Source organism: Bidens hawaiensis, unplaced genomic scaffold (assembly GCF_021521415.1).
Source record: "Bidens hawaiensis isolate Kalapana, Puna unplaced genomic scaffold, B.hawaiensis_p1.1 tig00020332_1, whole genome shotgun sequence".
Classification (NCBI taxonomy): domain Eukaryota; kingdom Viridiplantae; phylum Streptophyta; class Magnoliopsida; order Asterales; family Asteraceae; genus Bidens; species Bidens hawaiensis.
This window is the reverse complement of record NW_027493093.1, coordinates 206,492-267,439: the sequence shown is the minus strand read 5'-3', so window position 1 is coordinate 267,439 and position 60,948 is coordinate 206,492. Positions and strand designations below refer to the sequence as shown.

Sequence of the window (60,948 nt, the reverse complement as noted above, 5' to 3'; positions counted from 1 at the left end):
ACATGGTACCAGCAAGTTCAAACAAAAGTCTTAAATAGTCTCAAACACACACCATCAATCTAACTCAAACACACCTTGTTGGCATCATTATGGTTGAATTGGTGCCCTGCAAATTCTGATGTTGTGTCCGTAACCTCCACATCTTCCACAACTTTTTTCATGCCCCAACCTGGTAAGTCTTCCTCCTGCAGAAAACACTTCCTGAACCTCTTCAATCTTCCTCTTCCTCTTCTTGCTAGCTGCCAATTTCTTCTTCTCACCTAGTGCCTTCTTCCTGCTCTTCTTTGGTCTGCCAATCTGGGTATGATGTTTCGGTGGAGTTATTATTGTTGGGCATTTTGAGGGTGCCCACATATCAGGGCCTGGTATGGGCCTGATTTGGTGATTATACACCTTCTTCCAAGTGTCTAACCAGTAAGCTTCATCAACCCACTTCTCCAATGGACCGACATGCATGTTGTTTTCTATCATGTTATATAGGGCTACCACAACATGTTTGCATGGCATACCTGTCAAGTCCCATCTCCTGCATGTGCAAGTTCTATCCTCCACATTCACCACACATTGGCTTCTCAGACTTTTAACCTATGAACATATTTGCATATTAACAAAAGATTGATTGTAATATCATAGCCATGCAAATATTCATACCTGGTAAGTTACTTCATCAACCATCATAACCGTCAATTTGCTTGCTTCTGTTTGGATTTCATCCCATGCTTTTGTTGCTTGCGGTGTTAATGGGCCCCTTGCAGTGACTTGCATCTTCATCACAGTCACAATCCTCATGGTCAAATACTCTCTAATATACTCCAAGCATGTAATGATCGGCTTGTCTCTTGCTCCAACAAGTTGCTTGTTGAAAGATTCACAAAGATTGTTCAGCAACATATCACTTTTTGCCCTTCCTGAAAAATGTGATCTTGACCATCTTGCTGCTGGGATCTCACTAAGCCAGAGAAACCTATCAAGATTTGTTTTTTTAATCTCCTCCATTGCCATGTTGAAGTAGGGGACAGAAGTGGCCGATGCTGCCCTATAAAACAAGCCTTTATACAAATCTCCCCTCCAGGTTAGCCTCAAGTTCTCATGGATGTGTTTACAACAAATCCGATGCTCTGCCCTAAGGAAAACACTCTCAACTGCTTGAATAAGTCCCTACAACAATCAAATCACCATAATTAGTGTACATGAGTTAGCCTATTACAAATATATCCTACGTGTACATACCTTTTGTCGATCACTTATTAAAGTAAAATTGGCATCATGAGGTAAGTCAAGATCATCTCCAAGGAGATCTAAGAACCATTTCCATGAGTCTGTGCATTCGGCTTCCACTATTTTAAAGGCAACAGGATACAAGCAATTGTTACCATCCGTCCCGACAGCAGTCAAAATCTGTCCAAGGTATTTCCCTTTCATAAAACAACCATCCAACCCAAGAAGTTCTCTACCAAGCAATTTAAATCCTTTAACCAAAGCAGCATAACACACATATATCCTTCTAAATTGCCTTGTTTTAAGGTTAGGGTTAGCACATGGTTCAACATCTAATTTAATGGTACTACCTGGGTTTGCTTTAAGAAGCTCATCAATATAGGATCTGAGGTGGGTGTATTTTTTGGTGTGGTCACCATCCTTCCTTGCAAGGCTATTGTCTTTGCTCTTCTCATCTTGGATTCAGAAAGTTGTACTTGATGCATCTGCTGGAATTTGGCCTTCAATTCCTTGGCAGATAAGTTGGGGGTGGTTTGTAGCTCAACCTCAATCTCTTTGGCAATAGTAGACATTGTGTACAAACCAATTGTTCTACTTCTGAGACAGTCGTGTTTTCTAGGAATGGCCTTCACACACCAATTATCCTCAACAGATTGTCTTGAGATGTGCATCGTCCAAGGGCAAGTGGGTTTCATTTCCCTTTCTTTTACCTTCAACTTTTCCTGACTTGACACATTTGACCCCTCACCAACAACCAAATTAGGATTGGTCCCCAAACAAATCACCCTAAACCTTAAAGAATCATTCTTCTTGATATACAAATCTCTTCTGGCATAAATAGCATAACTCTTAACCATTTCATTCAATGTTTCCTTTAATGGTATTAACTGACCAACATAAAATGGACACTCATCATCATTATTCCTTTCCTTCCCCTTGAACTTTCTTAGCATACTATTCAAGACACTCAAGCGCTCATCATCAGAGCTCTCATAGGTATCCATGCAAGGATTTAAACCATCATCATCACTAATATGATTACCTGCTGCTTCTACCACATCAAAATCTACAATAGCTTTATACAACCTCATGTCAACTTCTACATCCTCCAAGTGTGTTTGAAAGGCAGCCGTATACTCAGGATCACTTTCATCTGATCGATCACTATCATAACTGTCATCATCTTCCTCACTAGAACTATTTTCAGCACTCTCTTCATCAACACTTTCACCGCCCACTTCATGGACACTTTCACCACCCACTTCATGGACACTCTCAGCACACACTTCATGGACACTTTCAAAACCAGTTACAAATCCAGAATTATATACCACAATTTCAGCACCACTAGTCCTGCCATGCTCTACAAAAATCTCAACAATGTGACTACCTATACCATCACTACCTCTAATCATATCACAAACTTCTTGAAAATGATAATCTTCAACCAATAGATTTAAACCCAAATCCAAACTAATACGCGGATGTTTGTAATGAAAACAACAAGCTGTACCACAACCATATTGTAACTTACAAAGTATTCCAAGCAACAAACTTTTACAAAATTCAGAAACTTGAACTTCATCAACGTAAGTGATCTTCCCCCCTTCGTATCTTCGCTGCCCCTCGGTAGCGAAATACCCTCCATGGAAAAGTTTTATGGTGAACGCATGTGAATAATTTTCACCTATAACAACAGTTCATTCAACCCGTTAACAACACACAAGTAAATAAAACAAAAAGTTTGAACACACAGTAACACCTTACCATATAGGCCGTACGGGTCACAATACTCACTGTCCGGCCTAATAGAATACGAGGTCGACATTGCGACGTGTGCAGGTGACGTTTGATTTTAACGGTGATCGGAAAAAATAGGGGTTCAATGTTCGAACGGTTGGCCTATAATTGGGTGTTTGGGAAAAAAAGCCCTAATTCGGGGGTTTTATTGAATCAGGGGTGTATAAATAGGTAAAAGACTATATTACCCTTCGACATTAACAGTCAACGACGGGTCAACTGACGGTAGGAGTCAGAGGAACCCGCCGGAGAAACATAGGGGCCCAAACTTCGCAAAATCTTTTTCAGGGATAAACCCATCGAACGTCGATATAAACAAGGGAGACAAAATGCAGATTTCTCTAAAATATGTAAAGTTTTTGATTTGTAAGGTTATTCTTATATACAAGCCAACTCAGTTTAATCTTTATTATAAAACCAATTTCTCTCTCTTTTACTTACCTAACCCCTAACCAAACCAAACTTTTCACACTCACTAGCAACCAACGTTTACTAATTTTTATTAAATAAATATAATTTATAATTGTTGTTTTTTTATTATAAGTTATAGAAATATAAACAAATAATTTCTTTATCTAAAAATAAACTATATATATAATTTTAAAATATTTATATTTATCAAACATACTTAATAAATTAGATAAACAAAATTACAATTGTGGCATTAAATATAAAATTACGCTCATAAATGATTTAAACTAAGTAATTGTTCATCATTGCCAAATTTTTGCTGCATATGCTCGATTAAATCGCTTTTTGAAAAAAACAATAATGATTAATAATTATATTATATTAAAAAATATATGTATATATACTTTTACAAACTCTGTTTTAATATAAAATGTATATCGGTGTATAAAAAGAAAAACAAACCTGATCATGACTATGTTTTTAGATACTTCTTAAAACTTAATTATTAAAATATATTAGATAAAAGTTATATTAAAATTAAAACTAATTAGTAAAGAAATTAAAAAGAAAATCGTACATATGTGGACATGTGGCTGTAATCTTGTTTGCTGCAACAAACGGTTTGATGACTTTGGTCTATTTTTTTCTTCTTTATTTTTTTAATTATTTCTTCTCAAATAGTGAGACAACTAGGGTTTTACCCGGCGCAATGCGCCAGGACAGATAGGTAAACCAGGACGGTGGTAAAACACAAGTGTTGTTACTTATTAGTCCCAAACGTTGAGGCGGTAAGTCGACACAAGTCTGGCCGGTTTTGTTACGTGTGTTATTGTACAGGAACTAAAACTAAGGGGGTGTTTGTTTTTTCTTCAAACATCTTCAAGGGAGCTAATGTCTGCAGGCGCGCAGACATTACCCTTGAAGACTGTTTGTTTTTTTTCTTAAAACAGATCTGAAGTTATCTTCTTTCATCTTAAAAGAAAAGCAAGGAAATCTTGCTTAAAACATCTTCACAAAAAAACCATACTCTTCTCCCTTTGCAGCCACCCTCTCATCCACTGCTCCTACCACCGTCCGCCAACACCACCACCCACCGTACGCCGCCACCACCACCCCCGTACCCCGCCGCCACCGTCCACCACCATCCACCGCCACCACCACCGTCCACCACCCACCATCCATCACCACCACCGTCCACCACCCACCATCCATCACCACCACCGTCCGCCACCACCACCACCATCCATCACCGCCACCACCACCATCCATCACCCACCACCACCACCATCCATCACCGCCACCACCACCACCATCCATCACCGCCACCACCACCGTCCACCACCCACCATCCATCACCACCACCGTCCACCACCCACCATCCATCACCACCACCGTCCGCCACCACCACCACCATCCATCACCACCACCGTCCACCACCCACCATCCATCACCACCACCATCCATCACCACCACCACCATCCATCACCGCCACCACCACCATCCATCACCCACCACCACCACCATCCATCACCACCACCGTCCACCACCAACCAAAACCATCCATCACCACCACCCATTGTCCACCACCACCATCCACCGCCACTACCCACCGTCCGCCGCCACTACCACCATCCACCACCACCACCTTCCACCACCCACCAAAACCAAATCGGCATGGAAAGCAAAGACTAAAAACTAGATGTAACTTGAATAAATGACTTCTATCTTGTGAGATAAGTTTGACAGTTATGCAGACAGTATCAGCTTATAAAAACAAACAGTCTTATATTTTCAGCTTGCAGATCTTCAGACCACATCTTCAGTTGCAGACATGAAAACAGATGAAATCAGCTTGCAGACAGTTTATGTCTGCAAAAACAAACAGCACCTAAGATAAAAAAAAGTTACAAAAAACCGAGGTTGACCAATGGGGTAGCATCGGTCGGTAAATATCGAGCGTTGGTAAAACCCGACCGTTGTTGATCCCGTGCATTGAATCTACACAAATTCGGTTAGTTTCCGTCATGCTTGTTACGGTACCGGAACTAAAAAATATGCGTTGAGTTTGCGCGAATTCGATCGGTTTCTGTCATGTTTGTTGTGATACCGGAATTATAACCAAAAAAAAGGTGGTATCGGCCAATTTTTATACCATTCATTACTAACCATAACTAAAACAAAAATAAAAAACAAAACCCTTGCTTCAATAATGTGTCGTTAAATGGCTCAACACTAAAACTTTCAATTGTTATAATAAAAATAAAAGTAACAATAACAATGGCCCAGTAGAATGAAGCTGACAAAAAAAAACACATATTAACCACCATTTGGTAAGAGTCGAACCTGTGTTGACGGAAAGAAGAGAGCCTAACTAAAAAAAAAGGAAATAGCGGCACTTGTATAGCCTATCATACAAAAAATTAGCATATTTATTCGGTCGGTAAAGCGGGCCGTTAGTTCTCTGGCATTGGTAAAACCCGAGCGTTACAACAGTGAATCAACATGAATTCGGTTGTTATTGGTTACGTTCGTTACAATATAGACAATGTTGGTAAACCCCAAGCGTTGAAACCCAACTAAATTCATCAAAGTGACATATATAAAATTAAATATTTAAAACGACGTTTATTCGGTCGGTTACCGGGCGGTGGTAAAACCAAAGCGTTGTTCCCGAGCGTCGAGGTGGTAATTTTGCGTTAATTCGGTCGGTTTCGTTTACGCTCTTTACGATATCGGAATTAAATCAAAAAACAAAAATAAAATAAAAAATTGAGGTGGACCGAATAGGGGTGCCATCGGTCGATAAAACTCGTGTGTTGGTAAAATCCGGGTGTTTCCATCATGTTCGTTACAGTTTTGGTCGGTTTAAGTTACGTTAGTTATGGTACCGAAACTAAAACAAAAAAAATTAATCGGTTACTGTTACGTTTCTTACGGCATCAAAATAAAAAAAAACAAATTCAATTGTAATCCCGCCACCTAGCCCAATCACGGGCTTGCGGCCGAGCGTCGAGACGGTAATTCGGCGTGAATTCGGTATGCCTCGATTACGCTCGTTACGATATCGGAAATAAAACAAAAACAAAAACAAAAAAAAGAAGTATAAAAATTGAGGTGGACCACTAGGGTGACGTTGGTCGATAAAACGCGGGTGTTGGTAAAACCCTGGCATTTCCATCATGTTCGTTAAAGTTTCGGTCGGCTTCATATACGTTAGTTACGCTACCAGAACTAAATATTCTTTTGGTGTTACGTCGATTACCACTACGTTTCTTATGGTATTAAAACTAACAACATAAGAAAAAATAAACAAATTTAATAGACTAATGTGGTACCGTAACTTGGCCCAATCATGGGCCTGCGGCACCAACATTGTCTGAAATCGGTCGATTTCGATAACGTTTGTTACGGTTTTGGAACTAAAACATAAGAAAAAAACAAAAAACAAAAAACATTGAGGTGGCCCAATGGGGGGACATCAGTTAATGAAACTCGGGTGTTGGTAAAACCCGAGCATTATCGGCCCCGGATGTTGAAGCGGTTAGGTTACGTGACAGTTTCAGTGCCAGAATAAAAACACAAAAAAGGGTGTTGGTGTAACCTGAGTATTTTCGGGCCGACATTAAAGCGGCTAGTCTACACGACATCGGCCTGTAAAAGAAACGAAAATACAATAAGAAAGTCAAATTTCAAAAATCAGAGAAAACAATAACAGAGTTTACAGTTGATCTTGTGGCACTGGGTCTTATTTACTCAATGTATATACAGAAAGGAAAAACAACATTAAAATAGTCAAATTGCAAGAAATAAAAAAAAACAATAAAAAATCTTAAATGTATTCATTCATTCATTCCGTCTCTCTATCATCAACCTGCTGCTGCTGTTGTTGCTGCGATCTATTTATTTATTTGATTGCCACCACTGCTCCTGAGGCTAGCGACTGAACAATTATCGTTTCAGGCAAGTTTTTATATATGTATGTCACTCAATTATCAATTTCATCCAACAAAAACTTACCAGACAGATTTTATCATCCCAATTCGACTCACCCTCACTTTTATTATAACCCTAGAACAATTAGACTCGTTCTTAAACACATAATAATAATAATTCATCTCAATTTTTTTGTTAATTTACTTCCATTTCTCACAATACCTTAATTCAGTTTGTGTTTCATTACATATTCAATAATAGTGTACTGTTTTACCCAATCACCTTCATCATTCTAGGGTTTTCAAAATTGGGGAAACTCTATTATTATTATTAGGAAAATTGGATTTTAATAATCCCAACTTAGTGCAGTTGGCCGATAATAATCCCAATTTTAAAAATAACTGTCACTGGTCCCAACTTTCACACTATTTGTTTTCATTAGACCTCCGTTAAAAAAAATTTAACGACGTTAAGTTTTTTTCAAATTTTAGATTGATATTTTAGGGCTTTTGATCAGAATGAGAATATGAATCGACTTATGTAAAACTTAACTCGAAATGGCGCTTTAAACAGTTTAATTTTTGTTAATTAAAAGTTTAAACATCGGAATTGAAGCATCATTTAGTCATTTGGACCCACCGTTTGATGGTAAGTTTTACATCATCGACTCGTATCCTCATTCCGAACAAAAGCTCTAAAATATCAGTTTGATATTTGGAAAAAACTTAACGTCGTTAAGTTTTTTTTTTTAACGGAGGTCCAATGAAAACAAATAGTGTGAAAGTTGGGATCAGTGACAGCTATTTTCAAAGTTGAGATTATTATCGGCCAATTGCATTAAGTTGGGATTATTAAAATCCAATTTTCATTATTATTATTATTATTATTATTTGTAATCAAGCCGAGAAGGGTGACCTCGGGCTCCAACTCAAAGTGGCTGGATCGAGCTCGACTCGTTAACTTTATCGAGCTCAAAAATCAAGCTCGTGCTCGGCTCGTTTAGAGCTCAAGTTGAGCTTGTTAACTTTTTTTTTTTTTTTGTTTATTTATATATTTATTTTACTGACATTGATATATAAACGACAAAAGTATAATTTTTAACATCAGTTTTTATAAAATTTATAACATTATATGTTTTATTTTGTTCCTTTTTTATCATGTTTTAAACAGTGGCGAAGCTTGGACATACACGTCGGTCGTTGAGGGGGGCGGGCTCAAAATTTCGGTCGGAAACGGGTAAATTTACACTATGTTAAGGCGGCCAGGGCCACTGGTTTTAAAGCTCGAGTGGCAGAATATATGTATTATTTTGGTATGCTATTATTATTAATATCAAAATATAGGGTTTAACATATACGGGCCGAGTCAGCTAGTTTAGATTCGAGCGAGCCGCGAGTTACAAACTTTTTGAACTGCCTTATTATTGTTATGGGGTGAGTTCATTGTTGTTAACTTGTTATGCATACAACCTCCAAAATAACATTGCTCATTACTCTTAGGTTATTACTTAAATAAAATTGTTTATGTTACCATAATGTAAATGCTTTGCTTCTTTATATTTTCAGACCAAAAATGAAAGAACAGAGTGGTTATATACCACCTCCTTACATTCCGCTAGGACAGTCGGATCAAGATGAGTCGGATCTAGAGAAACATATGCTTCCAGATCAATCGCCTTCAAAGAAAGAAACCGTTGATGGTGTCGAAGCCCCGGTTATGTGGTCTTCCGGAATATGTGCTTGTTTTGATGATTTAGAAAGCTGTATGTTAACTAACTTTATTCATTCGTTTTTATGAAATGTTGCTTCAGACCGACTGCTGACATGAAATGAATAAATACTTTAATTTGTGCTTAATTAGGCTTCGTGGGTACGCTATGCCCTTGCTATCTTTTCGGAAAGAATGCTGAGTTTTTAGGATCCAACACTTTCATGGGATCATGTACAACACATTGTATCATATGTGGTCTTGTTAACGCATGCTGCTGTCTGGCATCGGGGGGTCTGCTTCTTGGTTTTCCTGGCTGTTTTGCTGCGTGTTATGCGTGTGGCTACCGTAAAGCACTAAGGACGAAGTATAATTTGCAGGTATTTTTTTATGTTTGTTTAGTGTTTATAATCATATTTAGCGTATTAGCGGTTTAAAAGATATTGTTTGATATGTTGCAGGAAGCTCCGTGTGGGGACTTTGTAACACATCTTTGTTGTCATATGTGTGCCGTATGTCAAGAATATAGGGAGATCCGTGAACGGTCTGTGGATATAAACCCGAATGCAAACATGGTAGAGATTACAGCTCCTGAGGTCCAGTCGATGGATTTGGCTGTGCGTAAATGATCTTTGTTTTGTTTGTGTTGAATGATAGATTTTGATTTGACAACAGTGAAATGAAATGTGATACTTTGCTGATAGAATGCTGTTTATGGTTTTTCCCCCTGGTTTCTATGGGTTTATATATTATTTTAGATTTTTTTTTATCTACAATATATGAATAAGAATTATGGATGGAACAGTGTGATGAAGAGTTTGCAGAGCATGGAACTGAACTAACAAGGCAACACCCAAAAATTACAAGAAAAACTTACACCAACTTTGGCAAAAAAATACTAATTAAACGAGAGCGATTCTTGATCCAAAGATACACCGAACGCTTAATTTCGTGACTTTCGTCCAAAGTTTTGCTTATGGTCACCGATTTGTTTTCATTGATAGTTTCACTTTGGTCTCTTCCAAATACACCAACAAGCTGTGAAGATGTGAATGATCGATTATGAATGAAAATAGAAATAACTTTGGTCATCAAAACTTATTTGAAGGGTATAGTTAGGTTTTGAGTCACTTGCGATTTTAAACTTATTTGTTAGCATGTAACCATTGTTTTGGGTTAAAAAACGATGGTCTAAAACCATCATTTATTGAAATTTTCAGTTACATTTACCCACTCAACAGGTCTAACATAACTAAGATGTTAAAAAGCATGAACTAGGTGTGGCCCAAATGTTCATATAAAGCGGAATTCAGAGTCCGATGTTTTGGGTTTGCATTTAATTCGATTCCTTCACATGTAGGCAAGGTGGGTACCGTGGGTCGAAATAAAAATAATTAGCTCGGGATGGCGAGTAACGTTACAATAAGGGTGTTTCGAATTTAAAATGAGTAAAGTGCCTATAATATGATTTCATATGTTTCTTGTTAAAAGAAATATTATTATTATTATTATTATTATTATTATTATTATTATTATATGTGTGAAAAGACGACGTTTTCCCTGGCCACATCATTTTTTAATGGTCAAACGAGCGACTAACTTAACGAATTCACATTGCGAAAAAAATGCAGACTACAAGTGCTCATTGTGCACCTATAGTTTTATAAATATTTTGAACCCTCGTTGTTTTATAAAATTTCCATCACCATACCATCATACAATACACCTAATTTAAAAGTGAAGCCAAATGTATTCGGTTATTAATTTGATTTTCCCCAATTCATAATTTTTCAATGAGGAATTAAAATCGCAAATTCCTTGGAATCAAGCAAATTTCTAGCTGGTTTCTACCACATCGTTATACCAAACTTATTTACTTCTTTTGCCATTTCATTTCACTTCCAAAGCGTATAAGACAACAGGACATCAAGAAATTAGACAACAATTGTGTTGATGGGGAAGAATCTATACATAAAGGGGTTGTGTTTGATTGATTAAAAAGGTTAGTGTAGCATCTTCTTTAAAGATTATGTATCCACCATGAATAAATATAATTGGTTCTCATATAAAATAGTGATTAAAAGGGTTAGTATAACATCATTGCGTTAGGATAATGTGTTTCTCAGTACATAATATTTGTATGCTAACTCAAAATGATAGGATGGTATATTCAGATAATTGTGACAACATTCACAAAAAAATGATAACACATGAAGGTTTTTTTTTTTTTTTTTGTTTGTGCAGTTTTAATGCTAATTGAGAAACTTTTTTCACAATTAAGGCTAGGGTTGAATAATGCAATCTCCGTTAGTAATGGAATGTACGAGAATGTAAGATTCAATGGAATGTATAGGTCGCCGTTAGTAACAACGACTTCTGTCATGTTTTTGTCAAGTTGCCATTAGTAATGGACGTATATGCCAAGTTAGCATTAACAACGGAAATTTTTGATAAGTTGTCAGGCTATGCGTAGTGGAGGGGCTACAATTTGGGGCGTTTTGCGTCGTGTGGCGCCCAGTCAGCAAGGAGTGATAATTTGTTTTTGGGGGTGTAATGGTGTAGGGGCTACAACTAGTAATCTATCTATTCTAATAAAAGTCTACCTATTTTTGCCACCTGTCATCCTCATAGCCCTCCTCACATATTTTTCACTTATTTTAATATATGGCCCTTATATTTTAAGTTATATCAATATATGAATTCAAGTTTGTTTTTCTTATATGTAAATCCTAATTGATTCATTCATTAACATTAATTGTGAAATAAGAAAATAAGGAAATATTAAAATTGACGTTACAAGTTTGTTAGAATATAATTTTAAAGTCATAGGTAATTGCAAATTAAAGCAAATAAATTTGCATTATTGTCAAAGAATTTGAATTTGTATGATAAACTATAAATTGTCTTTTAAACTGGGATTCGAGCAACAGTGCATAACTTTTTATATAAGATTGGTTTCAAATTTGGATTTAAAATCTTCTCATATGCATTTAAAATCGGGAAAATGTGTATTTTCTTAATTTTCTCCAAACGTTTTGTATAAATATTGCAAACATAGAGAATACCTATTATATATCTTGGTGTTTAGTATTAAATTATTGAAGTTGAATTATATATTTATAATCTATATGTATACCGACTTACTATATGAAGTATATGTCAATTATTTATATGATTTTTTTGTGTAGTATAAAGAGTTTTAGCAATAAGAAATTAATATTTAGTTTTCAATATGTTCTTTTATAATTCAGACCAAAATGCTTCTAAACATATATTTTCACATTAATTTTTTAAAAAATAGTTAATCCGGTTAAAAGCTATTTACCATGCTTCCAACAAATCTGAAATCTTTGTTTTTTTTTCTATAAGTATTTAATATATATATATACATATATATGTCGATTAATTAAATATTCCAACAACTCTCATAAGATTAACAAATGATAGATGATTAGTATTCAAAATTTAAGCATTCATAATCCAATACTTTCAACTATTATAAATATGAACCACTACATTCACTTTATGCAACTTTAAATCTTTTATTATTCTACTAACTCAGAATAATCACTTTTATTTGAACATAATATGTCTTTGTCAATTTACATTAATATGAAATGAAAAAAAAAATCATTTTGTTATATTTTAATTTCCGGTTTTATATGTTGCTTGATTATACAATTATTAATTGTAAAATATAAAATCAAGTAAATATTTGTCATACACAGAATATTAATGACACCAAATTTATCATGACTATATCATCAAAATTCTGGTAATCTGGTTTTTTGGATAATCATGTTTTGGGATAAATATGATCATATGATCTCAAATGACATTATATATATTAATTGATTAACATGTATGATATTTTATGTGTAAGAATATTTTTTTTTAGTTTCATGGATATATTATCATTTATCTAGGGTTGGTATGTACTTGAAGAATCTTATTGATCACACGGATAATTATACGTAGCGATATCATGGGTTATAAACATACCTATATGCTACCTTATTAAGAGTTATAAGTAGGCATGGATAAAGATTTGATTTGTGATAAACACAGACAATCACAAATGTAGTGTACATAGACTGTTTTATTTATTTTATAATTTTGGTTATGTAATTTTAATGTAAATTGTAACTGTATAAAATATATGACCATTTTATTAACTATATTCCACTTAATGGTTGGTTAAAATACAAAATTTTCATCAATTACTCGTGTAATACACAGGCCTCAAACTAGTATTATATATATATATATATATATATATATATATATATATAAAACACACCATCCATACATGCCGGCCCCACCACCCTCTTCTTCCAGGCGACGAGAAGACCTCGCCCCCGCCCCTTTTCGCCCAAAAATCGCCCAAGAGGGCGGTGTCCGCGCCCCTTCGCGCCCAAAATCGCCCAAATTGTAGCCCCACTACACATGGCCAATTAGTAATGACATTTTCTAAAAGCAACTATCACATCAGTCATTTCTCTTTCTATTTACTTAAATGGGTAGGTAAATAAATGCATCATTAAATTGTTTAAAGAAAAACAAATAAATGATAAATAAAGGCATTCATGATAAATAAATGACTCATAAGAAACTATCTAATTATATTAGATGTATGCATATTTTTACCAAATCATGTAATTATATCATCTTTTTAATATTTTTATGAAACAAATTATGTTATCATTTTAGATGATAAGTTTAATCAATTCTTTTTATATATTCATCCAATTATGAGTGGATGACTGACTAAAATAAAATTAAACAAAAACATGTTTGTAACCGACTTACAATTGGTGAACCAAGCTGATTGCTCAACTTAAATTCCATGTCATATTTCTCTTTTCTTTTTAATTCCACCTAACAATCAATATAAGTAGCTGGAGTAGGAGGACCAATATTTTAAAAATTCACCATCCAACTAATACTCCATAACTTTCCTACCATCACTTTCATCATTTGTTTTGCAAATTTATCGTTACTAATGGTGATTTGCTACACCGATGGACCCCTCAACAACGATTTGTTGTTTCTTAGCGGAGAGCACAAGGTGTTGCTAAAACTTTGGTTTTAATGACACTGTACGTATATCACATTTGCTTTGCACACACTTAGTGCCATTTAGTACTTGTACCAATGTATTTAACTGCACATTTGTAGTGGCACGTTTGTAGTGGCACACTGCATATACCATATTTTCTTGGCAAAATTTATAGTAGCATTAGCATTTGTGTCACGTAAATTTAGGGTTCTAATGTCACTTTGTATGTGTCATAGTTATTTGACACACATTCCTGTACCGACTGAAATACTGGTTGTGACCATTGCAGAATTTTATACTAATAATCATTGGCATTCAATCAAATTTTGTTAACTCTTTGATAACTAAATTGCAATCATTGTTACCGTTTCCATAAATTGCAGTTATTGCAATAATCAAACTGTTATCAACAGTCAACAACATGTGAGCATAAACAATAGTAGTCCATAAGGGTGTAAACGAATTGAGCTGCTCGTTAGCTCTTGAGATCGGCTCATTAAGCCATCTTAAATGAGCTAAAGCTTTTGCATATCAAGCTCGAGCCGGCTCATGAGTCAAAACGAGCTTTTTTATTTACATACACCTGCTACTGATCAGTGTCATGAAATTGTCCATGAAAGAAAAATATAAAATCATGTTCTATTCGTTAATTCTTCAGCAAAAAGAAAATGAGTTCTATCCAATAAAACTTAGTCTAAAAGTTTCTGCAAACAAAAATTATCAAAATTTTGATTCAATAACACTCACGAGGAATAACAATTTAAATTAGCAAATTCAGCATGTTCTTGATGACAGGTCAAAATCTGCAATGTCAACAGTAGTATAAAAGATAATCAAATATAACTAACTAACTAACTACATAAGCCAAAATAAACATGAATAACAAACAGCTCCACATCCATATATTTGAGCTAGGGGCCGGGCCGGGCCGGTAACTAGTAAGATTAATAGATAGTGGCTCCGTCTCAAGTACAGTTTTAACAATGTTTAGTTTTGTAAAATTTTTAGTTAAGTTGATTGCCTGGCACTTATTTGCAAAAAGAAAACATGTATTTGAAAACACAAAACAATAACTTTTTGGTTCATGTCTTGTTATTGTTTTCACTTTTTAGTCCCAAAAACAAGCCGAGACACCCACTCTTAAGACTCTATTAACCATAAAGACTTGATATACATACATACATACATACCATTACTGAATCAAAGATGATATGGTTATTTGGCTTAACGGGTCATAAAAGTGAAGGGAACTTACTACATGAACCATGGCCTCGTTTGACCCCTCATCCTCCTTGTCTTTGGAATCTTTTCCAGAACCTAACATATATAAAATTTATTTTTATTGAATGATCATCAAAGATATCATCATATAATATATATGGGTAAAAGAGGAACTTACAACAACTATACAGATGAAGCTGCATGTCAGGGACATAGTCCTCATCTTTATTATCATAACCTAGCATTTATTTACATGCATATATCGATTGAATCAAATACAGCCTTTTCTGAAACGAACATTCCCCGTCCCAACCCAACCCAACCCGTGCTTTGGTAAACCGCTCATCACCTACAATAAATAACATTTATATATAATAATTAAGATGATGATACGGTGGTGGCAATTTCAATAGATTAATATCAGTGACTTGCTATTCTTCACTCCGGTAGACGGTAGTTAACAAAATTAGGATATGTGGTTTATGTCAGTTACATTTTCCAGTTGAATAACATCACTTCATGACTCCTTTACCACACCAATTTTTAGAAACCCGTCAATTAAACCGTATCCATTGACTGCAGAATTTAGTGCATATTTTATGTTACTATATCTTTTTTGTTACTGCAGTTTTTTTTTTTTTGGTTATCTCCGCCATGAGTATGAAGTCCCGCTACAATGGTACCAAGCCATGGTGGATCATCAGGTAAATCTTGCAGCTGATTTGGAATCTAAAGCTCTCCAAACCAAGTAATTAATCTCTTGTGTTATTTACATGGATGACTGATACCTTTGGGATGTGTGAAATTGGACATTTGTTTATCATCATAACATAAAAAATAGTTGATAAGTACAAGAGAATCTTGAATTTTATGTTGATGAAAAAGGTAGCTAAGGAAACAAAATTGAATTAGGTCTATTATATGCACATAACCTTTAGTTGTTTTAGAATAGAACTTTGAACGCTAAAATATACAGTTATGAGATTTTTAGTCCCCATAACTAGAATAGAGATTTATTACAGTTAGTATCTGTTTATTGCCTTTTTTAAATGGTGTTATATTAAAAGTGTTTATTTACTTCTTTTAAAATGAAATAAGCCAGATTATAGTATATCAAGTCAAAATTAAACAGGTCTACAACAGCAATCACACAGGGTCACTGTCCCGGTCTAATTGGGTCGATCTTTAAAAGGTCGAGTTTCGTTCGGCTCAAAAATGGTTTAGAACGAAGAACTAACCTCATTTATGAAGAAAGATGAGGTTAGTTAAGACACGTAAACCTGAACGCATTACCCTAACACAACCCGTTAAGAAGTTTCAGTTATGTTCGGGGGGAAATGGTTCAGATTGAAATAGGAACTAACCTCAGTTTGGAGGAAAGATAAAGTTATTTAAAACACGTGAACCTGAACACAACCCGAGTATTCACAGGTTGACCCCGTAGAGATTTTTTTTCTATGTACTAATTTCTGTTTTATATTTCAAATTTTAATAGATAACGGAATTTTAGTGGTTTGGATGATGAAAAATGTGTGTATTTCCAGTTTCCACATAATATAGAAGTTGTGGTAACTTTTTTTGGTGTTGACTCGAAACAATTATTTTCACTATGGACTATTTTACTCATGAACACATGGGACTTAAAACTTCGAAATTTAAATTGAATACAAGCTCATCCATAATCCAAATCTAAATTCAAACTTGACATTGCAACCCTACAAGTTTTAAACTTCCCTTTTAAAATTGTGAAGCTTGAAATATGGTACCACTTTGACTTTTGATTTTGTCAATTATTACTTGCAGATGGCTAATTGATGTATTAATCTTCAGGCTGACTTTTTAAATTTGACCTGTTATTTTCTAATAGCACCATCAACTGAATTATCAATTTAGCCAAGTTGAGTTCGGGACTTGATGTTATTGAATTTTGAATGCCGAATTATATGCTACACACTACTAATGTGTCCATGAATTCATGTCCATGAGAGTTTAAGTGACACACAAACAACTGTGTTTGTCTATGCATGTTTGCCACACACCACTGTGCAGGCCTAAATTTACATATGTTGAAGTTAAAGACTAAGTTAGACATTGCAGTTGCGTACAATATCACATAAGTATACTAATGTCTCTATATATGTACAGATATTCTATCACTGCACCCGCGATTCAGTACAAACTATTGCTACTGTCTTTAATGACACAATGGCTTTGTTCACAGGTCAAACATATGACAACATTATAAAATTAAAAAAAAACGAGATATACACCGACCCAATAATAATTGATTTAATATATTACTATTATTATTATTATTATTATTATTATTATTATTTATTTCAGTGTTTTTTTTATAAAAGGCAGGAATTTATAGCAAGAGTTTCAGGTTAGCAACTTAGCAAGAAAGTGACCTTCGGAATATGTAGCTACAGCTAAATGGCAATGGTATTTCTTTTTTAGGTCCAGTGACTACTTTTCAACTTCATATTCTACATGTCTCTCAATTTCTGTTATGGTTTTATAACAAATAATGATGTTTATTTATACTTTTTACTTTAAAGTTTGACTTGGTTGCATGTGATTTACATGTAGATTCCTACCCGCACGGTTGAAGCAAGACTAGATATTTGGTTTCTACTGTTGGCCGTTTTCGGGAACCCAAGGTGCAAACTAACAAGGTATACATATATAGAAGTAATTCAACAAATGTTGGTTCATGTGGTGAATATACGAACTTAGATAAATTACTTGTAGAGTTGTAGTTGTGGCAATACAGCCGGGTCGGGCCCGTTAGGTTATTTGTGTTCTTTTGTAAATGTAACATTAATGTTGTACATAAAGAATTTTATAGAGAACAATAACTTGTACTTGTAGCTATATTATTGTAAATTGTAAATCTAATATTAGTACGTAAATTTTATTTGTAAAATATTCAAATATAATATGTATAGATTTATTATTATTTTTTCTTAATTTATGCAGTTTTTGTACCCAACCCCGTGTAGTACACGGGTTTATAACCTAGTATATATATATATACCCCAACCCTTATTATCGGATCCCTTATCGCGCACGTAAAACATACATGTGTTTACATTTTTTTTTTCATGAATCAATATACAAATTAGGTGCACATGTTTCCCAACACGTATAAAAACCTTGCCGTTTTTAAATCAGGCTCGGTACGTCTTCCCTCCGACTACTACATTTCTTTCATATATCTTGTAAGGCCCATATCCGACTACGACGGTGATATCCTCAGATCGAGTTCGTTAATCATCCGGATTTGTGGTTTTGGGATTTTTGATGTTGATAACAAGTTTTCAGTCAAAACTATTAGGAAGCATATTGACGCCGTGACGTACATTACGTGATTGGGTCTCTGTATGTTACGCGGTGGAATAGATTGGTTCCCATAAAAGTAAGCATTATGGGTTGATGCATTTGTCATAATCGGATGCCTTTGCGAACCAATTTAGTGAATAGGGGTATAGATGTCCCTTCGGTTCTTTGTCCTTTTTGCCTTAACTCGGAGGAGTCTTCAGGTCATGTTTTTGGTGCATGTGGGGTAGTGACTAGAGTATGGAACACCATATGTAAGTGGCTTGATTTGCCTTCGATAGAAGACTTTTCTTTTTGGGGATCTTGATATGGCTCGACATGCTTTTAGTTACTAGTAAGAAGCGGAAACTAATTCACGGTATTATTCTCCCCGTGTGATGGACCATCTAACTGACTTGAAATGAAGTTGTTTTTCAAACGGGAGTTAGCAGAAAAGCTCTCATTTTCAACTCTCTTCTAATTTATTCGTTTTCATGGATTACAAATAGAGATAATAAAAGTATTATTAGTTGGACCGAGTGGCTTAAAAATCCTATTTTTGTAATATAACTGTTTTGTTTTTGTTGCTAGCTTTTGCTAGTTTTGGTTCAATAAAAGCTATTCTAAAAAATTAATTTAAAACAAACAGATTGTTGTTAATACTTAGTAGGTTATTTTAGCAGAAATCACAAAATACAGCATGCATCATGACATGAACTCTCACTATTTACATATATTAAAGATATCGAAATACAAAAAACGAAAGATTCTAACCTCACATGTAAGACATACGGATGCCTTTGAACACCTCGCCAGACCTAACCGAACCTGACCCGCGCGTTTGCAACTGGACTGACATCTAGCAAGATTCAAGTTATGGTTGCTTTGACATGTATTGTTTTGTTTCTCACTAAATTATTTGTATTGCACATGTAATTTGTTTTTTTCAACCTACTCATTTAACTCATTCATTCAACTTCAACCACCCGTGAGTAAAGAGAAAGAATTGATGTGATAGTTGTTTTTTCAGAAACTGTCATTATTAACGACACCTTGGCAGAAATTGTCATATTCAACGTCAAGTTGTCAGAAATTTCCATTGCTAACAACAACTTGTCAGAAATATTTATTGCTAATGGCAACTTGACAGAAATTTCCATTACTAATGACAACTTGACAAAAACATGGCAGAGGTCGCTGTTACCAAGGGCGACTTATGCATTCCCAATATTTGAATCTTATATTCCCTGATCAACCCTATGAGGTTCTTCAAGTTGCCATTATTGACAAAGATTGCATTATTTTTGAAATCTTACTAACCTCAGTTTTAGTTGTGAAAAGGGTTTATCAATCAGCTTTAGTTCTGCAAAAAAAAAAAACTGAAAGTTATCTAATTGAATCATGATCTTTTTAATTAATAGACAAAACTTTTACATAATACAGAACAAAGGTCAACTGGTTTACTGCTCAAATTCATCTCCTTCAGACTCTTGTGCATTATTATCAGTATCATCATCAAAGTCTTCTTTGTCATTCTCAACTATTGTTTTCCCAATCACAATAAGGTTGCTGTTTATCTTCCGGATGTCATTGTACATTTGTACTGCAATAATAAATCATCACATATATTATCAGTAAATACTAATATATGTGTGACCGATCTAAACGCAAGGCCAATTTAAAGCATCCTGAAGTTGTCATCGTGCTGAACTGTGAACTTGAAACAATCATGAGCTTTGGGTTGTAGTTTCCATATCTAATGACCATGCCATTGCAGTTTATTCCCAGCATTGCTGTCATTACCTCATCGAAAAATATTGTGTTTGTTGTTGAGCTGTTGTCGGTAATGGTGACGTTGAAGCAGTACCTGTTGTGCAGTTTTTAGTAGTATATGTGTGCAAATCTAATTTCAAGAAGGACGAGGCATAAATGTTATGTTATTTTATAAGGCGACTTCTTAACGTCCCTATTATGACTTGTTTAACTTTTTTTTTATTACAATGTGTCAACCTATTTGACTCGTTTAGGTAAATGTGTTACACACATAGTAATTGAAAATGCCGCGAAGAGATTTAAGATTGAACATATGTACTTTTGTTTAAATATGTTATATCCTTAGTGGCTGCTAGCTAGAGTATTAAAGCATATTCTCCACCAAAGAATATTGCTCTTCGTTATGACACTAATGTTCCACAAGATGTTCCAGAAATCATGTATAGTAAAGATTCTGTGAGTAGTTTAAAAGCAATAAAATTAATATAAAAGGAGTTTACTAAAGCTATAATGGGTATAAAACTATAATTGTGTGCTTTCTTATACATAGCATGCATTAATATAGAATATTAATACTAATATGAAATTGAACGTGCCAACAGTTGGATATATAAAATAAAGAGATTTTGTGATACTCGAGACAGATGACTTTAAAAATATGATTTTATGTTTTATATAATTGTGCACCGAATTTTTTAATACAAGCAAATAAGCAATGTCTTATTGTCTTGTACATAACACATAGCATACCCATTTATAATTTGTTAGTAAAAGATATGGTTTTTAATTTTTATGATACCCTTGGCCGGGCATCCTTCTAGATTAAAATGTAACGGTGCGAGGTGAAGTTTCACAATTTCGAAGAGTGTCTTGGCCCGCTTCACATACTCTTAAAAGTTGGATGACTTAGAACTTGACAGAGCGCCTTGGGGTGAACTAGTCAATACGTTTTGGGAATTTTTTTTAATGACGGTGCTTTTACAAATAAGTTTTCAAAAATGTATACTTTTCTAAAGACTTTCACTTTTTATGTAACCGTGGTCTAAAACCATGATGTGTGTATCAAGAGATAATCATTTGAAATAAACAAGTTAAAAACATACCATGGTCTAAAACCATGGTCATGTTATATAGAAGCAAACGGTGGTCTCAAAGCACATACTCCACTAAAAGTGTGCAGTATGTGGTTTGAGACCACGATTTGCTTCTATTTACACCTAACCGTGGTTTAAGACCATGATATGTTTTAAAAAAGTGTCATTCCTTTGTTTCGGACCTTGTTTGTTTATTCCAAATGATTGGATCCAATATGGTTTGTTTCTATTTACACCTAACTATAGTTTGAGACGTTGATATGTTTTAAAAAAGTGTCATTCTTTTGTTTCAGGTCTTGGTTTTGTTTAATCTAAATGACCGGATCCGACACGTATCTGAATATTTGATAGAGAACAACACAAACTGTGGTTTGAGGACATGGCTACACTAAAAGTGAAAGGCTAAAAAAGTTATATCATTTCTGGAAGGTTATTTGTAAAAACAAAAACCACATTTTGGGAAAAAGAGTTGGCATGGAGAAAACATAATAATAACAAATTCACTAAAAGAGTTTCTTAACTCTAGTGTATCACATTCAATTCAGATTAAGAGCATTCTTATCTAACCCTTTTTTTTAAATTTAAAATTACATTAAAACACACTACATTTTATCTCTCATTTCAATTAAATAATATTTTTTTATACCTTTATCATTACCATTTTTCTTTCCTTCAACTTTCAAAATATTAAAAATTTATAATTTGTGAACAGTAGTTTTTCAAATATATAGAAAAATCACTATGTTTTCTAAAATATAAAAAATTTTCGCTCACAACACCTCAAATCGCTCTCTAAATTATAAAAACACCCCCTCACATAATATGGGGGGTTGGATGAGAATGCTCTAAGACCCTAACCCATTTTGTACTTCAAAAAAAATGCATGAAGGAATATTCAATTAACCCCTAAGTTTACACAAGGTCACTTAGTTTCTTTGATTTCACAGTCTCAGTCTTCTTCCTTGTTAGCTTTTCTAACCAAGCACACAAATTCAGAAATCTTTTTGACTTCTAAGTTTGACCTAACTTCCTCTTTTGACCAGAATTTTATCCAAGTCTACTCAAATGACTGAAAATACCCTCCAACTTTCCCTTTTTTTTGAACACAAATTCAGAAATCTTTTTGATTTCTAAGTTTGACCTAACTTACTCTTTTGACCAGAATTTTAACCAAGTCTACCCAAATGACTGAAAATACCCTCCAACTTTCCCTTTTTTTTGAACACAAATTCAGAAATCTTTTTGACTTCTAAGTTTGACCTAACTTCCTCTTTTGACCAGAATTTTAACCAAGTCTACCCAAATGACTGAAAATACCCTCCAACTTTCCCTTTTTTTTGAACACAAATTCAGAAATCTTTTTGACTTCTAAGTTTGACCTAACTTCCTCTTTTGACCAGAATTTTAACCAAGTCTACCCAAATGACTGAAAATACCCTCCAACTTTCCCTTTTTTTTGAACACAAATTCAGAAATCTTTTTGACTTCTAAGTTTGACCTAACTTCCTCTTTTGGCCAGAATTTTAACCAAGTCTACCCAAATGACTGAAAATACCCTCCAACTTTCCCTTTTTTTTGAACACAAATTCAGAAATCTTTTTGACTTCTAAGTTTGACCTAACTTCCTCTTTTGACCAGAATTTTAACCAAGTCTACCCAAATGACTGAAAATACCCTCCAACTTTCCCTTTTTTTTTGAACACAAATTCAGAAATCTTTTTGAGTTCTAAGTTTGACCTAACTTCCTCTTTTGACCAGAATTTTAACCAAGTCTACCCAAATGACTGAAAATACCCTCCAACTTTCCCTTTTTTTTGAACACAAATTCAGAAATCTTTTTGACTTCTAAGTTTGACCTAACTTCCTCTTTTGACCAGAATTTTAACCAAGTCTACCCAAATGACTGAAAATACCCTCCAACTTTCCCTTTTTTTTGAACACAAATTCAGAAATCTTTTTGACTTCTAAGTTTGACCTAACTTCCTCTTTTGACCAGAATTTTATCCAAGTCTACCCAAATGACTGAAAATACCCTCCAACTTTCCCTTTTTTTTGAACGACCAGCGAATCCTTTAAATTGGCTACATCAAGATACACTCGTCTTTCAATCCTGGAAAAACCCTCACCTAAGCCAAACGTTCGTGAACACTCGCCCGAAGGCACGACAGTGTGTTGAGATAAAACTCGTTCGCTTCAAGGATCCAACTAGTGAAAGTCATCCACTTATGAAGTCTCCCATCATTACCCTAACACCTCTAAAACTGAATGTTAAGGGCAGAAATCGAAATATGATCACATGAAGCACCAAGTCTCTCCAACTTTCTAAATGTGTTATCAGGAAATTAAACCCTTAATTAACACATGAATTGGTCTTAACTCTTAAACATTATTACATATTTAAGTGATGCAAACAAAACCCTTCATGTAACTTAAACATGGGTAGTATGATTTAACAACAGGCCTGACAAAATTATAATCAGGGCAGATGCACATATGTTACAAGTTAAAACTATTATAGTTCTAACTATTATAAAAATAAACACATGTCATCTAAAAATCTTTTAATAAAAATAAATAACCAAAAAAAACTATGAAAACTAAGTTGACTTCACTCAACTTGCAAGATGTTTCCATGCACCAAAAGAAAGAATGTCACATATCACATGTTCATATGCAAGTTATATATAAAAAAAAAGTAAAAGACCAAACATTTTGGTTGACTAATAATTAGTCCAGTTTCTATCAGCTAAACTCTGGCACTTCAAAGTTCAATTTACCCATAAAAAGTCTCCTTAATCTTATTAAGTTTGTTTACACTTGAAGAATCTAAACAAAACTCCATCATCGTTATCTACCAGCCTTTATTTCTTGACACCGTTATGTTTTATCAACGATGTCTGTTGTGGTTGCTCCCGGGCCTGCCATTATGTTGATTTCTTACAGGGACGCCCTTGGGCTTTGGCAGATCATGCAGCTCCATTACTTGTATTGTCCTTTGTTTCTTTGCTGTTCAAAACAAACACCGCCATCAACGACATGCAAGTCTAATAAATAATTTTTCTTAGAGGTGGCTAAATTGTGCGCCGGGTTGCATGAGTAAGAAGTCAAAATAGATACTTTTTTGTGCAAGTCGAATTAGGTTGGGCCTAGGTTATGGGTTAAAAAAACAGGTCATGTTTGGGTTGACCACAGTTAAACAGGTTGACCTACTAACCCCTAACCCATATTTTTACAACCCGATAAATAAGTTTACAACTTGATTATTACCACCAACCCGTCAACCTGTTTGACACATTTAGATAAAGTTAAACAAGTTGTGTTCGGGTTACACGATTTTAAGGTTGATGTTATTGACACAATAAATATATGGGTCGTGTTCGGGCCAAACATTTCAACCCGCCAACCGAACATGATTGACAGTTTGACACTCCTAATTGGGTCAAACACTTTGATTATCCATATGGTTACAGTCTTACAGAATAACCTAACTTTCTTTATTAAAGCGATTACTTTCTAATGTTACATATTTGAGTAAAATCCACACATTTAGAGGCATACGGGCCGAATCCACACATTAATCAAATTATTCAAAGAAAGAAGCACAAACCGTTTTCCGCTTGTTGATACCGTTCCTGAAGCTTTCTTTTTGCTGCTTCAAATTTGTCTTGACCCATTGCCTCCCCTGACACCTTTTGTTTCTGTTCATTAAATTTAAAACAATTATTGTCAGGTTAATAATAATAATAATAATAATAATATTTTTTATTATTTTCTTAAGTCAGAACTCACGATTTGTTGTGGAGGTCTCTTTGGAACATTTTGCAACTTTCTTTCCACGTTGGGTTTGACCCATTGACCCGGTCCAGACTCAGGAACCGTAGGATTGATTGGTTTCACAATGGTTGGTTGTTTCTTCTTCATCAAACCAGAATCAGGCTCGGCTTTACGAACCGTATTTGTGACATTTGACGGTTTTTGCTGTTTCGGTTTTGGCGGGCTTTGGTTCTTGTTGAATCCCCCACTGTTTCCCGGATCTGAAACAATGGAAAACATGGAGAATTCAATAACAAACCGAGTAACAAAAACTTAACAAATGTCGGTTTTAATAAATTCAACTTACTTCCATACTCATCCATTCCATCAAAGAACTTCAAACGCCAACGGTCAAAAAACAAGCATTGTTAATAATTAGTCAACGTAAAGACAAAAGAAAGGTTTTTAACTAAATCAGGAAAAAAAAAACAAGATTAGAGTTTTATACCTCGGATAGTTCCAAAGACCCGTGAGGGTATAAGAAAGTCAAATCATCTAAAGGCGGAGATGGAAGGCCTTCTTCTTCATCAAGAACGGACGGGTTGATTGAGTCGGGTGTAGCTTCAGAAACTATTGTTTTCTCAGCAGCCGCCACATATTCATCCACCAAAACCTTCCAAGATCTGCATTTTTTTTATCATTTATTAGATATACATTATAACAAGAAAGGTAAATAATAACTTTTGCAAGCATATAAATGTTTATGCGAAAGGGCGTTTAGATATGCATTTTGAAAGTGGTTGTATGATATTCAATTATCCGAATCAGATAACCAACCCTAAACCCTAATAAAACAGATTTGACCGTTAGTGTTTGGATTTTGTTACGCCTTTTGAACTTGTAATGATTAGATGATCAGACATGTGAGTTATTGTAAAGAACTTGCTAAATGAGGGTAAAAGTCTTTAAATTTATGTATAAAAACGTGCGCTTTACTCTTAAAGTCACGTTAATCATACGCAAAAGCAGAAATTATTGCAACTTCAAGTCACATTAATCAACAAGTAAGTTAGGATGAGCATCTATACTCCAAAAGATCATATAACATGCACATAATCCATGTGAACTAATGGCAACTATTTTATTCCTTCATGATAGGAATTAAGTCACATTAATATTATTTCAAAACTAAAGTAAGGGAAATCCATACCCGATGAGTGTCTTTGCAATGCTACTAACGTCCTTCGACACATGCTTGCGAATACTATTAACAGATTTTCCAATCTCAGTTGCCTGAAGTAAAATTAACATCCATAACAACAACAAACAACACAAAATTAACTAAAGTCAACTTAAAAAAGATTAAAGCTCGGTTAAGTTATAGTCATATTTATATTTATATTTATATCCAAACCTTGAGAGTTTCCACAGATAAATCCATCAACTGAAGCTTCCTCAATGAGTTGTACAACACCGATTCAGACTGACAACAACAACAACAGCAACAACAAAGATTTAATCAAACATTTTTTTAACTAAAATTAATAAAAAGTTTAAGGAACACGAAAAAACCTCATCTTGATAGTTGTCAACAATCTCTTTAATCCTCATAACCTCACCAAACACAAGGGACTCCTCTTCCATCGCATCGTTCAACGCCTCCGCAACTTCATAATCGTAATCACTAACTTGATGCTTACCACCAACACCATTAACCTCCTTATTACCATCACCATCTTGGTGTTCATCAACCACAGGAACACCCAATTCAACCTTATCACACCCAAAACACTTGATCAATTTACAATTAAACAAAGTTTGAGCAATCCCATCTCTCTTAACTCTGAACTCTTTCGGGTAATCAGAAGCAGCAATCACAATTGCCTTTTCAATTGTTTCAAATATATCCCCTTTAGAGTTCTTAAAATACTCCCTCCAATAACCCATAGCAGATTTAGAAGCTGCCATTGTAACTATTAACTATTATATTAACTAACCACCAAATTCAAATCAAAATCCAAAAAGATTGAAAACCGACTTCTTATTTCGATCTTTGAACTCGACCCAGTAACCAAAATCCAAACTTTAACCCGATTCGATCGAACCCTAAATTGATGAACAAATTAGGGTATAACAGAAGAATGCAATAACAATCGAATCGAACAAACTTACAATTGACGTTAATTGATTGTTCAGTTACGTCTACAATCAATCCGATTGCAGAACTGATAACGAAACCGATCAGATTATATCAGAAAGTTGTCAGATTTATGTAAAAACGCCGAAAATCGATGAATTTGTATAGAAAAAAAAAATAAAAAATAAGTCTTGTTTAGCGTTATAATTATGGTGTAAAATGAAAATCTTGAATAACCCAGATGGGGTTTATGCAAGAACCGATAAGAAGATCGAAATCGATTATTATTGTTGTTGTTGTTGTTATGATTATTTGGTTGAAGAAGAAGAAGAAGAATAAAATATATTTTGGTAGACTTTGTGGTGTGTTGTGTGTTGAATGTTCAATTGAGGGGGGCTGGAAATGAGAGGAGTATTATTCGATTTGGGCAGGTGAGACAAAACAACGCAAAGTAGTGAAAAGTGGTATCAGTTGCAGAACATTTTTACCCTAAGTTTTCATCCGGTTCCTCGTACTTTAGGTTTTTTTGTAACTTTTTTGGTTGAATGTAGTCAACTCTTTGACCTAAAGGTATATATGACTTTATGTTAGATTTGTATCAAATGGGAGTTTGGATTTCGGATGATTAGTATGTTCATGTTTATCCGTTTAATTAAGTATCTTTAACTTACCAATCTATTAAAAACTAGTACATTTTATAAGGCAACTTGTTAATAATGTTACAACTTGTTTAACTTACGTATTATAACTTGTTAACCTATTAAATTGGTTTTGGTAAATATGTTACATGAATAGCGTTTGAGTTATGCAATTTTAAGTTTGTATGGATTGTGGGTGATTTAATTCAATGTGTCAAGCCGATGTGATTTGCACTCATAAATTTCAAGTGAGTTAGTGTTAAGGTCTTATCTAATATCTAAATTTTGACTACATAAGTTTGTTATTCAAAAAGATAATTTATGTAATATTGATTTTATCTTGTGTTTTTACTTCTTGGATCATCCGTAATGCAAGGTTCATGATCTTATGTGGGAGTCATGAACTAAGATGTTGATAATCACCTGTTGTGTGTGGTTTGAGTTTAAATTTTGTGACCGGGGAGTATTTAAAAACCGTTAAAGATTTGGTCATTCGTTTTTTGAGTATTGTTAATGTATAAGGGCATTTCCAACCTAATATGCACCCACGTCTTCATATTTAAAATTAAAGGAAATTACCTAAAAGCACCACTCTCCCTATTCTTCATCCCTATTCTCCATCCCCAAAATTCAAGGGAAACCTAAAGTGAATCCCGAATCCATCAGAGGCGTTTGGTTCACAAAAATTTTTTTAAATGAGCTGGAATTTAACTGGCTTCTTTGAAAATCCATACTATGCTTGGTTTGTAACATTGATGAAGGAATTATAATGTTTAAAAAGGAAAATGACACAATTAACCTTTTTAATATAACCCTTCATTCAACCCGCTTCAAGTTCATATAAATGTAAAATTGTAAACTCTAATATGTACAACATTTGTTTTTCATTAGTTGACATTACTTCCAATCAATTTCTTACAATCGACTAATTTCAAATCAAGTTTGCATGTTCCGAATTTCAATCGATTTTTAGTTTATTGGATTGTTGTTCATATGTTCCTCGTGTTTGAAGTTTTTTGTTTTTTTGAATCACATATCCAGTATATTTCAAGTTTTTTAAGTTGCTTGTTCATTTGTTCAAATAGTTTGTTTCCGATTTGAAGTTTTTTTTATCATAATTCCAATTAAGGTTTTTTAACGGATTAAAGATAAATTAATAATAATAATAATAATATAAAAAATAATATCAGTAATAATAAATAATAATTAATAATGATAATAACTAACAATAATATTTTTTGCATGCCAAGAACAACGGACCCCACCATATCCAGAAACCTAGGGGGTGTTTGGTAGAGGGATTTGATTGGGGAGAAATGGAATTAGAAATATTTCTTTTGTTTGTTTTCCACTTTTCATTTCTATTTCTCTTTCTATTTCTCTAAAACTAGAGAATTCCATTTCTCTTTAAAACAAAGAGAAATCCATTTCTCAGCAGCCTCCTCATAGCATGTCACCACCTCGTCTCCGACCACCACCTCGTCTCCGGCCACCACCCCGTCTCCGGCCGCCACCTCGTCTCCAAGTCTGCAACCGCCACCCCCGTCTCCGCCGTTCGCAGTGGTGAACACAGAGATGGTAACCGGTTGTAGGTTGCAGGTGGTACGGGTGAACGGAGATTAGGGTTTCAAGTGGTGGTTCGTGGTAGGTTAGGGTTTTCAGATGGTCGGGTGATTGTGGTCGCAGGTGGGTGACAGTGGTGGTGGAAATCGGCGGTGGTCGCAGGTGGCTTCTGATTATCATCATCATCATCGCCACCACAACCACCACCACAAAATCTCCAAAGAGGCAGTGATGACAGATCTGAGCCTCCTTTTTCTATATCTTATGTTCCAAAAATTTGAATCTTTTTAATTTCTTGTGTACTGTGGTTGAAGAAGGGGATTTGGTGGCGGCAGCCGGTGGTGGTGGGCTGTGGTTGAAGAAAGGGCTGTGGTGGTGGGGCTGCGGTGGTGAGTGGTATCAGGTTGGGTGGAGGTGGGGTTGGGTATGGTAGAGTTCTCTGTTTATTTTCTCGTGTACCAAACAAGAGAAATGATTCTCATTCTCCATACCAATTCTCTTTCTCTACAATTCCATTTCCATTTCTATTTTCTCTCCTTTTCCATTCTCTATACCAAACACCCCCCTAAACCCGGCTCGACCGTATTGGCCTATTCTTTATTTGTGGGCCCACCCACAACCCAACCAATCTCTCTATCTTCACTTGACACGTCATACAAAGCCAATTAAATCATGCTTTACGGTCTGACAAAAAATCCCCTTTTTTAAAACTATTTCAGTGTATTTCATATAAAAGAAATTTACTAAAAATGGCATTTAATACAAATAAAATATACGAGTTTAATAAACTAAATTCACATACTTTTTCCAATTACATATTTTTTAGGACCGCGAGACTTGATACTTCAACCCCTTGAAAATACAAAGCTTATCTGGTATCGCTAAGCTAAATGTCCTTTTGTACGTAATTAATTACTATATGTTTATATGTATGATTATTTTAGTCATATAATATCCAATTTTTATTGTCTGGTGACAAAGATGTGTGACTTATAATCGAATGGTTGTTGATTTTAGTCTTACATGAAGCACATGATAGGATAAGACTATTAAAAAATAAAAAAAATATTAACTTGGTCGCATATTTTATTTCATTAATAAGCAATAATGTAATTATGAATCTAATTAATAAATATCTTCTACTTTATTTTCAATTAAATAAGATCCGAAAGTGATACTATTAGTTTATTTTGTTTAATTAAACATCATTATATGTACCGTTAAAGGAAAAGTTTGAAATGTGAGACAAAAGTCATTGTTCATGAATAGTGACTTTAAATATTGTAATTCATTAGTGAAAAACAGTATATAAATATTTAGCAGTTAATTATAAATTAATTATAATAATTCATAAAGTTAAGTGTTATTTTAGTAATTGTGGTTTGTTAGATTACACAACTTTAGTACCATTTTTAAATTTTATGCAAATGACTGCTTCATATTTCTAGAACTTGCCATTTTAGTACGTTTTTCTAACCTCGTTAATTTTTGCTCGTTAATAAGTCGGGAGTAAACTGGTAATTTCATTTATTTTTATCATTTCTTTTTAATCAAATACCCCTTTTGTTAAAGTTTTGTTTCATTTCTAAACATTTCAAAACCCTATGGACTAATTGTGTCAACACCTTAAACTAAACAATCCACAACCCCATTCTCTCCCGTTTTCCCCTACAGCCAAACATTCCCGCCGCCGGCAACCCGGCTCCTCTTCGGCCACATCTCCAACCATGCAAGGATAGGCTTGTTAATTATTAATTCAAACGCAATACAAATGCATTCAGAGGCCAATTACAATCATTAATTTACGTCTTTAACAAATCATTGACTGGATTGAACAAACTTGAAACCACCACTTAATAATAATCAATCAGAGCCCTACACAAGTTAAATCGAACCTTATAAAACCCCTTAGCATACTTGTCTGTGGATTTCGAACACACCAATGCCCTTAATTTCCCTCAACACACTCTGTATGTCCAAATCGGGACTCGCCGTCGCGTACTAAACTCCGAACAAGTCTGTTACCCGTCAATTCAACATCAGCCATGTATCATTTTATGTTCAATCAACTCAACTTATCACCATGGTGTAATACCCTCTGCCAACTTCCATGAACGTGGGCATTTCATCAATCAATTAGGGAATCTGAAAACTAGGGTTCTTGAGGATTGGGGAATATTTAGAACCTATGTATATATTTAATATGAAGCAAACTTTTAATCTTTTAAATAAATAAAATAAATGAAATTACCATTTTACCCCCGACTTAACGAGCAAAAATTAACGAGGTTAGAAAAAAGTACTAAAATTGCAAGTTCTAGAAATGTGAAGAAGTCATTTGCATAAAATTCAAAAATGGTATTAAAGTTGCGTAATCAAACAAACCACAGGTACTAAAATGACACTTAACTCTAATTCATAAATAAAGCTTTAAAAACATATTAATCTAAACTAGCTCCATACAAACGGCAGGTGTATTAGTCGCGTGTAAAATAGACAAGGAAGTCCGAATATCGAACTCAATGACACGTGAGGTGGCTTGGATACTAAACCGTAAATAAGTCCTGCGCCACAAAAGTATTTAGTTTAATTTTATTTTTAAACTAATTCAACCTAACTTAACTAACTGACCTAACGGAAAATTTAAAATAACTTAACGATCACTTTACTGAAGTTGAGAAACGAAACCACCCAGGTAAGATACATTAACGATTATTGAATGGGTTCGGGTGGTAACAAGTGTATGAAATTGGATTCTAAAGATGAACTAAACTAATATAGACATAACCAAGGCAACTAGGTCCATATGGTCAGTTTTACCAGAAAACCCTAACAACGTCTAGATAGCTTTTAAATTACGATTAATGACTTACCACTTGATCCATGTCTAAATCACAAATCCTTCTAAGGTTTGTAGCCATTACAATCCTATGGGAAAATGGGTAATTCATTATTAAAGACAAAACTACTCAACTTACAACTCAACCTATTCAACAGCTAGGAAGCCGTATGTGGTCTCGCTACGACTAACCAAATCAATTAAGCTAAGAGGATAGGTTGACCCCTAATGTCATTGCGCAACTAAAAAGGGGTAAACCTACTGATTTTAATAAGTTTTAACGCACAAACCCCTTGATATGTCTATCAATATCAACCAACACAATGGGTATCAATTAAACATATAACTAGTGATAACACAAAACAAATTCATGCAATAATCAATTACAAGTGGCTCATGTAACTAATGTTATGTACTCTTTCGGCCCTAATTACTTACTTGGGTTTATTTTATAAATTTGGTTTTTCAAAAAAGATAAATTTAAGAAATTATGTTAAAAAAAATCAATCAATCAAGAAATGCTAAGAAAATAACTATGAATACTTGAATAGAGGTGCCTAATAAAGATTAAGGAGGGAGCGACGGACTCTTCATGACCCACAATGTTTTACTTAATATAGTTTTACCTAAAAAGCTTTAATAATTGTATGTACAAATTACTAAAAAAAGGTTTTGTTACTAATATTTTTAAGTTGATGTGTCCTGCTGTGGTAATGTTGTCGACGTCTACAATGTTATGGATGCTAAAAAAACTGAATACATTTGTCCTGTGAATAGAAAACGGCTTGCAATAGCAATTATTTTTTTTATTTTGTTTGTTTCTTTGAACGATTGCAATAGTAAATGCATGGTAGCAAACTTTACTATGAACAATAATAATATTATCTTATTACTTTTGTAATTTCTTTTTAACGAAAAGCTATTTGAGTTAATATTATAGGTGCTGTTTGTTTTTCCTCAGAAGGACTTCTCCACCTCTTTTGTCTGCACTGAGAAGAGGGCGCGCAGACGTTGGGCTCTGCAGTGTGTTTGTTTTTTCGAAGACGTTTCATTAAAAAACGTCTGCGCGCCCTCTTCTCCCAGAAGTGTTGGTATTATCACTTCTTTAACCTCTTCTACACATTTCAGCTTATAACCGATCATCATCCTCCTCCTAACCCTATTTAACTCCTTCATCCTCACCAAGCCGCCGGCCGCTCCACACCTCCTCCGCTCCACTCACCAAGCCGGCCGCTCCAAGCCGGCTAACTCCACTCCTCCTCCTCTCCACTGCGGCCGCCGCTCCATTCACCACGCTGTCGCCGCTGCTCCGGCATCTTCTTGAAGGTAATGATTCATTTTAGGGTTATGCTTTCTTTCTATTCTTTTCATTTTAGGGTTTCTATATACGTGTTGTGAATTTGGTTGTTGAGTTGATATTGGATTGATTGTTGGTTGTTGAGTTGATTTTAGGGTTTCTTAGGTAAAATTTGGTTATTGAATTTGGTTGTTGAGTTGATATTGGATTGATTGTTGGTTATTGAATTTGGTTGTACCGGCACATAGATTTAAGCAAAATAGTTAATATTTTGTTAGTTTTTTGAGTTGATTAGTTTAGGTTTTGTTAGTTTTAGTTGTGATATTCGATTTGTTAGTGAGAATTAGGTGAAACTGAAAATGATTTGTTAAGTGATTGTATTGTAGTTAGGTTCTAATTTGTGCTAAATCTTGTTAATCGCATGCTACAGCCTATGTGTGTTTGTGTTTGTGTATGTATATGTATGTCTGCTTCCGTCGATAACTTGACCCGTCGTGTCGGTACACTGCCGCTGCTACTACTGCTGCTAAAGGTAGTCACTGAATTAGGTTGTTAAATGGTTAATTAATTGATTTTTGTGAGGATTTGAGTTGATTAGTTTAGGTTGTGTAAGTTTTAATTGTGATCTCTGATTTGTTAGTGAGAATGAGGTGAAACTGAAAACAATTTGGTAAGTGATTGTAGTTGGGTTTTAATTTGTGATAAAGCATGTGAATCGCATGCTTAAGTATAGATTCATACACGGTTGTTTAAATTTAAATTTCAGCTTATTTTAGCAGTCTGCAGATGTTAAAAAACAAACAGTCTTCTTGTTGCAGACTGCAGAGTTTTGGTCCACCTCTTCTGCTACAGATGTTGGCAGATGTGATGTTGGCAGATGTGCTATTTGAGTTAATATTATAGTGAATTAGTTAATCACAATAAATATAACAAGTCGATTTTGAAAGAAAGAGAAAGTAGAATGAATAATACAAAAAAGTTTAATTAATAGTTTAAAAGTTTAGAATTATCTATTTAGTTTTTTTTATCTAGTCTAAATATTAGGAGTTTTGAGTCCTACTATGTTAGGGAAAGTTGTTTAATACAAGTAGATGTGTTAGGGTAATTGTAAGTGTTAAAATTCTAATAAACAAAAAAGTTGATTTTGATTGAAATAAAAATTATATGTTTATGTTATCGGGTCTGTTTCTCAACAATTAAGCGATGACATCTTGGACGAGTGCCACTAATAATAGAAGACAAGCCTGGTCAACGAACTTTTTCAATCAAGCAAGAATCCTCGTGTCTGGCTTGCTTCCACCATGACTCTATAAGTTAACTCGTTTTTTTTAGTTTTATTGATTTTTGTAATATTTCCATAAAAATCTCAAATAACAAATTTCAAATCATAGAAGTCCAAATCATTAATAAACTGCCAATTATAAGCAATGAACTAATTTGTGCAAGGCAGCGAGCGAGTTACTCAAGCCAAATCAAAGTGTGTACTAAATTAGTTCGAGTTATATGAGCGAGCTATCTTTAGCTTTAACTCGGCTCTGACATTTATATGAACCAACAAGATACTACTGGAATCAACCTGGTTTCTAACAAGTTAATTTATGTGAGACAACGCATGACCTACTATCTTAAACAACCATATTAGCAATCTTGAGTAGGTAAAAAAATTAGAACCTTTCATATGCAACTGAGTTAAGACTAATACGTAGAAAACATACTCAACTGCGAAAGCTTGTTTCTCAACTAACTGTGTTTTTTTAATCTTTTTTACATTTATATTTGTTTGATATTTAAACCATGTGAAAATAACAATTTCTACGTTTTCATGTCTATTCAGGAAACAATTATCCATTTCCAATGGAGTGATGTGACAAATAATTTTAACGTTTTTCTAAGAAAAGGAAATGAGGTGGATATGATGTGGAGGCGAGAGAGAAGAGTAAGAAAAAGAAATATCATTGGTGTAGAGAGAACATGAGGTTTCTGAGTAGTGTGGTGTTGAAGCACCCACAAAGGGCTACACTTTCCTAGGTCCGTGTGAGGTGCCAAAGGAGATAGACAAGCGATGGAAGGAGTGTAGCGTTGTAGAGCCCAAGTCCTTTGCTACAAACTGAGAGATGGACGCCACATCAGTACACCCATCTCACATCAATATACACATATATATTATATACATAATTTCAATAATTTTTTTAATGTAATTTGTGAAGATTTGGTGTTTTGAAAAAAAGTTAAGGGTTTTTGAGAAAAATTTGGAATTTGATTTGACGTTGATGTGTCGTTTGTGGAGGTATGATGCTAAAATGTCATGATCTAGTCAAAAGTAATAATAATTAAGTGTTCCTAATCACCCTAAGCTAGTTAGGGCAAGTAAGGTGTGGAACCACGAGGAATATGTGGTTAGTGTAACGTGCAACTAATTTTTCACGTAATGAAGTAAGCAGATTGGAGTGCTTATCACACTAGCAATGATTTAGGTTAAAAATTAAGCAATCAATTAATCAAGTTTTAAATAGTAAACAAGAACAAATCATACATGTGGCTCAAGCATGCAACAAACATCAGCCTCATGTTATTTAATAAATTAATTATTAATAATCGAAGCTTGCTAACAAACTAATCAAACCTTAGGCATCAACAAATGCAAACACATGGCACTGGTAACCAAAGATTCTTGCCATTGTGACTCAGTTAAGAACAAATGCATGCTTCATCATATTCAAACTAATCACTACAACCAGATGAAACACGTATCCCAACAACTTGCAAACTAATCGTTCTGATTGAAATAAGCGTAAACCAACTGAATACACAATAATACCAAACATCAATGTTCATAGATTGAGAATCAACTATTACAAATAGTCATTTATTAAAATATGAGAAAAACTAAAATGCTACATTACTTTACATCACAGGTATGACCCGAAGAGACTAGTCGCTCATCTTTATCAATAAATATTCAATTATGATGAAAACGCCATTAGGGTTGATCTATGGATGATTAGAATGGTTGGAAATCATCTTTTTTCTACATGTAACTGTTCTGAGACGTGGTCGCTGATAAGGGTTCGTCAAAATGAGTATTATCAAAACCCTAAATTTCTCGACTTTTCATTTGGTCGCATATCGTGCTCAACTTCACAAGGGTCCATCACGTATCGCGATGAACCCACTCCAACCGCGCCGCGTAACGCATCGGGATTCTTTAACCAACCACTTGATTTTCTGTTTCGTTACGCGTGCTAGTCATCCCAGGTCTTCATTCCATGCTCTTTCAAGTCTAGATTAAATGCATCAGCGCTTTGTGACTTGAAACATAATTAACATATATGAAGTACCGAAGTTCGTACAATAAACAATTAAAACAACACAATTAACGCGCGCGCACACATATATATATTCAGAATACTCGACAATCAATGCTCTTATATGAAAAAAAAGAGAAAAATGATAAACAGTGAATAGATAGGTGATGTGGCAGACAAAAATACAAGGATTTTAATTTCGCATAGACACTGGTCTTTTGAATATTATTTTTCAGCTCTAAATTTTATAGTTTTTACTCACTTTCCTAAAATACAACTGTTTTATTTTATTTAAAAATACTATTTTACCTCATGTATACACGTTCTCGGTTCGAGAGCTCATTTCCTTGCACAATAAAAGAAAGGAAAATTATTTACAATATTATTTTGGTGGTGTATTGGTGTATTAAAAACAAGGAATGAAACAATGTTTTCTAACAAATAAGCATATGCTATTAAGGAGATTGAAGATTTGAAGTAATTAGACTTTATTTGGATTAAAATAGTTTAAAGCTTTGAGTTGTCCTTTTGTTTTCCTCTCTTGTGTCTCTTTCATGTTGAGTTTCTAGCTAGTTTGGTCGATTTTTAATGAAATTTATTCTTTAAAAAAAACATATAAGAATGTCACTCATTTACGTTTTTTTTTGTGTTATCAAACATTTGAAACAAATTATACACCATCAAATCTATCATGCATGTTATAAAATCTGACGAAAACACGTGTCGAATAATAAACTTATCTAACTATCTCGAATTTATACCTTTCAATAATCTTACTCTACAAAACTATAAAACCAAGTGATATAATTTTTTTCAAATTTATGTTATTTTCGTCTTTCAACATATATGGTTGTTTGGTAGCCTCCATCCTATTCTATATCCCTAAATCCAAAATTACACTAAAACACACTATATTTTCTCTCTTATTTCCAATTATATAATACATTTTTATATCTTTATCATTACCATATCTCTTTCTTTCACTCACAAGTAACAACCACTTTCAAAATATATTAAAAAATTACATGTGGTGAACGGTAGTTTTTCATATATATACAGAAATTCATTACGTCTCTTAAAATATAAAAACTTCGCACTCACAACGTTCTAAATCACTCTCTAAATTATAAAAACACACACTTATATAAAATATGAGGTTGAATGAGAATGATCTTAGTGACCATTAAAATGCTACATCTTAATGATTTATAACATTTTAATGATTAAGAAGTAGTCTTAAGTTTAATTGGTATGAGGTAACCATTAACTATTAAGACTTAATGCTACCTATTAACCATGATGCCGGCTTTTTATAGCTATTAAGAGGATACTAAATAGCCATAAGTGTAAGTCTGATTCAATATAATGATATTTATATTACAATACATGTGTATAATATTAGGAAAAATCAATTAAATAATATACTATACATTATCCATATGTAGTCTTTCCTTGAGAAGGTGCGTTTATTTATACTTTTATGTTGTGTCACCTTCTGAAGAGGTATTGTGACATTTGCCCCGATCCGACCCGACCCAGTTACCCGTTTTCTGATCCGATTCTTTTTATGATTTAAAATTTAATTATTTTCTTTTAAAACTTGACATTTAAAATATATATATTACTAATAATATTTTCCTTCCCGCCTCTCCCTCTCTCTTCCTTTCCGCCGTCCCGTCCCTCTTCTTCTCTCCGCCTTCTTTTCCCTCTTGTTGCCGTCCCGCCTCTTTCTCTCTCTTGTCGTCGTTCCGCCCTTAAGCCTTGAACCTCCCCCCCCCCCCTTCTCTCTTTGTTTGTCCTTTGTTTCTTCTCGCCTAAGGTTGTCTGCGCAGCTCCACGCGCTAGACTCCTTACAAGGAAGCCTGCGTGAAGATTGACTGTTCCTGCGTTACGCGCTAGGGACTGTAGTTCTTCCCGCGGCGCGCTAAGAACTGTAGTTCTTCGCACGGCGCGCTAAGAATTGTAGATCCTCCCGCGACGCGCTGTGAATTTGTAGTTCTTTCCGCGGCGCGCGCTAAGGTTTGTTCTGTCTGCCTTCGCCCTCGCGCGCTCAATCTTCTCGTGTGCGCAGCCTCTCGCGCGCGCAGCTTTCTCGCGCTGTCTTGTGTCCTTTCTTCTGTTTTAACTTGCTTGTTTGCTTTTGATATCTTATCTTTTGTGCTGTTGACCTAACCTGTCTTATGTCTGAAAAGCCACTTTTGGCGCAGCATGCGCACCAACCCCATTGGTTGGCAGGAAAAGTGACTGACATTATCTTTTGAGATCTGCTTTTCCCATGCTTGCCCAGTACCTTTATCTGAACCGCCCATGCTTTTACTGTTCCCTGTCAGTCTTCCCTTTTGCTTTTTCTCTTGTCCTGCAGCCGTCATATCTTTTGTTATCTTTTGGTTTGTCTTGTTCTGTTTGCCTTGGAATCTTTTCCCCTTTTTCTGGATTTATGTCTCCTAGGGTTTCCCTATAAATAATAATGTTAATTTCTTAACACTACACACACAAAGCACTTAAACTCTCCTGTTCTCTCTTGCCCCTTGCCGTTGTTCTTCCTCAGCCGCCTCCCTCTCTGCCTCCGTCTTCCTCCCTGTTCTGCCCTGCCTTTCCGGTAATATATATTATATATAATAAGTTACTTATTAATTATGCTAACTTATAATCAAGACTTAAAACAAATCATTAAAACAATAATCTTATTTATAGGTTAACTTGTGCTTGTTTAAAGTTGATTCTTGCTTTATCTTACACCGCACCGTTTATCAAGTGAGTAATCTCGTACCTAATCCCTTTTTATTTTTAATGTTTTGGGATGTTCATGTGTTCATACAAACTTAGAGTCTTAAACTTGTTTATGAACTTTAGTCGCGCAGTATCCCAGGTGTTGAGGACGTTTACTTGGCTGTTTATTTGTATGTGTGTATCATTAACCGCTTTGTTCGGCCTATTCCGAAGTTTTCTTGGATCCATTAGATGAACACGGGAGACCTATCGTTTACGGTTTTCTTTGTTTACACTTGCACAGATGTTTTCTTGTTTTTGTGCTCATTTGGGAGCACGGATTGAACTATGAACTATGATCTATTTAGGCTTGATCACAATCTGATTACACCCTTGTTAAACACCAGACATACACGTGTTGCGCGCAGTGATTATTGTTATCTATTATCTATTAAACTTGATTTCTCACCAACACGCAAGTGTTTGACGTTTTATTTTAACACATGTTCAGGTTTGCTGTAGCTACATTTGGAGCTTGTGGACACGTAGGACGTTTTCACTTTTGGACCTAGATTAAAATGTATCAAGACAAGTTATTATTGTTCGAATATTTTGCTTTATAATATATTGATTTATGTTGATTTATGTTATCTTGCGATTGCGTTGCGCGTGCGTGAATGAATATATTTATTAAATATTGACACCCAATAGTGTCACGAGTAATGAAACAATATGTGGCGCCCCGATGTATAATCCGCCTTTGGTCGGGGTGTTACAGATTGGTATCAGAGCTCGTTGACTTTAAGGATAGGTGGTTAGACGTAACGGCCTAGGATACCTAAGAGTCCCTTCTCGCGCATGGGAAAAATCTCATGTTTGCGCGCTTATTGTTAATTACTCGTTATTTATAAATATGCTTGCGCAGACGCAGCGTATGGTTTTATGTTTTATTTCGCGATATTTCGATTTTTGCTGAATTTCGATTTTTATTGATTTTACTTACATATTCGTTTGTTGGAATTGAAAATCCAAAAAGTTATGGTGATACATGAATAGTTGATTTTCAAATTCCATTTACGATTATGTTCTGAGGTTGGAGACTTGAAAAGTCATGGTGATACATGAATTGTCAACCTCCAATACTCATTTTCTTGCATATTTTATATTGAGGATTGAAAAGTTATGGTGATACATGAATCGTCAATCTCCAATACTCGTTTACTCGTCATTTTAAATTGAGAATTCGGAAAGTCATGGTGATACATGAATTATCGATTCTCGATTCGAACTTGTTATCTGTATTAAGTTTGCATTCAAATTCATGTTTTACTTTAACTGTTGATGGTATCTAACCCCGCGAAACCAAGCTTTATAAGATTATACTTTGCGCTAAGATATTAACAAACTAAAACTTTTATAGAATGCCTCCGCTATCTCGTCGTCATCAGAGGAGAGAAGCCTCGCGCAGACGTTCGCTGCAACGTTCCCAGGAAATGGCCGCCGCAATAGCCCAAGCTTTGAGCCAAAACAATACCTCCGGTTACAATATTAAATCCTTCAATGCGGGTAACCCTCCGAAATTCATCGGACTTGAAGGAGCCACCGTGATGCTCCAATGGCTCGAGAAGATTGAGAACACTTTCCTCCATACCCAATGCCCTCTTGACAGACGGACCCTATATGCTTCCAGTGTCCTGGAATCTAGAGCGCTTACATGGTGGAATGGAGTAGCTCATGCGCGTGGCACAGAGGCTGCTTCTAGCATGCTCTGGGAGGAATTCAAGGAAATCTTGACGCGAGAATTCTGCCCTCCCAACGAAGTTAAGCGCCTGGAGGAAGAATTTTGGAATCTTAAGCAGTACAGTGGCGAAGCGCGCGAGTACGCGACGCGCTTCCATGAACTAAGCCTGCTTGTCCCTCACCTTGTTACCCCTTTCCGCCGAGCCATCGAGAAATTCCTTGGGGTCTCCCCATGGAAATCCAAGATTCTGTATGGGCCAGGAACCCAGCAACCCTCTCTGACGCCATCGAGTTGGCAGCTGTGCTCAGCGACAACCATGTCAGGGCAGGAACCCTGTTCCTGCGGGGAACAGAAAGGACCAAACCCACCAAGACTGTCCCAGAACCAACATAAACCAAACCAGAACCCTCAAACCGTAACAACCTCAAGCGCAGGCGCAGAGCCTATGCGCTTACCAACCCGCCCATTGTCCAACAACCCGCTTACCAACCCCTAGTACACGCTCCTAACCCACTGTCAACCTACCCAACACCTCCTGTAGTCCATAACTATGCCTTAACCAATCCCGCACTCCCTGCCCCGCCAACTAAGAAACCTTACACAGGAAACCACCCCTTTTGCCCAACCTGTAGACTTCACCACCCAACCCAAACCCCGTGTCGACAATGTAACCGATGTGGCCGCGTTGGTTACTCTGCTGAGTACTGTAGAGTCCCTCCCGCCAACCCCATCGCGCAAACACCACCAGCCTACCCGCAGAACCCGCAACCAGCATACCCAAACCCACGACCCAGGTCGTGCTTTAACTGCGGTGATCCCAGTCATTTCCGGAACGCGTGCCCGAGAAAGTTCAGATCACGCAAGCGAACCCAGTTAACCAAATCTCGAACCAAGTGACGCGCGGACGAGCTTTTAACATAACCGCGCACCAAGCGCAAGCGAATAATGACGTAGTTAATGGTACATTTTTGCTTAACGGACATTATGCTTCCGTACTTTTTGATACTGGCGCCGATAGAAGTTTTATTTCTCGCGCGTTTGAGCAGAAGCTTGCGCGACCGCGCGATAACTTAAAAGAAAAATTTTCAGTTGAATTGGCTAATGGCGAAACTGTTTTAATAAACTCCGTGATCAAAGATTGCACGCTTAACCTTAACGAAAACGATTTTCTAATCGACCTCATCCCCATGCCTCTTGGAAGTTTTGATGTTATCATTGGTATGGATTGGCTTTCGCATAATCGCGCCGAAGTTATTTGCGCCAAGAAGTTGATTCGCATTCCTCGAGAAAACGGTGATCTTCACGTCTACGGCGAGAAACCCTCCAGTGGTCTTAAGCTTATGTCTTGCGCCGAAGCCCAAAGACTCATGCGGAAGAAGTGTATTGCATTCTTAGCCCATGTGGTCAAACCCGATGAAGGAAAGAAGAAACTTCGCGATATCCCCGTTGTGCGTGACTTCCCCGAAGTTTTTCCCGATGATCTTCCTGGTATCCCTCCCGCTCGTGAAGTCGAGTTTCGTATTGATCTTGTCCCTGGTGCTTCCCCCGTAGCCAAATCTCCTTATCGTCTTGCACCCGCTGAGATGCAAGAATTGGCAAGTCAACTTCAAGAGTTGACCGCTAAAGGATTCATTCGCCCTAGCTCTTCGCCCTGGGGTGCTCCGGTGTTGTTCGTTAAAAAGAAAGATGGTTCGTTTCGCATGTGTATTGATTACCGCGAGCTGAACAAGCTCACCATCAAGAACCGGTATCCCTTACCGCGCATTGACGACCTCTTCGATCAACTCCAAGGTGCCTCTTGTTTTTCCAAGATCGATCTCCGCTCTGGCTATCACCAGTTGCGCATCCGCGATGAAGATATTCCCAAGACTGCTTTTCGTACTCGCTATGGCCATTTTGAATTCTTGGTCATGTCCTTCGGTTTAACCAACGCACCCGCTGTTTTCATGGATCTAATGAATCGGGTGTGTAGGCCTTTCTTGGATAAATTCGTGATTGTGTTTATCGATGACGTTTTGATTTATTCCAAAACCAAGGCCGAGCATGAGCAACATCTTCGGTTGGTGTTGCAAAAGCTTAGAGCCGAGCAGCTCTTTGCCAAGCTCTCCAAGTGTGAATTTTGGTCGGATGAAGTACAGTTTCTTGGCCATGTTGTTAACAAGATGGGTATTCATGTCGACCCATCCAAAATTGAAGCAATCAAGAACTGGATTACGCCATCCACTCCTACCGAAATCCGTTCCTTCTTAGGCTTAGCTGGTTACTACCGGCGATTTATTTCGAACTTCTCAAAGATCGCTTTGCCTTTAACAGCTCTAACGCACAAAGGTAAACCGTATATTTGGGGCTCGAAGCAAGAAGAAGCCTTTCTGACGCTCAAGCGATTGTTGTGTGAAGCTCCTGTTCTTGCACTACCTGAGGGTAATGATGATTTTGTCGTATATTGCGATGCATCCAACCAAGGTCTCGGTTGTGTTCTTATGCAACGAGGCAAGGTTATCGCTTACGCATCAAGGCAACTCAAGGTTCATGAAAAGAATTATACAACTCACGACCTCGAACTAGGCGCAGTGGTATTTGCCTTGAAGATCTGGAGACACTACCTTTATGGTACTAAGTGTATCCTCTACACTGACCATAAAAGCCTTCAGCATATCTTTGATCAAAAGGAACTCAACATGAGGCAACGCCGATGGAACGAACTCATCAGCGATTACGATTGTGAGATCCGGTATCATTCTGGTAAGGCTAATGTGGTAGCCGATGCGCTCAGCCGAAAACCCAGCCAGCTTAACTGTATCTTGCCGCGCACGCAGCTTCACTTTGCGCCGATCCAAAGCAACCTTGAATCGCGCATTCGTGACGCGCAGCGCGCATCCATCAATAATGGTAACCTTCGCGCCGAGTTAGCGTGTGGCGCGGAAGCTCATTTTGTTCCTAATCTGAGTGGAATTCTCTGCTATCTAAATCGCATCTGGATCCCCTTTGATGAGAATCTTCGCGCTGATATCCTGAGTGAAGCGCATAAATCTCGGTATTCTATTCATCCCGGCGCTGATAAGATGTACAAGGATTTGCGCATTACTTATTGGTGGCCCGGTATGAAAAAGGGTATTGCTGTGTTCGTAGCTAAATGCCTGACTTGTTCTAAGGTAAAAGCTGAACATCAACGCCCATCTGGTTTGCTCGAACAACCAGAAATTCCTACGTGGAAATGGGAAGGTATAGCGATGGACTTTATTACCAAGTTACCTTTGACAGCAAGCAAACATGATAGCATTTGGGTAATAGTGGATCGTTTGACTAAGTCTGCTCACTTTCTGCCCATTCGTGAAAACTACCGTGTTGAGCATCTTGCGCAGCTTTATGTCAAGGAGATTGTCTGCCGTCATGGTACTCCTTTGAGCATCATATCCGATCGCGATGGTCGTTTTATATCCCGCTTTTGAAAATCTCTCCAATCTGCGCTAGGAACTCGCTTGGACATGAGTACTGCATATCATCCTCAGACTGACGGACAGTCTGAGCGAACTATTCAAACTCTTGAGGATATGCTCCGATCTTGTGTTCTTGATTTTGGAGGTAATTGGGATTCGCACCTGCCTTTGATCGAGTTCTCCTATAATAACAGCTATCATTCCAGTATCGGTATGGCCCCATTTGAAGCACTTTACGGTCGTAAGTGCCGCTCCCCGATTTGTTGGAGCGAAGTGGGTGAAGCTCAAATCACAGGACCCGAACTTGTTCAAGAGACAACCGATAAAATCGCCAAGATCCGTGATCATCTGCTGACTGCCAGAAGCCGACAGAAGAGTTACGCAGATCGTAGGCGGAAGCCTCTCGAATTTCAAGTTGGTGATCTTGTTCTCCTCAAAGTGTCGCCCTGGAAGGGTGTTGTCCGCTTTGGGAAGAAAGTAAGCTTGCTCCTCGTTATGTTGGGCCATTCGAGATTCTCGCGCGTGTGGGAAAAGTTGCCTACAGACTTGACCTGCCGCCCGCGTTCAGCAATGTGCATCCAACGTTCCATGTATCCAATCTCAAGAAGTGTTTAGCCGACGAGAACCTTCACATTCCACTTGATGAAGTTCAAGTTGATGAATCCATGCATTTCGTTGAGAAGCCTGTTGAGATTATGGATCGCGAGGTTAAGCAAACCAAGCGCAGTCGTATCCCTATCGTGAAAGTTCGCTGGGAGTCCAAGCGCGGAGCCGAGTTCACATGGGAAAGGGAAGATCAGATGAAGATCAAGTACCCGCACCTGTTCTCTGCGCAACCTACTTCGAGATAAATTTCGGGACGAAATTTCTTAAAGTAGGGGAGACTGTGACATTTGCCCCGATCCGACCCGACCCAGGTACCCGTTTTCTGATCCGATTCTTTTTATGATTTAAAATTTAATTATTTTCTTTTAAAACTTGACATTTAAAATATATATATTACTAATAATATTTTCCTTCCCGCCTCTCCCTCTCTCTTCCTTTCCGCCGTCCCGTCCCTCTTCTTCTCTCCGCCTTCTTTTCCCTCTTGTTGCCGTCCCGCCTCTTTCTCTCTCTTGTCGTCGTTCCGCCCTTAAGCCTTGAACCTCCCCCCCCCCCTTCTCTCTTTGTTTGTCCTTTGTTTCTTCCCGCCTAAGGTTGTCTGCGCAGCTCCACGCGCTAGACTCCTTACAAGGAAGCCTGCGTGAAGATTGACTGTTCCTGCGTTACGCGCTAGGGACTGTAGTTCTTCCCGCGGCGCGCTAAGAACTGTAGTTCTTCGCACGGCGCGCTAAGAATTGTAGATCCTCCCGCGACGCGCTGTGAATTTGTAGTTCTTTCCGCGGCGCGCGCTAAGGTTTGTTCTGTCTGCCTTCGCCCTCGCGCGCTCAATCTTCTCGTGTGCGCAGCCTCTCGCGCGCGCAGCTTTCTCGCGCTGTCTTGTGTCCTTTCTTCTGTTTTAACTTGCTTGTTTGCTTTTGATATCTTATCTTTTGTGCTGTTGACCTAACCTGTCTTATGTCTGAAAAGCCACTTTTGGCGCAGCATGCGCACCAACCCCATTGGTTGGCAGGAAAAGTGACTGACATTATCTTTTGAGATCTGCTTTTCCCATGCTTGCCCAGTACCTTTATCTGAACCGCCCATGCTTTTACTGTTCCCTGTCAGTCTTCCCTTTTGCTTTTTCTCTTGTCCTGCAGCCGTCATATCTTTTGTTATCTTTTGGTTTGTCTTGTTCTGTTTGCCTTGGAATCTTTTCCCCTTTTTCTGGATTTATGTCTCCTAGGGTTTCCCTATAAATAATAATGTTAATTTCTTAACACTACACACACAAAGCACTTAAACTCTCCTGTTCTCTCTTGCCCCTTGCCGTTGTTCTTCCTCAGCCGCCTCCCTCTCTGCCTCCGTCTTCCTCCCTGTTCTGCCCTGCCTTTCCGGTAATATATATTATATATAATAAGTTACTTATTAATTATGCTAACTTATAATCAAGACTTAAAACAAATCATTAAAACAATAATCTTATTTATAGGTTAACTTGTGCTTGTTTAAAGTTGATTCTTGCTTTATCTTACACCGCACCGTTTATCAAGTGAGTAATCTCGTACCTAATCCCTTTTTATTTTTAATGTTTTGGGATGTTCATGTGTTCATACAAACTTAGAGTCTTAAACTTGTTTATGAACTTTAGTCGCGCAGTATCCCAGGTGTTGAGGACGTTTACTTGGCTGTTTATTTGTATGTGTGTATCATTAACCGCTTTGTTCGGCCTATTCCGAAGTTTTCTTGGATCCATTAGATGAACACGGGAGACCTATCGTTTACGGTTTTCTTTGTTTACACTTGCACAGATGTTTTCTTGTTTTTGTGCTCATTTGGGAGCACGGATTGAACTATGAACTATGATCTATTTAGGCTTGATCACAATCTGATTACACCCTTGTTAAACACCAGACATACACGTGTTGCGCGCAGTGATTATTGTTATCTATTATCTATTAAACTTGATTTCTCACCAACACGCAAGTGTTTGACGTTTTATTTTAACACATGTTCAGGTTTGCTGTAGCTACATTTGGAGCTTGTGGACACGTAGGACGTTTTCACTTTTGGACCTAGATTAAAATGTATCAAGACAAGTTATTATTGTTCGAATATTTTGCTTTATAATATATTGATTTATGTTGATTTATGTTATCTTGCGATTGCGTTGCGCGTGCGTGAATGAATATATTTATTAAATATTGACACCCAATAGTGTCACGAGTAATGAAACAATATGTGGCGCCCCGATGTATAATCCGCCTTTGGTCGGGGTGTTACAGGTATGCACTCGCCTTAACATCGAGCGGGGCGGGTCAACCCACAAGATATAGACAAGAGGCTTGAAATCAGGATGTCATGAAGACACAAAGCCAAAACCTATGCGCATGGCGCATATCACATATGCTCACGCATATCACATATGTTCACGCATCACATATGCTCACGCATATCACATCTGCGCGTGGCGCATCTGCGTGTGGCGCATATCACATATGCTCACGCATCATATATGCTCACGCATATCACATCTGCGCGTGGCGCATCTGCGCGTGGCGCATATCACATATGCTCACGCATATTACATATGCTTGCGCATATCACATCTGCGCATGAAATATCTGCGCGTGAGAATAAAGAGAAGACCTCGCGCATCCCCAGGATAGGCGCATATCACACATGCACATAATCAACCACGTCCTTATCCAAATCAGGATAAGGACAACCATGATTGTGCTCATCAGACAACCTTCCAGAAGGTATCCTTTAAGGAATAAAGAATATGCTGATGTTGACAGCTGCCGATGAAAGGTGGACAACTCAGCAAAACCCATGTGCTACCACGTGATTGCACATGGGTCAGGTGAAATACCTTGGTCAGAGAATAATCAATGAAAAAGAACCAGGTGTCCTAAGGACACGTGGCGCGAAGCAATAGGAGGAGGCCAAAAAGGCCCTAATTGGGTCTGAGCCCAATCATTGGAAACCCTAACACTATAAATACCACACCACCTCCACAAGGGGAGGTAAGCAAGAAAATACATTCTAAATCCTTACTCACTTTCAGATTATTATTATCTTCTCCTACAATATCTTATTCTCACACCGGAGGGTTACCCGAAAGAGGACCCCTCTGTCCCTTTCTGAGGGGTAAGTTCACGGTGCTGCTCGTTTTGTAGGTGGAAGAATTCATACTCCGGAAAACCATCGGTGATATAGCACACTCATACCCGAGGAAAGTTGATCGTCTACTAGTAACTCGATCCACGTTTCTTCATTAGCGCCATCACCTGTTACAACGGCAACAAAACCACTATCTCATCAGTTCTCTCTGAAAATTTTCACCATGGTTTCCGGTGTTCGAAACAGCGATCAAGTTCTGGAGGATAATGAGCTTGAGGATGTTAATGAGGGACAGCAGTTTCTGAGGGCGCCGCGTGATACTGCGCGCACCACCAGTAACCATCCCTTCATCACAACACCTCATAGCCAGACTGAAACTCCTCCAGACGATCTCACGTTCCAAAATCTGACTGGTGCAAAACAAAAAGGACCAATGGGTCCGGAAGTTGAAACCAATGACCCTAAAGAATGGCTCATAAACGAACAACGGCGTTTAATGGACAAATACAATGAGCTGGTCAAACACAAAAAGTTAGCCGACTTAACACAAAGGCTCGCATTTGATAAACAAACCATTCAGGGAACAACAAAAAGGGCGCGCGTGCCGGAAGATGGTCACTCTGTTCACACCGAACACGCTGATGTTAGTGATGAGGAAGAGGTGCACAGCATGAGGAAGACGCGAGATACTCATGCAGGAGGCTCACAGCTCCGCGCGCACACGAACATAGCGCCTGGAGCCAAAGTTGATATGGATCTATACACACCGTACAACCCACAAGCGAAAGGGCAAGTGGACGTAACCACACCATATAGGCCAGCCATCTTGGTGAAGCATTCAAAATTCACTGAGCGCATTGCGAAGGCTCCCATTCAACACAAAACCAAGATGCCAAGTGGTCTAGGCAAGTACGATGGTACAACAGATCCAGATGATTTCTTACAAGGTTTTTACAACACTGGAAACCTAGAAAGCTGGACGATGCCAACATGGTGTCACATGTTTGCTCGCTGCCTCACGGGCGCAGCGCGTGTCTGGTTCGAAAGCTTGCCGACAGGACAAATCGATGGGTTCGAAGAGCTATTGGAAAAGTTCCAGGCTCACTTTGTACAGCAGCGCAGACACACGCGCGAACCCGATGACATCATGCACTGCGTGCGCAGGAATGATGAAACCATTGAAGACTACATAACTCGTTTCAATCAGGAATCTCTTGCAATTGGAGGTATCACTGAACAACTCTTGCGCATGGCCTTTATACAAGGTGCGCGCAGTGATCAACTCCGCAGAGCTCTCGTGAGCAGAGATGGCATGCCAACCACTTGGGCTAAGCTTATGGAAGCATCGCGAGTCTTCGCGCGAAATGAAAAACAAATTGCCCAAGACAGAGCAAGAGATAGAGGGCATCAAACAGAAGCACCACGCAACAATGAAAGGAGGGGCAAACAAAGCTCCGTATGGTCCAGGTTGCAACAAACCAGTTATTCTCCTGCAGAAAAGCAGGTGCAACAAAGTTCACCCCAGCCCCAAAAAGACATTCGTAATCGCGGAGAAGGTGACAAGAGGGAAGGCGGCAGAGAGCCTAACAGACCTCTGCCAAGAATATGCACTCCCCTCACCAAAACGCCTTCGCAAGTGTTAAGCACAGAGAATGTCCAGTTTAAAAGCCCCAAGCCATTACTTCATAAGGGACCACCAAACAGTGGCAAGTATTGTGAGTTTCACAAGTCCACAGGGCACAACACCGATGCATGCCACCATTTGAAGGATGCGATTGAAAGAGATGTGAAATCAGGCAAGTTGGCTCACCTGGTGAAAAACCCAAGACCAGAGAATGAACAACCAGACGGAGCCTCAGCCAGTAAAAAATTCAAAAGAATCTATGTAGCTGAAGGAGGAAGGCAAGGGCAAAGTTCGAGGAAGAGAAGCGCGCAAGTCCAAGGGGATTGGCGCGAGCAACAAGTAATCTTCCCAAGAATCAGAGGAGGCCCGTCTATAAGCAGTCCTCTAGTCATCACTGCATACATCGCTCATTATGAGGTGTCAAAAGTCCTGGTGGACACCGGCAGTGAATCAGACATCATGTATGAGCAATGTTTCAGGAAGTTGGATCCAGCAGACCAAGCAAGGCTCGAAATTGTGAATGCACCAATCTCGGGTGTCTCAAACGAAATTATTCACCCCCTAGGTCAGATACAATTCGAACTAACTATGGGGGATGAGAAACACAAGCGAGCTGAAATTGTCAACTTCTTGGTCTTGCCCACCACTTCATGCCATAATATGATCTTAGGTAGAGGAACGATTGCCCAATTCAACGCCATACCGTCACCAGCGCACGGCGCATTGGGGTTCCCAACACCAACAGGTGTAACATTTGTATACCGAGATCATTTGTGCGCAGTAACAAGTATACCGCGAGAAGGGAGAATGAAGCTTCCAATGGCAAACAACGCGCCAGAGGAATGGATTCTCAACCCAAAATTCCCAGAACAAACAATCACCATTGGAGCTACGATATCAGATGACACAAGGGTGAGAATGAAAAGATTGCTCACAACGTATATATCGGTATTCGCGTGGCAACATTCTAATATGACTGGGGTTCCGCGAGACATGGCGCAGCATTCTCTCAACACATTCAAGTCTGTAGAGCCAATTGCTCAAAAGAAAAGAGTCATGGGGGATGAGAAGGCAAAGGCCATGAATGAGCAAGTAGAAGATCTACTGCGCGCAAATATCATCCGCCCAATACGATACCAAACATGGGTAGCCAATCCTGTGATGGTAAAGAAGAGCAATGGGTCATGGAGAATGTGCATTGATTTCAAGGACCTCAACAAAGCGTGTCCAAAAGATTGTTACTCCCTCCCAAACATTGACGCGAAGGTGGACTCTGTGGCGCCATTTAAGCTCAAATGTTTCCTGGATGCCTATAAGGGCTATCACCAAATTCAAATGGCACCACAAGATGAGGACAAGACTGCCTTCAGAACTGACAAGGGTGTTTTCTGTTACACAAAAATGCCCTTTGGTTTGAAGAATGCAGGAGCCACTTACCAAAGACTCATGGATGCGGTTTTCAACGAGCAAATTGGAAGAAACTTAGAAGTCTACGTGGATGATTTGGTGATTGAAAGCAGGGAGGAAAAACAAATGCTCAAAGACATCGAAGAAACCCTTTGGCGCATAAAGGAAGTAAACATGAAGCTCAACCCGAGCAAATGCACATTCGACGTAGAAGAAGGGAAATTTCTCGGTGTAATGGTCACCAAGGATGGTTTCAAGGTGAACCCAGAGAAGGTGGAGGCTATCCTTGACATGCCCTCACCATCCACCATGAAGGAAGTTCAAAAGTTGAATGGTAGATTGGTATCAATTAACAGGTTCCTAGCGAACCATGCAAGCAAATCTACCCCATTCGTTAACACATTGAGAAGTTGCTTAAAGAAAAGCCAATTCAAGTGGACGCCTGAGGCCGAGCAAGCTTTCAGTGAGATAAAAGAATGTCTGATAAATCTGCCTGCGCTCACAGCTCCACTATGTTGGCGCAGTGTTGTTGGTGGATCGCAAGGGAATCCAAACACCAATCTATTATGTAAGTCGGGTGCTGACAGATCCTGAGACGCGCTACACCATCATAGAAAAGTTAGTTTTATCACTAACACATGCGTCGCGCAAGCTTCATAGATATTTCAATGGTCATCCCATTGAAGTCCTGACTGATTACAACATCCAGCAAGTCTTGCGACATCCCGCGCTCTCAGGAAGGCTGACAAAATGGGCGCTGGAATTAGGGGAGCACACGATCACCTACAAACCTCGTCCAGCAATCAAGGGACAAGTCTTAGCTGATTTCATTGCAGAAATCCCTGAAGGAAAAGTCGAAGAGGCTCAGCGCGAAGTAGACCCTCCGCAAGCCAATAATGAAGAAAATGTTTGGAGATTATTCACTGATGGAGCTTCAAACAACGAAGGGTCCGGCACAGGCCTCAAACTGGTGGATCCAGAAAGTCATGAGTATACTTACGCAATCAGGTTGGATTTCAAGAGCACCAACAATGAAGCTGAGTATGAAGCCCTGCTGGCTGGTCTGCGCATCGCGCACAAATTCGGAGTTAAAAAGCTAGAGGCTCATGTCGATTCATACTTGGTAGCAGCACAGGTCAATGGCCTTTATGATGCCAAGGAGAACACTATGCCTCTGTATTTAGAGCAGGCGAAGAAACTCACCGAGCAATTTGACTTCTTCAGAATCATACATATTCCGCGCAGTGAAAACAAGTCTGCCGACGCGCTGAGCAAGATGGCATCAACCAGCTTCGATCACTTTGGCAAAGATGTCAGGGTGGAAGTAATGAGCAACCCGTCGGTGGAAGCGAAGTCTGTCCTTGTAATTCATACAACACCTTCATCATGGATAACTCAATTAATGGAATTCTTGAAGGAGGGAAAGGTACCGGACGATCGCGCACAGGCGAGGAAGATAAGACACAAGTCGCAGAACTACAAACTGCTTGATGGTACGTTATATCGACGCTCTTATCTTGGACCGCTCATGAAATGCCTGGATGCCGAGGAAGCAAGCTATGTGATCAGAGAGATACACGAAGGAATCTGTGGAATACATGCTGGCCCGCGCATGGTGGTTGCCAAGGCAATGAACGCAGGTTACTATTGGCCAGGCATGTACTTGGACGCGTTAAAAGAGATCCAAAAATGCAAAGCGTGTCAGAGCTATGCGCCAAACACCATGCGGCCAAAGAACAACTTGATTCCAGTGACCTCCGCATGGCCTTTCCACAAATGGGCAATTGATATTGTGGGTCCCTTACCACAAGCGCAAGGGTGAGTAAAGTTTTTGGTAGTGGCAGTAGACTATTTCACAAAATGGGTTGAAGCCATGCCACTAGCAAAAATAACAGCCGAGCCAATGAAGCAATTTATTTGGAGCCACATCATATGCCGTTTTGGCCTGCCAATGGAAATTGTGAGCGACAATGGCAAACAATTCACTGACAGGAAGATATCTAGTTGGCTCAAGGAATTTCGCATCAACCAAGTCTTCACTTCAGTATACCACCCTCAAGGGAATGGCCAAGTGGAGCGCGCGAACCAAAGCTTGCTGAATGGGCTGAAGAAAAGGTTGGAGGGAGAATCCAATGCATGGGTCGAGGAGTTACCTAATGTCCTGTGGGCACACAGGACATTAAGCAAAACCAGCAATGGCGAGTCCCCGTTCAGCCTAACCTATGGAACGGAGGCCATGATTCCAGCAGAGATTGGATGCCCATCCTATAGGGTGCTCATGATGAGTAAAAAAGACAACGAGCAAGAAAGGAGGTTGGATCTCAACTTACTTGAAGGGCGCAGAGAGGCGGCTATCATCAGTGAAGCCAAATACAAGAAAAAACTAGAAAAATATTGCAATCAGCGCGTGAAAGAATGCCACTTCAAGAAGAATGATTTTGTCCTTCGGAACAATGAAGCTAGTCGCGCGATACCCCCGGGAAAGATGTCCCCCAACTGGGAGGGACCTTATCAAGTCACGGAAGAATTGGGAAAAGGCGCATACGCTTTAAAAGATTTGAATGGAAAGAAGATCCCGCGCACATGGAACGCAGCGCAGCTTAGAAAATGTTTCATGTAAAAATTGTCAAGTTTGTAATCAAGGCTTTTTAAGCCATTATGAATAATGATACGCGCTATTTTCTCTTAATGTGTGTTCTATCACCTTTTGCATACATGTTTCACACTTCCCTTTATTAATTTTGAGCAATATGACAACATTGTATTGACATCAAAACTAAAAATAAAACGAAGTAAAACATACATGCGCGAGCTTCAAGCTCAAACGCGTTAACGAGTTTTAACTCTAAAACGTCAGGGCCTTAGCCCAATAATATGAGCCTTAGCTCAGGGCCTTAGCCCAATAATATGAGCCTTAGCTCAAATTACTCACAACATCCATCCTACATGCTGCGCAGCTAGACCATAAAAATACCTAAGCACAGCTAAGGCAAAGCATATGCCAAAACATAGTTGTTAAGGTCTCAGGTCGAGGTCGTGCATGGGATTGTAATGGATATCAGAGTAACACATACTGACACGTAAAGGCTAAAAAACTCATTCATAATTCCCTATAATAAATGCGCGATAATGTCGCGCAAAAGAGGAATAATGAAATGCCAAGGCACGTGTCAGCATATTCAGAATATTGCAAAATAACTTGAAATATGACAAGGATTAAGTAAAATAATTTCCTTACAACCTTGTTCAAGTTTCAATGTGCAAGCATATCTTATATTCAACAAGCAAACACATGCAATATAAAGAGATGAACTGGGAATGCGCAAGATGCGAATAAGGGAAAAACAAAATTTCATTCCAAAACATAGAAGTTTACAAATTTACAAAATGATGAGATAAAAACTACAAACAAAAAAAAACATGAAGGGCTTTTCAAGTCTCTATATCAACATCAGCCTCTTCATCGTCCTCATCATTACCCCCTCCCTCAGCATCTGGCGCAGCCCGCTCCTCGTCATCTCCAAACTTACCATAATCAAGCTGTTCGTCTTGAATGGAGTCGTCTTCTATCACGATAGTGTCAGGAGTAGGTCCTTTGGCCACGCCAGAGCCGCTAGCAGAGGCAGCATTGCCCGCGCCATCATCGCTGCCACCAGTCCCTTCACACTCGTCAAGTAATTTCTTTAGCGCGTCGAGATCGGGCTGGTCAGCAAGCGCGGCTATCTGCAAGTCACAAGGAATAGTATGAGTACAAAAGACTAGGAAAATAAGTCAAGGTAAACTCATTAAGGTTAAAATACCTGCTCAAGGATGGGAATTGGAGTATTCAAGTACTTCTCCCCCACCTCGGCCATATCAGCGCAGACAACGTCGAGCTGATAAGGGTAGTCGGATGGATTCTTCTTCAGCATGCCATATTCATAGCCATCCTTAAACCCTTCAGCTCGACCCACCAAGCGCGACGCAGCATTGCAATCCATCACAAGGGTCTGAAACTCGTCTGAGTATTTCATCGCATAAGCGCAACGAGTCACACCCTGTGAAACTAGCCATTGGCGATCCTGCGCGAGGGAAGAAACAGACGTCTCAAGAGCAGGAATCTGAGAGTTTAACAACTCAACAGTTTCCTTGGTTTGTTTTAGCTCTTCTCTGTCGGACGCTGCTGCCGCCAAGGCTTCATTCCTTTCCGCTCGCGCAGCATCGAGCTCTTCTCTGTTAGACGCTGCTGCCGCCAAGGCTTCATCCTTTTCTGCTCGCGCAGCATCGAGCTCTTTCTTCAGGCGCGCAACCTCACTCTCTAATAAAGATTTGTCAGTGTTAGCCTGCACAAGAATTTGATCACGCGCCTCTGTCTCCAACTCCAAGTCACGCGCTCGGCGCGCGTACCTGGCCGCATCCGCTTCTGCCGCCTGCAGCTTCTCCCGCGCAGCCTGCAGCTCATGCCCGCGCTTCACAAAGGCAGCGTTGGCACTTGCTCGGTTCTCGCTAAGTTCTGCTTGGAGTTTCTCAGCTCTCTCTCGAGCGTCAGAAAGATTCCAAACAGAAATCTTAGCCTCTTGCTTGGCCTCCGCAAGGGCATCACGTACTTTTATATAATCATTGCGAAGCTCTTGGGAGGCAGCAAAGAACGCAGACCCAGCAAAAAGGTGGTCGTTGAGCAAGTCCACGCGAGCGCGGTCCTCCTAAAACCTCCTTTCAGCCGGAGGCACAGAGTGAGCCCAGAAGTCTTCACACACGCCCATGGATTAAAATGAGCTATCCTCAGTAATATTCCATCTCGGGCGGTATATGTGATCGGCTTCCTGCAAACACAAAGCAACGCAAAAGCAACGTTTTAGTCATCTAAACACTAATCTGGAAGTCCGCACAGCGGAGCAAAATGTAACATCCCGAAATTTCAAAGTAATATTAATTATTTTACTTATTAATAGAGGGAAAGTTTACTCGGGTTATCAGGAAATAAATAAAAGAATAGGAGTTGGTATGGGTCGGGCTAATGTTGGGTAATGGATGTGGGTTGTGGACTTGGATTAATTAAGATGGGTTAAATGAGAATGGGCCTTAGGTCCATGGGATCTCAGGGATATAAATACCCTAACACCCCAAAATATCTTCATTCTATCTTTATCCAAGCACACTCCACACACACAAACACACACATTCTAACCGATCAAGATTCGAAGCCGAGACCCGAGATTTTGTTGATAGATCTGAGTTGGTAAGGTAAGAACAAATCCAACAAAGCTAATATTACTGAAAATGGTTAGGATTGGATGGTTAACCGGACCCGAAACCCAAACTGCCCAAATCGGACCCCTAAAACGTCGATTTTAGGCCGATTTGATGGTTGGGATTTGTAGGCGCCGATCATACGATTCCGTGGGTACCAAAATCGAGTTATTTGGCTAAGAAACGAAGGATTTATGGGCAAACAGATCTGCAGCGCGATAACTTCGCCTGCAAGATTAAGTTCGCCTGATGAACTTCGCCTTCAAGCGTAACTTCGCCTTCAAGCGTAACCTCGCCTAAGGTTTAACTTCGCCTAAAGCTAAGTTCGCCTGAGGTTTAACTTCGCCTAAAGCCAAGTTCGCCTGAGGTTTAACTTCGCCTAAAGCCAAGTTCGCCTGAGGTTTAACTTCGCCTAAAGCTAAGTTCGCCTGAGGTTTAACTTCGCCTAGAGCTAAGTTCGCCCGAGGGTTAACTTCGCCTAAAGCCAAGTTTGGTTAGAAAATAAATTATAAAGCGATAAGTTAAAGTAAGCTAATACTAGGCCACCAGATTAGATCAGACGAGTATTGATACGTGTAACTTGTACAGTCAGCCGAGCTCAGTTAGAGAAGGGATTTACAGCTATCAGAAAAAGAAGCAGAATTCAGGTGAGTTTCTAGCCCCATTCCTTGTTATGTTTTCGGGGCTGTGTGCATACTCGATGTGAAGTGTGAATACACTTACCTTAAGTGGTAAGTGTATGCTATAGATGTTATACGAGGTATATATATTTTATAATGCTTGTCGGTACGTGAACGATCTTCGGATATTGCACGTATCGCCAAGGATAGTAAATTCCAAGTGGTTGATAGTGTGTACGAATGTTATGATGTGACTGGTTTATTACGTAAATACCGAACTGATATGAAGTGTGATATAGGCAGGTAGAGGTAGAGTGTGTTAAAAGTGGCAAGAGTCTAGCAAGGGTGTTAGTGGCATAACGTGAGCGCGTGATAGGGAAAGCCTGTACGTGCCATCGTTATTATGTGTGTATGATTGTTGATGTGACATGCTTATTATGTAAATGATATGAAGTGTGTTGTAGACAAGTAGAGGTAGAACGTGTTAGAAGTGGCAAGAGTCTAGTAAGAGTGTTAGTGGCATAACGATAGTACGTGGTAGGGTAAGCCTATACGTGCATTCGTTATTAAAGTGGCAAAGTGGCATAACGTTTTACGTTATTAAAGTGGCAAAGTGGCATAACGTTATACGTTATTAAAGTGGCAAAGTGGCATAACGTTATACGTTATTAAAGTGGCAAAGTGGCAAGGTGGTAGGTGTAAATAAGAGGCTAAGTGGTAAGTTAAGCAGGTTAGATGCGAAAGTGTGAATACACTTACCTTAAGTGGTAAGTGTATAGATGTTATACAAGTAGCTATTATGTAATGCTTGTCGGTACGTGAACGATCTTCGGATATTGCACGTATCGTCAAGGAGAGTGATTGTCAAGTGGTTGTTAGTGTGTATGTATTCTATGATGCGACTTGCTTATTATGTAAAAATTGTATTGGTATAAAGAGTGCTGTAGACAAGTAGTGGTAGAGTGTGATAGAAGTGGCAGAGTCTAGTAAGAGTGTTAGTGGCATGACGATAGTACGTGGTAGGGTAAGCCTATACGTGACTTCGTTATTAAGGTGGCATCAAGTGGCATAAGTGGCTAAGCTGTAGGGGTAATTAAGAGGCTAAGCTATAGGGGTAATTAAGTGGTTAAACAGTGGCATGTTAGACAGTGGACTATGTGTCTTCAGATACGTATATGATGCATGTAGTGGTTGTATGATAAGTTGCTTGATTAACTAGAACTCACTCAGCGTAGCTGACTTCTAGTATGCACGCAGGTGAGCTGATTACAGAATTAGCATGAGGATGACACACGGCATGGATTGAACGGCTGGCATCTGATGAAAGAAGTAAAGATGTTTTAAATATAAAGTTTTGTGTCATGGTATCAAAGAAAAGATTTAATGTTTTGTAACAAATGATTGATGTTTTATATTCCGCGAAAAGTTTTAATAAACTCTGATTTGAAGAACTGTGTTTATGAGTAAATCCGACACTAAAGTAGGGTGCCCGGGTTCGGGGCCTTACACAAAACAAACTTATACATGCGGAGAGCCGGCAGAAAAGTCAGCGCCAGCCCCACGAGAAGAAGGCTGCGCCACGAAATCTCGTGGCGCTACAGGGCTTGCGCGGCCGCCATCGGAATCTTCAAAATTGACCTCCCCATCATCCTCTGTAACAGGTCTTTTCTCCTGCGACTTGGAAAAATCAAAAACAGTCTCGCGAGGAGGGCTGCGCGCAGGAGGAGGTGAGGGAGGTCTTGACGCCGTTAGATCAGCGCGTAAAATAGTCTCCTGCTCCTTAGTAATCCCAATGAGAGGAGATTCAGTGCTTGTTGGAGCAGGAGCAGAACTAACGGCGCCGGCGCCAGCAGTGCCACCAGCAGCTTGTGTGCCAGCTATAATTCCTATGAAAAAACCAACAAGGAGAAATGATTCATGACCTGATCTAAAGGAAAAAATCAGAAAATCAAAGCGCAATAAATACCTTGGCGCACCGCCGTCCGCGAATTGAGCATCGCCATGAAGTCCATTTTCCCCCTTTTCGAGGGTAAAACAGGGGACTTCAAAGCAACCTTCGGCGCAGCCTCGGTACCTTGTTGCGCCTGAGGTTGAGCCACCAAAGTCGCCGGCTCTACAAACATTTGAGTGAAAAAAGCTTCATTAATAACTCTATCGGAATCACGCTCATAAAACCACAAAATATAAACAAAGTATACCTGTTGGAGAAGATGAAACAGCAGGCGCAGCGCCGCTTCCCTTGTCCGCCGCGCGAAGAGATGAGGTGGCAGCACCATACCTCGTGTGGACAGGAGGATTGCCCACACCTCGAGGCAAAGAAGACGAGGAAAACTTGGAGGTAAATCCATTGGTTTTCTCTAAGTCCCTTCGCTTGGGTAGGAGGATCCTGGGCAACAGGGGCATCATTTTTCTTCTGTTTTTTACTGGCCCCTGCGCCAGTTTTGCCTTTAGCTTTGCGCTTGAGTTGTGGCGCCTCAGCTTCTTCCTCCACCTCTTCTTCTGCAAGCTCCAACTCATAATTCTCGAGCACATCTACAATATGTGCAACAGAAATGTTAACCAAATTTGGTATTCTAAAGGCCTAAGCATAAGTACAAAGGCTTACCAGGCGCATCGCTGTCAAAGCAAAATCCTAAATCAACAGGGATGAACATATCATCGAAGCGATCGGGGAAAGCAACTTCCCCAGCGCCCAGCGCGACAGAGCCACCCTCCATATGCTCGTCATAGGCGGCGTGGACGTATTCCTTGCTTACTGCATAATACAAGACAAATGATATCAGCAAAACGAATTATATTCGCGCAGAAATAATGCAATGAGCTAATAACTCACCTAAGCCATCAACTTGGATGACAGGCTCAGTCGCGCTGTCGGTCCACCTCTTGCTCATACCAACCCCCACCAGCGCCTCCTCGCAAATATTCTTGGCGGGGGATGGTTCAGCAGTCAACTTGTTAACCCATGTGCCAATTGGGTTTTTAAGAACATTCTCATCCGCGGGCGCAGAAGTGATCGCGCGCATGGTCATGCGGATGGGAATCACAACAGCCTTAATATAAAAAACTTTTTCAGACTAGTTTTGAAGGCTTTTGAAGGAAACAGTGCAGCACTTAACCTTCTGACTGCGCGGTATGAATGAGAACCAAGAATCTTGGATTTTTGGCTTGTAAAAATATTGAAAGCGCCGAGGGGTGGGCTCCTCGCGCTGAGCTTTGCACATGAACTCAAAATGAGTCATGCGCACTAGTCCACAAGGATGGACTTGGGATATGTGAATCCCATAAAACTGAAGGAGCGCACCCATAAACCTTGTCATCGGAAGACGAAGGTTACAGTGAGTGAAAAAGTGAGAGTATAAAGAGATATAGCCGGTGGGCGGATCTTCCGCCGTTTGCCCGGCCGCCGG

General features: G+C 38.3%; 2 protein-coding genes across 2 annotated transcripts; one reads left to right on the top strand and one right to left on the bottom strand.

Annotated features, from left to right (window-relative positions):
• Positions 1–8,700: 8,700 nt before the first annotated feature.
• LOC143560434 (protein PLANT CADMIUM RESISTANCE 10-like) lies at positions 8,701–9,838 on the top strand. Its single transcript, XM_077048735.1, has 3 exons — positions 8,701–9,124; positions 9,223–9,449; positions 9,531–9,838. Exons 1-3 carry the CDS (start codon positions 8,935–8,937, stop codon positions 9,696–9,698), a joined length of 585 nt encoding a protein of 194 aa, XP_076904850.1. The 5' UTR covers positions 8,701–8,934; the 3' UTR covers positions 9,699–9,838.
• Positions 9,839–24,133: 14,295 nt separating this feature from the next.
• LOC143560453 (putative mediator of RNA polymerase II transcription subunit 26b) lies at positions 24,134–27,813 on the bottom strand. Its single transcript, XM_077048753.1, has 8 exons — positions 26,863–27,813; positions 26,705–26,773; positions 26,501–26,583; positions 25,799–25,973; positions 25,658–25,685; positions 25,327–25,571; positions 25,145–25,235; positions 24,134–24,543 (listed from the first exon to the last, which is right to left on the bottom strand). Exons 1-8 carry the CDS (start codon positions 27,256–27,258, stop codon positions 24,425–24,427), a joined length of 1,206 nt encoding a protein of 401 aa, XP_076904868.1. The 5' UTR covers positions 27,259–27,813; the 3' UTR covers positions 24,134–24,424.
• Positions 27,814–60,948: the final 33,135 nt, after the last annotated feature.

Excerpts from the sequence above, each read along its gene's own strand:
- LOC143560434 (XM_077048735.1), top strand. The coding sequence starts at position 8,935 with ATGAAAGAACAGAGTGGTTATATACCACCTCCTTACATTCCGCTAGGA. Across the intron at positions 9,125-9,222 it reads TTTTGATGATTTAGAAAGCT|GCTTCGTGGGTACGCTATGC; the intron begins GTATGTTAACTA and ends GTGCTTAATTAG. Across the intron at positions 9,450-9,530 it reads GGACGAAGTATAATTTGCAG|GAAGCTCCGTGTGGGGACTT; the intron begins GTATTTTTTTAT and ends GATATGTTGCAG.
- LOC143560453 (XM_077048753.1), bottom strand. The coding sequence starts at position 27,258 with ATGGCAGCTTCTAAATCTGCTATGGGTTATTGGAGGGAGTATTTTAAG. Across the intron at positions 26,584-26,704 it reads TATCTGTGGAAACTCTCAAG|GCAACTGAGATTGGAAAATC; the intron begins GTTTGGATATAA and ends ATTTTACTTCAG. Across the intron at positions 24,544-25,144 it reads GTATCAACAAGCGGAAAACG|CAAAGAAACAAAGGACAATA; the intron begins GTTTGTGCTTCT and ends TGTTTTGAACAG.